General features: G+C 46.1%; 1 protein-coding gene across 3 annotated transcripts; it reads left to right on the forward strand.

Moving 5' to 3' along the window:
• Window positions 1-2,977: 2,977 nt before the first annotated feature.
• Window positions 2,978-43,429, forward strand: LOC140202274 (transcobalamin-2-like). Of its 3 annotated transcripts, none has more exons than XM_072267162.1 (8): window positions 2,978-3,540; window positions 8,605-8,689; window positions 9,957-10,154; window positions 13,043-13,192; window positions 16,752-16,907; window positions 27,348-27,523; window positions 28,190-28,373; window positions 43,038-43,429. In XM_072267162.1, exons 2-8 carry the CDS (start codon window positions 8,623-8,625, stop codon window positions 43,067-43,069), a joined length of 963 nt encoding a protein of 320 aa, XP_072123263.1. In that variant the 5' UTR covers window positions 2,978-3,540; window positions 8,605-8,622; the 3' UTR covers window positions 43,070-43,429. The 3 variants fall into 3 exon arrangements, with proteins under 3 accessions (XP_072123263.1, XP_072123264.1, XP_072123265.1); XM_072267163.1 differs by having other exon boundaries at window positions 2,978-3,467; XM_072267164.1 differs by lacking the exon at window positions 28,190-28,373.
• The last annotated feature ends 28,660 nt before the right edge of the window (window positions 43,430-72,089 follow it).

Here is a 72,089-nt window from a genome sequence, read left to right on the forward strand (position 1 = left end):
AGAGAAAATATCATTAATCATAATATCAAACAATAAAAGGCTACAATACTGCCTCATGGGGTCCCATTCTCTATCTCACAGAAGCTTGAATATACCTTACCAATCCTTACCTGCACAGACTGTCCAAATACAAAACTCGGAAAAAATTATAGAGCCTTCCTCTCACTCCGAATTTTGATAATTTAATCAAAATGCCCTCGCTCCATAACAGATCATGTTTTCTCTGTATCAAAATGTATTGCTATTACAAATTCTTTATTTACCTGTGCCTTCACAAGACCACAAGATATAGGAGCAGAAATAGGCCATTCGACCCATCAAGTCTGCTCCGCCATTCAATCATGAGCTGATCCAATTCTTCCAGTCATCCCCACTCCCCTGCATTCTCCCTATACCCTTCGATGCCCTGGCTAATCAAGAACCAACCTACCTCTGCCTTAAATACACCCAATGACTTGGCCTCCACAGCTGCTCGTGGCAACAAATTCCACAAATTCACCACCCTCTGACTAAAGTAATTTCTCTGCATCTCCGTTCTAAATGGACGTCCTTCGATCCTGAAGGCATGCCCGCTTGTCCTAGAATCCCCTACCATGGGAAATAACTTTGCCATATCTAATCTGTTCAGGCCTTTTAACATTCGGAATGTTTCAATGAGATCCCCCCTCATTCTCCTGAACTCCAGGGAATACAGCCCAAGAGCTGCCAGACGTCCTAATACAGTAACCCTTTCATTCCTGGAATCATCCTCGTGAATCTTCTCTGAACCCTCCCCAATGTCTGTATATCCTTTCCTTTCTAAAATAAGGAGCCCAAAACTGCACACAGTACTCCAAATGAATGCTAACATTGCATTCGCCTTCTTCACCATGGACTCAACCTGGAGGTTAACCCTTAGGGTGTCCTGCACAAGGACTTCCAAGTACCTTTGCACCTCTGTATTTTGAATTCTCTCCCCATCTAAATAATAGACTGCCTATTTATTTTTCCCACCAAAGTGCATGACCATACACCTTCCAACATTGTGTTTCATTTGCCACTTCTTTGCCCATTCCCCTAAGCTACCTAAGTCTCTTTGCAGGCTCTTTGTTTCCTCAACACTACCAGCTGCTCCACCTATCTTTGTATCATCGGCAAATTTAGCCAAAAAGGTCTATTCAAAAGGTTGAAAGGAACAGCTAAACAAGCCTGATGCATTTTGGAAACAAGTCCTGTGGACTGATGAAGTTAAAATAGAACTTTTTGGCCTCAATGAGCAAAGGTATGTTTGGAGAAAAAAGGGTGCAGAATTTCATGAAAAGAACACCTCTCCAACTGTTAAGCACGGGGGTGGATCGATCATACTTTGGGCTTGTGTTGCAGCCAGTGGCACGGGGAACATTTACTGGTAGAGGGAAGAATGAATTCAATTAAATACCAGCAAATTCTGGAAGCAAACATCACACCGTCTGTAAAAAAAAGCCGAAGATGAAAAGAGGATGGCTTCTACAACAGGATAATGATCCTAAACACACTTAAAAATCCACAATGGACTAGAGATGCAAGCTGAAGATTTTGCCATGGCCCTCACAGTTCCCAGACCTAAACATCATCGAAAATCTGTGGATAGACCTCAAAAGAGCAGTGCATGCAAGACGGTCCAAGAATCTCACAGAACTAGAAGCCTTTTGCAAGGAAGAATAGGCGAAAATCCCTCAAACAAGAATTGAAAGACTCTTCGCTGGGGACAAAAAGCATTTACAAGCTGTGATACTTGTCAAAGGGGGTGTTACTAAGTACTGCAATGTAGGGTGCCCAAACTTTTGCTTTGGGCCCTTTTCCTTTTTTGTTATTTTGAAACTGTAAAAGATGGAAATAAAAAAGTTTTCTTGCTTAAAATATTAAAGAAATGTGTCACCTTTAACTTTATGCCTTTTGGAAATCAGTTCATCTTTTACTCGCTTAGCTATTCACAGTAACAGAAATTTTGACCAGGGGTGCCCAAACCTTTGCATGCTTCTGTAATCCCAAGGGCTCTTATCTTGCTCAGCAGCCTCATGTGCCGGACCTTGTCAAAGGCCTTCTGAAAATCCAAGTACACTACGTCTACTACTAATATCATCTTCCAAACTTAAAACTGAATCCAAAGTCATTTTACCCTTCTGAAATCCCCCCTCATAAAACGCTAGAACACCTTTTTTCCAAAACATATCTTAACCGCTCTACTACCAAACGTTCCATAAGTTTACACAAATGGAAAGTTAATGATATTGGTCTATAACTAGAAGGAATCGACAGGGGTTTCCAGGTTTTAGAATAGGCACTACTACTGTCTTTTTCCATGAGGAGGTGAAGATGGCCGAAACTCCAAATATGATTTAAAAATTTTAATATTATCTTAAGAGAGCTGTCAGCCGTATGATTCAACACACAAAACATATATCATCATGACATGTACTATTAATAGTTTTCGTAAATCCAGGCAAAGAAAACTCTACATCACTGATAGTATCATCGCTACAGATAGCTTCCAGCACAGCAGGGGCCATAAAGGGGCCGCGCCAGCGTCTATCCCTGGGAAGCTGGCGCGGCTAGGATCGTCCCATAACACTTTCTGCATCGACACTTTGTGAAGAAGCTTCAGGAAGTCCTGTAGGGATCGAATTAACCTTTCAACCAATCTGATATGCCTAAGGACTGAAATGTATGAATCTGCTTTTTGAGGAAATACCACTTGTTTAAAAATACGAGAGAATCTGCAGATGCTGGAAATCCAGCGCGACACACACAACATGCTGCAGGTAATCAGCAGGTCAGGTAGCATCTTTGGAGAGGAAGAAAGAGCCAATGTTTCGGGCCGAGACCCTTCATCAGGACCGGGTTAAACTGTTGTACATTCTCCAGTGGCTTCATCTGGCACTGAACGGGTTAGCGCTCGCCCAAGGAACTCCTGCCAAAAGCTCTGGGGCGCTAGAACAAGTGAAACCAGTTGTGGGACTGCCTTGGAGCAGGAAGATCGACTCCATGCCTGTCAGTATTGTCGAGATTCTGATTGTTTCTTCTCCTTTTGACACGGGAACATCGCAAGTCAGTGTTTTGGCGCTGACAAACCTTCAGCTGGCGGAGCCTCGACCAGTGAAGCAGCGAGTTTCCGGAGAAGTTGCATCACTTCAACTTCACCCCTACATAGCCCGTCACCATCAGCAGTAATTTCACTCACACTACCATTCAAAGAATTTTCAGATTAACTCGAACTGCTTGGGGCAGTTGGGCCGCTTTATGCCCCCGTGGTTCCCGAGCGGGAGGGAACGGCGTTCTGTGCCGAGCTCTGACTTCGGCAGAAGATCATTAATCGCTGGCTGAACAAGTCCTTCAGTCGCCGTCAGCAGGTGGGAGGCTCGAGAGGACAAAGTCCCGGGGCGGTGACAACAGCAGTGAACTTCGCGGCACACAGACTGTGAGAAAAATCTGTTCATGGTAACTGGCCGGTGAGTGTCTCCTTATCACGGGGTGGTGAGCAAACTCCGGCTGACAGGTAGAACACTGCATCACAACACACAGGTGAGAGATAGAGGCAACTCGTAGTGCTGCGGGGGCTACAGAAAGCCGGTGGGGTGGTGGACACTTGTACAGTAGCTGTGGAGAAAGGGGCAGAGCAGGGAGGGAGAAGGGAGAAAGAGGCGCTAAGAGAAAGTATGGTGGGAGGGGAGTGGAAAACAAGGAAGTGAATCAGATACATTATCACCGACTTAAATGAGGTGAAATTTAACAAATCAGACAGGATTTATGAAGAGGAATAAACAGTTGATGTTTCGGGCGGAGCTGGATGAAAACATCTCAGCCCGTTTCTTCCTCCATAGATGCTGAGTTCCCCCAGCACTCTGTATGTCTTCCCCCAGCACTGAGTTCCCCCAGCATTCTGTATGTCTTGCTCTGGGATTTCCAACATCTGCAGAATATCTTGGGTTTATGACTTGAAATTTGTTGTTTTGCAGCAGCAGTATAGTGCAAAAATATCAAATTATTATCAATTACAAAAAATAATAGAGCAAAATCAAAATAAATACTTGTTCTTGGATTCCTGAACATTTTAGAAATCTGATGGCTGTCATGGTCCGGTCCGTGAAGTCCGCATTCAGGTTCACGGTCTGGTCCATCGATCTGTATTCCAGGTTTTCCGGTTTTCCCTTGTCCTGTTGTGTGCCTTAATTGAAGCACATGATTCTGATTTTGGGCTGTGATATAAATAGCTCCTGGGTTCAGCTTCATTTGCTGGCAATGGAGTGGTTGAGTTGAGTTGTGACTGGAAAATGGTGGAGAGAGAGAACATCAAGGAAAGAGCCAAGCTATTGAAGGAAGTTTTTGGCGAGAGTGGAAGTGAACTAGAGATGGAGGTCGGAGGGAAAGAGGAACAGAATGGAAAGAGGAAGAAAAGAAAGCAGAGCTATGGGATATCAAACTCTGAGGAGTCAGCGGATGATCAAAACAGGACAGCAAAACAATGGAAAGAAGATGAGCAATTATAAAACTAAGTGAAGATGAGGCGTCTTTTGGTGATTGGAACCCAATTTGTTTGACGAAGATGCTCAACAAAATTATAAGTGAGATTAAAGGAGCAAAGATTTTACAAAATAGATTGCTATTAGTGATTTGTCGGGTTAGGGCTCAGCAAGGCAAAGTGATAAGATTAAGTAAAATAGGCCACAAAGAAGTACAATGCTCGATACCCATCAATAGAAAGTGGACTAGAGGAGTTATTTCAGGGATATCAACAAAAGTTACTACGGATGAGATTAAACAGAACATAAAAAGAGCAAAAATTATTGAGGCCAAACGTTTGAAAGTTACAAGAAAAGGGAAAAAGTGTGATAGTTTATTGGTAATGATTAACTTTGATGAAGAGAGATTGCCACCTACCGTTTACTTAGGGTATATGTGTTATGCGGTTAGAATATATATACCACCGCCTTTAAGATGCTATAAATGTCAGAGATTCAGGCACGTTGCGGCGGTCTGCAGAGGAAAACAAAGATGTAGGAGATGCGCTGGAGAACATGAATATGGGAAATGTGAAGCAGGAGCTAGGCTGGAATACTGCAATTGTGGCGAGGAACACAATGCAGCTTATCGAGGGTGCATTTATAGCAAGAAGGCAGCTGAGATACAAAATGTAAAAGTAACTCAAGGAATCAGTTATGCAGAGGCAGTGAAAGAAGTTAATGAAAAAAAGGCTGTCAAGCAAACGTATACAGGGAATAATAAACTGGTGAATTGTGAGGGCTGTAATATGAAAAATAAGGATACACTATGAATGAGTAGAAAGGAGTTTGTGCTTTTTATGGTGGATGCAATTAATTGTTCAGTGCAAACAAGCAAAAGAACTGAGAAAATTAAAATTATCGTCAAGTCTGCAGAAAAGTATCTTGGTATTAAAGGAATTAGGTGGGAAGAAGTCAAAGAAACGCTGAATGGAGGATCCAACAGTTCACAGGCAGGGGAGATGGAATCTTAATGGCAGTATACTTATCGCAAATGGTCAAGAATTTAAGAAGTGTTTCGGAACTTAAGGAAAATCCTCAGATTTTATGGTCGAAGCCCAGGGTAAATGTGCAGAACTCCAACAACAAATAGAAGTACCTGACAAGAACAACTGTGAGTTGGAAAGAGATTGGAAAATGGAGGAAATTATTACAAGAATACAAAAGGAAGAGGAATTTGTTGCAAATTGAATTATCTACATTCAGGTTATAAAATAAAAACATGAAAGCAAATGAAGAAGAACTCCAAGGTCTCAGTACAGTAAACAACTGCAGGCTATGATCCAAGAAAAGGAAAACCTGAAAAAGCAGATAGACTTGGAAAAACAAGAAGGTTAAAAGTATAACGTGCGATAATTACTATTCTTTAACAAGATGATTTTAGTCTTACAAGTGATGTAGATGAAATCAATGTAATTGAGGTAATGCAACTACATTAAAACATGCAACAAAATTAGGGAAGAATAGCAGTTTGCGGCATTATCTAATGAGCGCATTAAGCATTCACGAGGAATTGCAACTACAGAGTGATGCTAATAGAGAACTGCAGGCTGAACTAGATTGTCTAAAGTAGAGAACTCCAGGACATATTTGGTTGGAACACCACAAGTCTAGCAGGTGGCGGTAATGCACTGAAAACTAGTTGCCAACCGCCATAAAACAAAGAAGAAGTTTCATTTGCTGGACTGTTCCTGTCCCTGCCCCTGCCCTGCTGTCAAGTTCAACTGCTGGAGCAAGATAAGGAAGTATATGTCGTTGTTTTGAACTGTCTCTGTGTCCATGCCTTCGCTAGGTAGGTCTGGCCATTTACCGCTACCTAGTGTTGGGAACTGCCTCATTGTGTTCAGCATTCTGTGTATGAGTCCCAGCCCTACATCCTGTTCACAAGGAGGGGTCCTGGCTCTGTGTTCCATGTTCCTGTCTCTCAACCCCAAGGCTCCGTGTTCCTGTGCTTGAGACCAAGGCTCTGTGTTCCTTGTCCCTGCATTCCTGTCTCTCCCTCAACCAAGTCAAGGCTTCCAGCTTAGTGTTCTGAGGTTCCTGTTTCCCAAGACCATGTCATGTCTTCGCCTAGTTCTGGGGTCTGAGCCCGAGTCAACACCCAGGTTCTGGGTCCTTGTCCAGTCTCTGGCTCAGAGTCCAAGCCCAAGCCTCATCATGTCTTCACCTTGAGGAGCCCAAGCCATGTCCAGTGCTGTAGTCACGTCCTCGCCTAGTTCCGGGGTCCGAGCCCGAGTCAAGACCCAGGTTCTGGGTCCTTGTTCAGTCTCCGGCTCGCAGTCCAAGCCCAGGCTCCTAGTTTCCAGTTCCTACTCCTGGTCTCACTTGCGTAGCCAATGTCCTAGCCCAAGTTTGTGTTCTTGTCCCAGCTCCTAGTCTGCATCCATTCATGTCCCTAACTCTAGTCCTGTCTTGTTCCTAGTACTTCAGTGTCTGTGTCTTGCATTTGGATCCACTCCCATCACCCCCCCCCCTTATGATAATGGCTGAGGGGTTGAAGCTGTTCCTGGTCTGACGAGTGTGAGTCTGCAGGATCCTGTACCTCCTGCCTGACAGTAGTAACAAGAAGAGGGCATGTGCTAGATGGTGAGCATTCTGAGTGATGGATGCCCCCTTGAGGGACAGCCTCTTGAAGATGTCCTTAGTGTGGGGAGGGTGGTGCCTGTGATGGAACTGGCTGAATTCACAGCCCTCTGCAGCCTCTTGCGATTCCGTGTGTTCTCCGTACTAGGCTGCGATACAATGAGTCAGAATGCTCCCCACTGTACATCGAAAGGAAATTGCCAGTCTTTGACATACAATATCTCTCAAACTCATAATTAAGTAGAACCACTCATTCAAAGTTCAAAGCAAATTTATTATTAAAGAACATATACGTCACTACAAGCGTACACACCTGAGATTCATTTTCTTGTGGGCACACACAATAAACACAGTGCAGATCTGTGTAACGATCTGAAATGGAAATACCATTGGCATTAAACACTTGAATGCACCTTTTTAAAAAAAAACGAGGCCATCCTCTGTCATTTCACTGCTCAGGTATAAATATGTACAGAACTAGTGGCAGCAAGGAAGGACCACGGGGAGTCTCTGTCTGAGTGAGTAAATTCTGACTGAAGGACACCATGAAATGTTCAAACTGTCAACCGGATGAAAATTTCTGCGATCATTTTATTGTTAGATGATTCTGACGATGATAATTGTGAAAAATCTGTCATTTTCTACAGCACAAGAAGGCTGGAGTTGAACTAGAGTTGCAGGGGGACAGGAACCAGAGTGCTTGGGCACGTAGTGGAGTGGTTTTAGGGAAAGATGATGCTAAGCCTACATAGAAAGACAGGAATTGAAAGGTTGAGCAGCTGAGAATAATGTTCTGAATGTCTCTATTTCAATACCAGTAGTATTATAGTTAAGGTGAATGAGAGAGCAGGGATCAGCCAGTGGAATTACGACATTATAGCCATTACTGAGACTTGTTTGCAGGAGGGGCAGGACTGGCAGCTCAATGTGCTGGGGTTCCATGTTTTAGACATGATGGAGCAGGATGAGTTAAAGAGGGAGGGGTGGCTTTGCAGTCAGGGAAAATGTCACAGCTGCACCCAGACAGGACAGATTGGAGGGCTCATCTACTGAGACTATATCGAGGAATTAGACAGATGACTGCTTTAATGGAATTTAAAGTTACAGGGACTGCCGGAGGAGAGGGTTAGACAACAGACTGCGCAGCAGCTCAGTGTCTAACGTAGATGGTAATGTCGGGAGTCTCAGTCCTAGAGTTGTACAGCAGAATAACAGGTCCTTGGGTCCAATTAATCCCTGCTGACCAAGTGCAGAACAGGGTGGGTGAGCCTGAGCTCACACCATTGATGAGCTGCACGAATTGTGGAGATTAGATAGAAAGGATATGGAGAATTATGGTCCTGGTGCAGGACAATAGGAGTAGGCAGTTTAAATGGTTTCAGCATGGACCAGATGGGCTGAAGGGCCTGTTTCTGTTCTGTACTTCTCTATGACTCTATAAATGAATGTTAGTTCAGGATGCTTGGAGATTCACTCTGCTGTGTTCTTTTTCACCTGTATTTAGATTTTGGATGAAGAAGCAATGTCCATTTTCAGAGTTATCACCTTCTTATTTCTAAGTGCCTTTGGACGTTTCACTGAGCAATGCTGTAAGTAATCACCGCTGATTTATACACATATCCCCTTCCTCCCTCATCCCTCACACAGGGTGCTCGGTGTGACTGGCGAACCAGTATTGTGAACACCCTCCCTTCTCCAGACCCATTCCTCATTTTGCCATCCCCTTCTCCATCTTTCCCACTATGTTCCCACAGAGACTGCTCCTCTGAACATTTCTTGTGTTCTTGTCCAGTCACCATATAGCAGGAGCATGCATCCACACAAAGATGGACATCCCCTCGACTTGACCCAACATCTATCTCTCTTCACTGTCAGTCTGCTTCCCCTCTTGAAGCCTAAGACCACAGAGTTTTAAAATGTAATCTTGCCTGAGTTCTCAATGCTAGTCAGTTCCAATGCACTTCTTTCCTTTCCAGATCAACACGGACCTTACCTGACTGGTGAACATTTCCCACACTCCACCATGACCACTCTAACTGTTCCCCAAAGCCCCCTCCTTCTCCTCCTCCTCCCCTCTTCCCCAAATAGGGAGCATTGCCCACACTTTGCCCCCCTGCTGTGTCTATACTAACTCCTCTGATCATCAACATAACAACCCCATGCCCTCATCCAATTAAATAATGCAGGAATTGGTCACTTATGTTTTATGCAAAGCCACAGTACTTAGCATTAAAAAACTTTGGGACAAAATTAACCCAACCTGTCTTTTGAGAATTGACTGGATTGAGTGCAATGTATCTCTGTTCCCCATTACTACCTCTCCAGCTTTATTTTCCAGCAGTCCAATATCTCACCTTCTTTTTACTCCTTATATATCTGAAAACATTACTGCTATCCTTTATTATTACTCATATTATTGTATAGATTATTTCATATTTCATCTTTTCTTCTGTTATTGCTTTTTCAGTTGTCTTCTATTAGTTTTTAAAAGTTTCCATTCCTTGAGCTTCCTGCTAAATTTTGTTACATTGTATGTCCCCACATTTGCTTTTATAATTTTTCATTGGGATGAAATGGTCTTGCATCTTCTGAATTGTTCCCAGAAACTCCTGCAATTGCTGCTCTACTGTTCTCCTGCTCGTGTCCTCTTCCAATTAACATCGAGCAGATCCTATCTCACGCCTCTACAGTTCACTTTACTCTACTGTCATACAGATATATCTGATTTTAGCCACTCTCTCTCAAAGTGCAGGATGGTTTCTTCCATATTGTGGTCACTGACCCCTAAGTGTTCTTTTACCTTGCTGTTAAATTCCTTTATCTTGCTGCTAAATCTGCCTTGTTGTGTTTTCCCAGCTGTCTCCGAGTCTGAGCAGGCTGCCGTTGACACCCTCATGCAAGTGTTACAAAAGAGCGCAGAGGACAACTCTGTGGACCCCGACCCCACCACCTACCTCGGCCTGCGCTCCACACACAGACACGACCAGAGAGTTGAAGAGCATTTCCTGGAGCGGCTTAAAGCAGACGCCATTCGGAAAGTGACTCAAGGAATAGGTACGGCACTGAAAGACGTTCACTCGGTGGACATGGCTGGAGATGTAAAACTGTGAAATTGTATCAGTCAGCTGGCATACTGAGGACCATCAGGCACCACGAAGGTTAAAACAAAACCAAGAGCTACAACCTGCATAAATAAAACCCCAAAAGAAAGTGCATCAACACAAAGAGGCAACGTAGAAGATAAAGGTGGACTGGAAGGAGAGCTGGAGACTGATTGGAGTGGTATGGAAATCAGTGGAACTGAATGTGTGAGAGATACATGCCATATGACTGATACAATACGATCTGCTCTGTGTTCCTGGTCAGTTCAATGGCTTTCCTTTCCTTGCATCTGATCACAATTGGCAGAGGTGTTGAATGGTGTCAACATCCAAGTTTGTGAAACACTTCACGTTGTCCCACTGACTGTTGATTGTAACTGACCTGTAGCAAAGGGAACATCATTCTAGAACACAGAACGGTCCTGGACAGTCCACTTGGCCCACAACATTGTGCCAATTTGATACCAATTCACACTGAATGTCCTTCAGTGTATCATTCGTCTCTCCCCTTCCCGTCATATTTGTGTGTCAGAATCAGGTTTAATTTTCACTGCCTTATGTCATGAAATTTGTTGTCTTTGTGGCAGCAGTACAATGCAATGCATAATAATAGAGGGAAAAACGTGAACTACAGTAAGTATATCTACCAAATCTCTTCAGACTCCTAATGAATTATAGCTGCTGTTGTGCTGCCTTTGGAGCTGCATCAATATGTTGGGTTTGGGTTAGATCCGCAGAGATATTGACACCCAGGAACTTGAAACTGCTCACACTCTCCACTTCTGATCCCTCTATGAGGATTGGTGTCTGTTCTACTCTTCCTATCATCTATCTAAACCCTCGTCTGTTCCAAATGGCCTGATTCCACTACAACCCAATATCCCATTTTAGGAACCTAGCACTCTCTGTGTTTATTTGGAAAAGATACTGCCCCTCACATAATCTTTATACTTTCCCCCATAACCTTAAATCACGTCCTCTAGTGACAGTTAGAATCTATCCTGTGCAAGAGATTCTGACTGTCAACCCTGTCTAGACCTCTTGTGAGATGAGAAATGTGTCAGGGCACTTTCAGCCTCTGACTCTCTTGGGAGAACAACACAAGTTTGTCCAACCTTTCCGTTTAGCTTGTACTCACTAATGCAGGCAGCATTATGATAAATCTCTTCTGCAACCTTTCCACCGTCTTCATATCCACCCTGTACAGGGTGACCAAAAGCGCACACAATACTCCAAGTGCGGTCTGGCTAAAGTTTTGTACAACTACAGCTTGACATCCTTCCTCTTATATTTAGCAGCCTGACCAAGAAAGGAAAGCATACCATTCACTTTTGCTGCCATATATGCTTGCTTAATCACTTACAGGGAACAATGGACCCCTTGGTACATCAGTGCTATTAGGGGTCTGCCATGTACTGTGTAATTTCCCCTTTCATTTGACCTTCCAAAGTGTAAAAGCTCATACTTGCCCAGATTAAACTCCAGTTGCCACTTCTCTGCCCATTGATTTATATCCACCATCTCCTCTTAAACCCTCTTCCTTAATGTCAACAAAACAAAGGAGATGGTTATCGTCTTCAGGAGAACTCACACCCCCTTTATATCAGTGGGGTGCAAGGACTTTCAAAATCTTGGTAGTACTCATTTCGCACAACTTCACATGGTCCCAGGACATATCCTACACCAGAAAGCCCACCACTGCCTCTACTTTCTGAAGAGGCTGAAGAGAGCTGGACTTTGCACATCTATACTCAGGTCATTCTACAGATGTGCAGTAGAGAGCATTCTGACAAGTTTCAACACTGCATGGTATGGAAACTGCACTGTGGCGGACGTTAAGGATCTACCAGAGGTAGACAAAACTTCCCAAAGCATCACTGGCACCAGCCTACCTGGAATAAAGGACATAAGCAAAGGGGCTGGAAAAGGGCCAGTAACATCATGAAGGATCCCACGCACCCTGCTCATGGACTGTTTGTCCCACTCCCATCAGGGAGGAGGCTGTAGCATCCACACAGGAACACCAGACTCAAAAACAATTACTTTCCCCAAGTAGAAAAGCTGATCAGGAGCTCCACCCACCACACACCCCCCCCAACCACCAGTAGTTTATCTTTCCTGACAGTCACTTTATGTAGAGACATCCCTGTGCCTATAATTACTTCACGGACATACAATCATCTGCAAACTTACTAATCCATCCATCTACTTTTTCATCCCGGTCACTGATGTGTATCACAAACAACAGAGATTCTAGTGCATATCCTTGCAGAACACCACTGGTCATGGACCTCCAGTCTTCCATCTCTGCTCTCTGTCTTCTATGGGCAAACTAGTTCCAAATCCAAACTTGCAATTCACCCAGAGTCCCATGCCTTACTAAATCCCATGTAGATAATATCCTCTGCCTTACACCCATCCAGCTCTTTTGCCACATCTTTAAAAATAAAAGGCTTGATCAAGTTTGTAACACATGACTTAACCCACATGAACCCAGGTAATTGTCCCTAAGTGGGCCATGCCTTTCCAAATGTGCCTAAATCCTGTCCTTTAGTATCCTCTCCAATAGCTTCCCTACCACAACCACGAGGATCACTAGCCTTCCATTACCTGGATTAGCTGGTCTTTAAACAACTCTTACATGTCAGACATGGACATATCCAACAGTAACTCCTCCCAATCAACACCCCTTAGCTCCTGTCTCGTCCTGTCATCATCTGTCCTCTTCCAGTTTAGTACCTTACCAAAAAACTTGATTTTATCCTTAGAAATAACTATTTTAGAGTGTAATTTGACTCTAAAATTTGAATTTTGACTCTGCTTTCTCCCCTTGCTCTGCAGGAAGTGATCTGCCCACTGGTTCAGCTGCTCTCTACGTGCTGGCTTTTAGAGCTGGCTGTCTTGATCCAAGCAGCATCTCCGATGGTCAGGCACAGATTAATATGGTGAAAATTCTTGGAGAGAAGCTCAATATGGAGTACCAAAACCTAGGTAAGTTGTAGAACGAGACCATCACAAAGTTAAGTTGCAACCAGGAATGAGCAGAAGGAACCAATTTTTGGCTTCTACGGATACCACCACATGATTGGGGGCAAAACTGTGCGTTGTGGTTAGTGCAACACCGAGTGGTTAGTGAACCAGTGAGCTGGGTTCATTTCCAGATGTCAAATTCCAGGAGTTCACATGTTCTCCCTGTGACTGTGTGGGTTTCCTCAGGGTGCTCTGGTTTCCTCCCACATTCCAAAGACATATGGGTTAGTGGGTTAATTGGTCACATGGCAGTAATTGGGCAGCACAGGTTCGTTGGGCTGAAGGTCCTGCTGAAAGGTTCAAAGGTTTATTTAATATTAGAGCATGTATTTGTTATATAACTTGAAATTCATACTCTTCACAGACATCCATGAAAGAAGAACCCCATAGAATGAATGATAGAAACATTGAAACCTCGAAACCCCTTCCCTCTTCACACAAACAGCGGCAACTGCATCTTACTGTGCTCTATCTCTAAATAAATAAAATTTGAATTAAGCACCACACAACACTAACAAGTAGTTTGGCTTCTTATGCCTTTTGAAAACATGATGTAATCATTCCCATTCCTCACTCTTCCTTCAGATATTTACTCAATTTCCTCTACTGGTCACACATCCCCTTCCACAGACACCATCAGCTTCGGGAGCTGGATTTATAATGAATGTCAGTCCTGTCATGAGAAAGAGCAGGCACTGGGCATTAAGTGGAGACGTGTTAAACCGAACTGCTGGCTACTGGTGCCAATAAGCATCAAATTGCAGAGCTAAAGAAAATGGTGCATCTGCTATAGAAATGTCTGAAAATGAATTGTTTCTCTATCTTCCCCTTGTTTACTCCTCTCGCCCCACCTTCTTACTCTGATTTCTCGTCTCTTTTTCCAGTCCTGATGAAGGGTCTCTGCCCGAAACATCGACTGTTTACTCTTTTCCATGGACGCAGCCTGGCTCGCAGAGCTCCCCTGCATTTTGTGTGTGTTACTTAGATTTTTAGCATCTTCTGATTTTCTCTTCTTTGTGTTTCTTTATCCTAATGAGAGGGGAATGTCCATCACTGAGTTATCAAAGTTCAAATAAAATTTATTATCAAAGTAAATATATGGCACCATAAACAACCCTGAGGTTCTTGCAGCCAATCACAGTAAATACAAAAAATACAGAAGATCCAGTGAAAGACCACATTCCACAGGGTGGACAACTCATTTATTGCATCTGAGCATCCATTTTTAAAGTGTGATTGGTCCTTTTAGAAGTTCATCAATCATTTCTCTGAAGTTGTGATTGCCACCACTTCTTTAAGCAGACTGGATAATTTTTATGAAGATAGAACAACACAGGAACAGGTCTACTTCCCTCCAATCTTGTTTGTTGATGGGCCTTCCTAAATATCTCTCAAACGTTGCCATTGTATCTGCTTCTATCACTTGTCCTGGCAGCACATTCCAGGTACCTGCTACCAGGTGTGAGGTTCAAACAAGAACTTGCCTTGTAACTCTTTTGTAAGCATTCCCTCTCTCATCTTAAATTTGTGTCCTCTGGTATTTGTCATTTTCTCCTGACTGTCCACTCAGTCTCTTCGTCTCACAATTTTGTGTACTTCTGTCAGCCCTCCCCTCTGCCTCCAACAGACGGGAGAAAACTGGTAGTGTCGGTGGCGCTTTACAGTACAGGCGACCCAGCTTCAATTACATGCCACTGCCTGTAAGGGGTTTGTACGTCCTTGCTGTGACTGCGTGAGTTTCCTTTGGGTGCTCCGATTCCCTCCCACAGTCCAAAGACGTACTGGTTGTTCGGTGAATTGGTCATTGTAAGTTGTCCCATGATTAGACAGGGGGATTGCTGGGCAGCTTGGCTCACAGGGCCAGAAAGATGTAGTCTGTGCTCTATCTCAATAAATAATTAAAAACAAGCCAAGTTTGTCCAACCTCTCCTTACAGCTGCTACCCTCTAATCCAGGCAGCACCCTGGCGATCCTCCCCTGCAGCCTCGTCAAAGCCTCCACATCAATGCTGTAGTGTGGAGGCCAGAACTACACAACACTCCAAACGTGCCCTCACCAAAGTTCATTACAACTACAGCATGATTTCCTGACTTGTACATTTTCAAATATAGTGCCTGTGATTCTGTCCTTGTGTTAATTCACCCAAGCTCACCTGGATGACTGTTCTCAATCTGACATTCCCAGCAAGAGGTTGAGACTGTTCATTTGATGTTGAGGAAACTGATAGATTGTTCTGAGTAATGACTCTTAGTTACCTGGGTATTTCCTTTCAATATTTTTATTAGTATTATATAAATTGCATGAATACAAATACAAAATTCATAAGGTTACAAGTAAGTAATACAAATTACATAACATTTAAATCACAGTAATATGATCACAGTATCCCATATTCCAAATCATGTTGGAAAAAAAGATTGAATTATGAAATAAAACAAAATAAAATCTACCCCTACTACCAAAATGAGCTGGTTGCTAAAACAAGAGAAGGGAAAAGAAACCTTACCATATATTATAATAATAATAGCTCAGATCCATACTTTAATAACAGTTCAAAGATTATAAAAGTAACTCAGAAAGGGTCCCCATAATATTAGCAAAATCATGTTTAGCATCACAAATCAAACAATGAATCTTCTCTAGATCAAGGCACAACATAACGTCAGATAGCCATTGAACATGAGTGGGTGGGGCGGCCTCCTTCCACTTGAGCAAGATCACCCTCCTGGCCATAAGGGACATAATGGTCAATACCCGCAAATTAGATGGCTTCAGTTTTGTAGCACTATCCTCAACAATACCAAACATGGCAGTCAAAGGATTGGGCTTAAAATTAACATTGAAAGGTACAGAAAAAGTTTGAAGTGCATCTTTCCAAAATTTTTCAAGCCTCAGACATGTCCAAAACATATGAAATAGTGTGGCCACTCCATTAGTACATCTATCACAGCAAGGGGAAATATCTGCATAGAAACGAGAGAGCTTGTCTTTAAACATATGAACTCTTTGTACCACTTTGAATTGTAATTAAGAATGACGAGCACATAATGATGAAGAATTAATCTGCTACCTGGGTATTTGAATATCCGTTCCTCCCTTTTGACCTCATGTTGTGTCTTTGCTGCGATCTTGCTTTTTTCCTCATTGTATATCATCCCCCCTTCCCTTCTGTCCTTCCTCCTTTCTCTCTCTCTAGTCCAAGTACTTCTTTTTTCATCACCTGCTTACTCCAGTTCACATACCTTCTGTCCGTAATCTGTCTCCACATCTCCTTCCGATCCACTGTTACCATTCTTTGCCACCCTGTGATCCTACGTTTTTTGTTGGGGGAGGTATTTTTTCATGCACTTTGTACCTCTTGCCTTTGTTTCACTCTCAATGGTGATTGCAGTAGCCAGGGCAGTGCTCTTGCCCTTGTTTACTCTGGTCGTTTTACCCCTTCAGTTGTACCATGGATGAAAAGCCAAGCTGCTCAATTGTCTCTCAGACTACAACTAAACACCACGTTTCCATATTGCAGCATCCCAAGGACACCCTCTTACAGACTTCTACCAGATCTCCTTAGCAATGCTGGCGCTCTGCATTGAAAAGCAACCTGTCCAAATCCCCTTTGTGGATAAAATCTACAGCAGGGTTATGAGTCACAAAGATCCATTTGGAGAACATTTCTTTATTGGTAAGTGAAATTTCAGAGATTATCTGCCTGGTGTCAGTGGTCGCATGACCAGGTCTTGTGATCTGCACCAGCTGCTCTAGACCACCCACCACCTGGTCCCATGGCTTCACGTGACCCTGAATGGGGAACTAAGCAGATACTACACCCTGCCCAAGGTCGCCCAAGGGTGACCTGCAGGCTCGCAGAGAGGTGGAGCACCTTACACCTCCTTTGGTAGAGATGAATCTCCTTGCTACCACCCTTTTCCTGCAGTAGGGTAACTAAAACCTGAGTACAATATTCCAGATGAAGCCTCACCAATGCTTTATACAGCTGCAACGTAATGTCCCAATTTCAACACTCAGTGCCCGACTGATGGAGGGAGGCCAGGGCACCAAAAGCCCTCTTTACCTAATGTGCAGGTTCAGCAGGCTATTAAAGAAAGGGATGATTAAGTTGGCTTTCATTGTGTGTGAGTGGTGTGCAAGGCAAGGCAAGTTTATTTGTATAGCACTTTTCAAACACAAGGCAGTTCAAAGTGCTTTACATAGAACAAGATATAAAAATCAAACATCAAATTTCAGACAATATAAAGAGAATGAAATCACACAAAAAAATAGAAATAAAAGTTACGGTGCAGGAGATTCTAATTAAAAGCCACAGCAAAAGGAAAAGTTTTCAGTCTCAATTTTAAAGAGCTTAAAGTTGGGGCAGACTTCAAGTCATCTGGAAGGTTATTCCCCATATGTGGAGCGTAGTAACTAAAAGCTGCTTCACCACGTTTAGTTTTGACCCTGGGGACGGTAAACAGACCCGCCACAGATGACCTGCGAGCTCAGGAAGGTTCATGATGCAACAAGAGGTCGGAGATGTATTTTGTCCCTAGACCATTCAGTGCCTTATAAAACAGTGGTAACAGTCAGTTACCTCTGTTAGTTAGTCAGTTACCTAAAAGTCAGTCCTCTGACAGACAGGAAACCAGTGTAGTGATCAGAGAACGGGAGTGATTTGTTCTATTTTCTTGGTCTTAGTGAGGACTCTGGCAGCAGTGTTCTGAATGAGCTGGAGCTGTCTGAGGGATTTTTTTACAGAGACCTGCGAAAACGCCATTACAGTAGTCAAGCCAAAAAATAAATGCATTGACAAGTCTTTCTAGATCTTGCTGAGACATAAGCCCTTTAACTCTATTTTCAAGATGGTAGTAGGCTGACTTTGTAATTGCCTTAATGTGGCAGTTATAATTTAAGTCAGTCCATCACAACACCAAGGTTTCTGGCTTGGTTTGTGGTCTGTAACGACAGGGATTCTAAATGAGCACTGACTTTTAATCGTTCTTTTTTGGCACCAAAAACAATTATTTCAGGTTTCTCTTTGTTTAAGTGGAGGAAATTTTGGCACATTCAATCAGTGATTTGTTTAATACAGTTCTTTAGTGATTGTATGGAACCAAAGTCACCTGATGACACTATTATATAAATCTGAGTGTCATCCACATAATTAAGCTAATTTATTTTGTTGCTGATCATGATTTGAGCTAGTGGGAGCGTGTATATGTTAAACAGAAGAGGACCAAGTATGGACCATTAAAGCACACCGCATATTATTTTAGTTTGGTCAGATATGTAGCTACCAATCGATAGAAATAGTCCCTGTCCTGTAAATACGATTTAAACCACTGGCGGACTGTACAGTAAAGTCCCACTCAGTTTTCCAGTCTGTCCAGTAATAAGCCATGATCTGCTGTGTCAAAGGCAGCCCTGAGATCGAGCAGAACCAAAACTGAAATATTACCATCATCGTGGTTGAAGCAAAAGTCATTTAAAACCTTCACCAGAACAGTCTCAGTGCTATGGTGTCGTCGAAATCCAGACTGGAAAACATCCATACAGTTGCTGACAGCCAAAGAGCTACTGAATTGCTGATAAACAACTTTTTCAATGATTTTACTTAAATGTGGTAAGCTTGATATAGGCCTGTAGTTATCATTTACTGAGGCATCCAGATTGTTCTTTAACAACTGCAGTTTTCAGGGCTTTTGGGAAGCAGCCAACAGAAGAGAAGTGTTGACTATTTGCAGAATGTCTGGTGCAGTCAACCAAAAACATAGTTTAAAAAGGTTGTAGGTAAAGTGTCAAGGGAACAAGAGGAGGATTTCAAATGTAGCACATTTCATCTAAAGTGTTATAGTCAATAGGTTTGAATTGTATCATCTTAAGTAAATTAGTTCCGAGTGAGTGAACGGATGACACTGACTTCTGACCTGATGCAGAGACACTAACAGCCTGGCTAATCTTCTGAATTTTGTCATAGAAATAGAACACGGGGTCATTACATTGAGGGAGAATGAGCTGATTAATTCTTCTCCCTTATTGCAGACTTAATGAAGGTTCTTGACCCAAAACCTTGATGGTTTATTCCTCTCTGAAGATGTGGCCCAAGCTGCTGGGTTCGTCCAATATTTTGTGTGTTTTGCTCAAGTTTTCCAGCATTTCCAAATGGCCTATTCCTGCTTCAACAGATTGTGCCTTTTTTTTTAAATGCTACCTCAATCTAGGGTGGGAACTACACACTGAGCCTGATGGTTAAATCAAGCAGGGTATCTGCTGGGCAGCTAATTCAATATGGCTTGTTTCATATAAAAATAAGACCATAATTTATAGGAGCAGAATTAGGCCATTTGGCCCATCAAGTCTGCTCCTCCATTTCATCATGGCTGATCCATTTTCCCTCTCAGCCCCAATTTCCTGCCTTCTCCCCGTATCCCTTCCTGCCCTGACTAATCAAGAATCTATGAACCTTTGCCTTACATATACACAATGACATGGCCTCCAGAGTGCCTGTGGCAATGATTTCCACAGATTCACCACTCTCTGGCTAAAGAAATTACTCCTCATCTCTGTTCTAAAAGGACACTCCTCTATTCTGAGGCTGTATCATCTGCTCTGAGACTCCCCCACCAGAGGAAACATCCTCTCCACATCCACTGTAATGAGGCCTTTAAACATTCAATAGGTTTCAATGAGGTCACCCCTCATTCTTCTGAATTCCAGTCAGTACAGGCCCAGAGCCATCAAACGCTCTTCATATCTTAAGCCTTTCAATCCCAGAATCATTTTTGTGAACCTGCATCAATCTCTCTCCAATGCCAGCACATCCTTTCTTAGATAAGGGGCCCAAAACTGCTCTTAATATTCCAAGTGAGGCCTCATCAGTGTTTTATAAAGACTAAACATTACACCCTTGCCTTTATGTTCTGGTCCTCTTGCAATGAATGCTAATATCACCTTTGCCTTCCTCCTCACTGACTCAGCCTGCAAAGTAACCTTTAAGGAATCCTGCACAAGAACTCCCAAGACCCTTTGCATCTCAGATTTTTAATTTTTTTCTTCATTTACAAACTAGTTTGTTTATATTTCTTCTACCAATGTGTATGACCATACACTTCCTGAAGCTATATTCCATCTGCCACTACCTTGTCATTTCTCCAAGTCTGTCTAAGCCCTCCTGCAGCCTCTACTTAAAACAACTTGTTTCTCCACCCATATTCATATTGTCTGCAAACTTTGCAACAAAGCCATCAACTCCATCATCCAAGTGATTGACATATAACATAAAAAGAAGCAACCCCAACACAGACCCCTGTGAAAAATCACTAGTCACCGGCAGCCAACGTGAAAGGCTCCCATTATTCCCACTCTGTTTCCTGCCAATCAGTCAATGCTCTATCCATGCTAGTTTCTTTCCTGTAATACCATGGGCTCTTAACTTGTTAAGCAGCCTCATGTGTGGCACCTTCTCAAAGGCTTTCTGAAAATCCAAGCATGCAGCATCCACTGACTCTCCTTTGTCCATCCTGATAGTTATTTCTTTAAAGTAGTCCAACAGATTTGTCAGGCAAGGTTTTTCTTTGATGAAACCATGCTGACTTTGGCCGATTTTATCCTGTGCCTCCAAATACCCCAAAGCGACATCCTTAAACACTGGACAGTATGGTAGCACTGCGGTTAGCGTAACACTATACGACGTCATTGAACCAGGTTAATTTCCCGCTGCTGGTTGTAAGGAGTTTGAACATTCTCCCTGTGACCGCATGGTTACCTCCCACATTCCAAAGGTGTACAGGTAAATAGGATAATTGGTCACATGACTGTTATTGGCACTGCAGGTTTGTTGGGCCACCAGGTCCTGGTACTCAGCTGTATCTCTAAAAAAGGTTGGGCATTCTGTCAACCCTTTGTTCACCTGCTTAGCTCTACAGCATTCGAAACATCTCCCCCATTCATTTCTTCAATGGTTCAATGGAGCAGCCTTTTAGGGGTGACAGCTCTAATTTCTCCCCTGGAGGCTCTAGATTCAAGGGTAGGTCACTTCATAAGGCTGCACTATGGAAAGAATTATCCAGTATAGTGCTTGGTGGCTTCTCCGTTCTTCTTCACACTTCCCAAGGTACAATGAACATAAAAGTTGCTGCCGTATTCCTCCTTTCTTCACTCGGTCCACAAGTAGGACTCTCCCATGGCCAACTATTTTAATTCCAATCCCCGTTCCCACTCCGACGTGTCGCTCCACGGCCGCCTCTACTGTCCCGATGAGGCCACTCTCAGGTTGGAGGAACAACACCTCCTATCCCATCTGGGTTGCTTCCAACCTGATGACATGAACATCAATTTCACCAGCTTCTGTAATTTCTCCCCCTTCCCCCTTCTCTTTCTCCATGCCGCATTCTGTCTCTCTCCACCCCCTCCCATTATTTCAAAATACAGTGGGGAACTGGCCCTTCCAGCCCTTTGAGACACACTGCCCAGCAACCCCCTTCTTTTCTCCTCACTTGTCTATCACCTCCCTCTGGTGGCCCTCCTCCTTCACTTTCTCCCATGGTCCACTCTCTTCTCCTATCAGATTCCTCCTTCTCCAGCCCTTTATCTTTTCTACTGATCACCTCCCAACTTCTCACTTCAGTCCCCCTTCTCCACCTGTTTACCTGGCTTCACCTATCACCTTCTAGCTTGTACTCTTTCCCTCCACCCACCTTCTTACTCTGGCTTCTTCCCCCTGCCAGGTGTTGAGTAGGATCCAGGATCAGCCATGATGGAATAGTGTAGCAGATTCGATGGGCTGAATGGCCAAATTCTGCTCCTGTCTTATTGTCTTATCTTTGCAGTCCTGATGAATGGTCTTGGCCGAACGTGTCACTCATTATCCTTTCCACAGATACTGCCTGAACTCCAACATCTTGTATGTGTCACTCTTCTTCCAGAAATGCACCAGACAAATCAAAAAGTGCAGGGTGTTTGGGCAACAAGAAGGCCATTCAGTCCATTGAGTAATGCTGACCTTTTGTGCCACTTGTTCTCAGGTACCCTCTCCCTGCACTGAATGTTGCTGTCACGGTTTTGTACTTTCCTCCAGAAAGTGTGGGTGCACAACAGTCGCATTCTGCTGGTCCTTCACCACACGTTCAATAGGTTCTTAAAACAGGAATTATCTGTCTGCTGGAACGCAGACAAAGCTTCTCATTGTATCTCAGTCCATGTGGCAACCATGATGCAAAACCAGTTGTGAAGAGTTCAGAGAAGGTGCTGTACCCAGTAGACAGCGAATTCACAATCGCTTCTTTCTGAAGCACAAAGGGTTCTGCAGATGCTGGAAATCTGGAGCAACGCACACAGAATGCTGGAGGAACCCTGCTGGTCAGGCATCTTCTCTGCAACCAATGTTTTGAGCCAGGAACCTTCATCAGGATTTACCCCAGTTGGATCAGAAGGCTTTTATGATTTATTTCATTTCCATAAAACAAGACGAACTAGGACTCCCAGAGCAATAACTGATTTTATGAGAGCCATAGAGCCACACAGCATTGATACAAGCCCTTCAGCTCAACCAATAAATGCTGACCACTTTGACCATAAGACCATAAAATAAAGGAACAGAAGTAGGCCATTCAGCCCATCGAATCTGCTCCATCATTCAATCACGGGCTGAACCAACTCTTCCAGTCATCCCCACTTCCCTGCCTTCTCCCCATACCCTTTGATGCCCTGGCTAATCAAGAACCTATCTATCTCTGCCTTAAATACACCCAATGACTTGGCCTCCACGGCCGCTCATGGCAACAAATTCCACAGATTTACCACCCTCTGACTAAAGTAATTTCTCTGCATTTCAGTTCTAAATAGACGTCCTTCAATCCTGAAGTCATGCCCTCTTGTCCGGTCTCCCCAACAATGGGAAATAACTTTGCCATATCTAATCTGTTCAGGCCTTTTAACATTCGGAATGTTTCTATGAGATCCCCCCTCATTCTCCTGAACTCCAGGGAATACAGCCCAAGAGCTGCCAGACGTTCCTCATACGGTAACCCTTTCATTCCTGGAACCATTCTCATGAATCTTCTCTGAACCCTCTCCAATATCAGTGTATAAAATAAAGAGCCAAAACTGCACACAATACATAGAACATAGAACATAGAACAGTACAGCACAGTACAGGCCCTTTGGCCCACAATGTTGTGCCGACCCTCAAACCCTGCCTCCCATATAAGCCCCCACCTTAGATTCCTCCATACACCTGTCTAGTAGTCTCTTAAACTTCACTAGTGTATCTGCCTCCACCACTGACTCAGGCAGTGCATTCCACGCACCAACCACTCTCTGAGTAAAAAACCTTCCTCTAATATCCCCCTTGAACTTCCCACCCCTTACCTTAAAGCCATGTCCTCTTGTATTGAGCAGTGGTGCCCTGGGGAAGAGGCGCTGGCTATCCACTCTATCTATTCCTCTTATTATCTTGTACACCTCTATCATGTCTCCTCTCATCCTCCTTCTCTCCAAAGAGTAAAGCCCTAGATCCCTTAATCTCTGATCATAATGCATACTCTCTAAACCAGGCAGCATCCTGGTAAATCTCCTCTGTACCCTTTCCAATGCTTCCACATCCTTCCTATAGTGAGGCGACCAGAACTGGACACAGTACTCCAAGTGTGGCCTAACCAGAGTTTTATAGAGCTGCATCATTACATCGCGACTCTTAAACTCTATCCCTCGACTTATGAAAGCTAACACCCCATAAGCTTTCTTAACTACCCTATCCACCTGTGAGGCAACTTTCAGGGATCTGTGGACATGTACCCCGAGATCCCTCTGCTCCTCCACACTACCAAATCCTGCCATTTACTTTGTACTCTTTTGGAGTTTGTCCTTCCAAAGTGTACCACCTCACACTTCTCCGGGTTGAACTCCATCTGCCACTTCTCAGCCCACTTCTGCATCCTATCAACGTCTCTCTGCAATCTTCGACAATCCTCTACACTACCTACAACACCACCAACCTCTGTGTTGTCTGCAAACTTGCCAACCCACCCTTCTACCCCTACATCCAGGTCATTAATAAAAATCATGAAAAGTAGAACAGATCCTTGTGGGACACCACTAGTCACAATCCTCCAATCTGAATGTACTTCCTCCACCACCACCCTCTGCCTTCTGCAGGCAAGTCAATTCTGAATCCACCTGGCCAAACTTCCCTGGATCCCATGCCTTCTAACTTTCTGAATAAGCCTACCGTGTGGAACCCTGTCAAATGCCTTACTAAAATCCATATAGATCACATCCACTGCACTACCCTCATCCATATGCCTGGTCACCTCCTCAAAGAACTCTATCAGGCTTGTTAGACACGATCTGCCCTTCACAAAGCCATGCTGACTGTCCCTGATCAGACCATGATTCTCTAAATGCCTATAGATCCTATCTCTAAGAATCTTTTCCAACAGCTTTCCCACCACCTTTCCCACCACAGACGTAAGGCTCACTGGTCTATAATTACCCAGACTATCCCTACTACCTTTTTTGAACAAGGGAACAACATTCGCCTCCCTCCAATCCTCCGGTACCATTTCCGTGGACAACGAGGACATAAGGATCCTAGCCAGAGGCTCAGCAATCTCTTCTCTCACCTCGTGGAGCAGCCTGGGGAATATTCTGTCAGGCCCTGGGGACTTATCTGTCCTAATGTATTTTAACAACTCCAACACCTCCTCTCCCTTAATATCAACATGCTCCAGGACAGCAACCTCACTCATATTGTCCTCACCATCATCAAGTTCCCTCTCATTGGTGAATACCGAAGAGAAGTATTCATTGAGGACCTCGCTCACTTCCACAGCCTCCAGGCACATCTTCCCACCTTTATCTCTAATCAGTCCTACCTTCAATCCTGTCATCCTTTTTTTCTTCACATAATTGAAGAATGCTTTGGGGTTTTCCTTTACCCTACTCGCCAAGGCCTTCTCATGCCCCCTCCTTGCTCTTCTCAGCCCCTTCTTAAGCTCCTTTCTTGCTTCCCTATATTCCTCAATAGACCCATCTGATCCTTGCTTCCTAAACCTCATGTATGCTGCCTTCTTCCACCTGACTAGATTTTCCACCTCACTTGTCACCCATGGTTCCTTCACCCTACCATTCTTTATCTTCCTCACCGGAAGAAATTTATCCCTTACATCCCGCAAGAGATCTCTAAACATCGACCACATGTCCATAGTACATTTCCCTGCAAAAACATCATCCCAATTCACACCCGCAAGTTCTAGCCTTATAGCCTTATAATTTGCCTTTCCCCAGTTAAAAATTTTCCTGTCCTCTTTGATTCTATCCTTTTCCATGATAATGCTAAAGGCCAGGGAGCGGTGGTCACTGTCCCCCACATGCTCACCTGCTGAGAGATCTGTGACCTGACCCGGTTCATTATCTAGTATGGCATTCCCCCTGGTCGGCCTGTCCACATACTATGACAGGAATCCATCCTGGACACACTTAACAAACTCTGCCCCATCTAAACCCTTGGAACTAATTAGGTGCCAATCAATATTAGGGAAGGTAAAGTCACCCATGATAACAACCCGGTTATTTTTGCACCTTTCCAAAATCTGCCTCCCAATCTGCTCTTCTGTATCTCTGCTGCTACCAGGGGGCCTATAGAATACCCCTAGTACAGTAACTGCTCCCTTCCTGTTCCTGACTTCCACCCATATTGACTCAAAAGAGCATCCTGCTACATTACCCACCCTTTCTGTAGCTGTAATAGTACAATGTGGTCTCATAAGTGCCTTATAGAGCCTCAACATCACATCCCTGCTCTTATATTCTACACCTCTAGAAATGAATGCCAACATTGCATTTGCCTTCTTCACCACCGACTCAACCCGGAGGTTGACTCAACCTGCAGGTTAACCTTTAGGGTATCCTGCACAAGGACTCCCAAGTCCTTTTGCATCTCTGCATTTTGAATTCACTGCCCATCTAAATAATAGTCTGCCCGTTTATTTCTTTCACCAAAGCACATGACCATAACACTTTCCAACATTGTATGTTATTTTCCACTTTTCCCATTCCCCTAAGCTATCTAAGTCTCTCTGCAGGCTCTCTGTTTCCTCAACACTGCCCACTCCTCCACCTATTCTTATATTATCGGCAAATTTAGCCACAAATCCATTAATCTTGTAGTCCAAATCCTTGATGTACTTCGTAAAAAGTAGCAGTCCCAACACTGACCCCTGTGGAAATCCACTGGTAACTGACAGCCAGCCAGAATAGGATCCCTTTATTCCCACTTTGTTTTCTTCCTATCAACCAATGCTCCACCCATGCAAGTAACTTCCCTGTAATTCCATGAGCTCTTATCTTGCTAAGCAGACTCCTGTGCAGTACCTTGTCAAAGGCCTTCTGAAAATCCAAGTACACCATATCTACTGCATCTCTTTTGTCTACCCTGCTTGTAATTTCCTCAAAAAATTGCAGTAGGTTAGTCAGGCAGGATTTTCCTTTCAGGAAACCATGCTGGCTTTGGCCTATTTTGTCATGTGCCTCCAGGTAATCCATAATCTCATCCCTAGCTATTGGGAGACTGGAAGATTCCCAGGATTCCCACATCGGGCACCCAGAGCAAAGTAGTAACCCTACAGACATGCTCACTATGCTCCAAAAAAAAATGAAGTCCACCTACCCACTTAGCTCGCCATGGCTCGAATGAGCCGAAGCCCTACAACTCTGTCTCAGACTACTCCACCGACCACCTACCTAGTCCCAATTTCCTGTGTTTAGCCCATATCCCCCTCCCCAAGGATTACCCCTCCATGTGCTCCTTAAACAATACCTGCCTCAACCACTTCCTCTGGCAGCTCGTTCCATTTACTCACTACCTTTGTGGGAAATTGCCCCTCAGGTCCAATTTAAACCCCTTTTCCTCTCATTCTAAATCTATGCTCCTTTGTTTCAGACTCCCCTACCCCTGAGAAAACTTTACTGCCATCCCCATTACCTGTGTGTGTATATGTATATTGTAATTCATGTTTTTTTCAGTTATTATGTATTGCATTCTACTGTCACCACAAGGACAACAAATTTCGCGACATATGCTGGTGATGTTAAAGCCGATTCTGATTCTCTTTCTAATTCTACGTTGTAGATACAGCCTCCATGACTGTCCTTGCTCTCACCTGCATACACCATCGCAATGATCTTGATACCATGGAAAGACATTACACTGAACAAGCCATCGTGCTCTTGCTGCAACAGCTCCTGAGTTACCAGGAGATGAATGGTACCTTTGGGACTATCTACAATACTGGCCTTGCTGTTCAGGTGAGTTAAAACTGGCAAGTAACACTTACACCGTGGGTAGCAAAGCACTCGTTACTGGTGAGACTGATCCTGTGGTGGAGTGAGGGAGGGTGGGTGTAATCGTGACCAAGGACAGCAGAGCAAACTGAGAACATTGGATAAACTATGCATTCCACACCTCAGCTGATTTTCCTTTTCCTTTATTTCAAATCTGGGTCAGAGTTAATTCTACACCTTACTCTGCACTTGTGTTCACCACCGTCCGCAGCTCTCTCGTTACAGAACTGCTACATTTAAGAGGCAATTATACAGGCACTTAAATAGACAAGGCAAAGATGGACAAGGTCCTAATACAGGCATATGGGTTAGTATGGATCTGGTATGATGAAGGGCCTGATTCTGTGTTGTACACCCTGATTCTACGACTCTCAATATCTGCACTACATTATTTCTCAATAAAGGTAAAAGTTCAAGTGACTTTGACCAGGGCAGAAGGTGGAACACCAGCTGATCAGAACATCATTCCCACTTGATAAACATCCCCCTCCCTGATATCCAGTTAACACAGTGAAAGTGTAACATATTTCACTGCTGGCCAAATTCATTCAGTGGCCAAATGTCCACCAAATGCATTTCTTTGAATTATATTGGATATCGTTCTGAATATCTTTTGTCTTCTGTTTCCAGGCTTTGGCTGAACACAAAAAACTGGAATTTTCTCTCTTCCATTGCCCAAAAAATTTGCAGCTCTTGGTCAGCGAAATCTATAAAGGGTCATTTAACACAGTGCGTAAAGCTTTCCCGGTCCTTCTGGCTTTGGAGGGAAAGTCGCTATTGTATGTTGGAGACCCCAGTTGTCATTCACATCGGGGTGAGTAGGAAAACCAAGATATCAACATGTGTTAAAGGAATCATTAAACAAACTCTTGGAAATAACTGAAATGACAGCCATGTATCAGATAGTAACACCTTGCCTCTGGCAGTGTTCTGTTTTCACCTTCACACTCAGTGGGGATTTATGCCATTTCAGCATAAATCCCCACTGATGTTCATATGGAGTGTTGCTCCATTGCAGTACTAGCTTTTGAGTGAGACCTTAAACACCCTCAGTGGCAACTTTATTAGATACATCTAGAATTTGGTGTGGTCTTCTGCTGTAAACCATCCACCTCAAGATTCAATGTGTTATGCATTCAGAGATGCTCTTCTGCACACCACTGTTATAGTGTATGGTTATTTGAGTCACTGACACCTTCCTGTCAGCTTGAACCATTCTCCTCAGACCTCTCTCATTAACAAGACATTTTCGCTCACGGAACTGCCACTCACTGGACAGTCATGAATGAAAATGCCAGGAGACCAGCAATTTCCGAGATACGCAAACCACCCTATCTAGCACCAACAATTAGTGCATGGTCAACGACATCTAAATCATATGATTTCCTCATTCTGACGTTTGGTCTGAATAATTGAACCTCTTTACCCTGTCTGCGTGCTATTACGCATTGAATCACTGCCACATGATTGCCTCATTAAATGATTACCTTAATGAACAGGTGTAGTGATACACCTGTGAATCACTCTCGGTTCCTCGGCTACCTAAGTCTGGGGAAGACCATCTCTGGCCCGCCAAACCTGTGAGATTGAGGTGCGAGCCCACCCCAAACCTCTGTTTGTGTGGATGCTGTGCAATTCGTTCCCTTGTCACAAATGAGAAATAACAGACAGTGCACCACACACAATTAAAATGTTGGGCTTTGTAATTCTTAATTTGACTAAAGGGTTAGTAACGAAAGAACAAAAAGAGAAAAGGTCCCATTTCAATGAAACAGTCTAATGTGCACAAGTTGGAGCTCACGGTTTCCCCTTCACTGATCCTCCTTCAATCTCCCCCGGCTTTGTCAAATCACAGCCCCGCTCTGGGTCAAATCCTACAAGCTCTTTTCTCTTCATCTCTCTAACCAAAACCTCAAGCCTAACCTTAGTGTCCCTCACCAGAGAAACCTCCCCTTAATCTGACCATCTTAATTGGATGGCACACAATTCTACCACCTCTTATCTTCAACAGTAACCCAAACATCAGTGGAAAACAAGCAGCTCGCACGGAACAGGAACAAGAAATAGGAACCAGGGCAATTATACTCTCCCCCCACCAAAATAGTCATGTCCTCATGACTTTGAAATAATTTGTCATCCCATCATTAATATTGTTCGTCCATCGTTGTCGTCAATGAAGACCTTGACACCATTGATTTAGATTTAAGTGAGGGAGAGTTGTGCAGCATCAGCCTCACTCTCTCTTCCCAATTCCCATCTGGATCCAGTAGCAAGACAGAGTTGAGACGGCTGGAGATGAGACTAGGCACAGTGGATGACCAGGACGTCTTCTGTGTCTTGTTCTGCTCTACGCGTTCCACGACGCTTGCAGAGACCACCTTCTTGACTGTTGGACCTTCCGTTGGTCTCGTCCGCTCAATCCGCCGGAGTCTGTCTTCACATGCTGGGATAGACAACTCCCTATCTCACCGAGGGTTTGAGACCCGTCGGCTACCCTCACCTGGCTTAGCCGGCTTGTCGAAGCTGTTGCCCAGGGTGTGGCTGCTGTCGCATGCAAACAGCTACGGGGAGCCACAGGTGAGAGCTGAGTGCCAGGTGGGGACCAAAGGTGGACTAACCGCCCTGAAAAGGACGCGACATGTTCCCCCACCAGAGGTGCTACCCCTCTCTGATACCCCATACACTCCTAATGTATCATTACACGGTGTCATTAATAAAATGTTTTCAAAAGAATTTCATGATGTCAGAACCTCCAATCCATTTGTAAAGAGTACGGACATATTTTACTAGGGGGATAGCCGTAGCACTCTGTTCCCCTGGTGCTACATAGGCCAGCCTAGCTGGGGGTCTCCTAATTCTTTGAGACCTCCTTACTCTATCATCTACTTCTTCAGATTCCAACACTCCTTGGGATACTGCTGGTCTATCTGGTGAGGCGTCCCCTGGTCTATCACTCGTGCCCTCCTGCAACTCGGACCCCTCTGCCACCTGGCTGAGCTCCGCATCACCCCCTTCACGGTTCCGCTGAAACCCAGCCTGTCCACAGATAGTCCCCCTGATTTCACCAGCCTCCGCACAAGAAGGGTTGGGAATCTCTTCCTTAATCAGTGGGGAGTTAGCAAAAGGCAGCATATACCACACTCCCATTTCCCATTCAGGGGCGGGGGGCCAGTCTCATACTTCCTGCTGCTGGTCCTTCAGTCTTTCCGTGTTGCCACAGAGTCCTCTGACTAGGTGTAGGCTCCAGGTCGGGCTCTGGGTCAACCAGCACCTCTTGTCCCAGAGGCAGAAGGTGGTTCCAATGGAGAATCTTGACAGGCCCATTCCCATCCTCTGGTTTCACCTGGAAAACTGGTACATTTTGGCATCTGACTCTCCACTGCATAGGGCGTAGCTGCCCAGCGGTCAGTCAACGTGTGCTTCCCAGGTAGCCCCAAATTCCTTATGAGGACTCAGTCTCCCCGCATGAGTTGGGAGAATCTAACATTTTGATCATACGTCCTCTTATTTCCTTGATTCTGCTTGGCAGTTCCGACCTCACTAATTCATAAGCCTTTTTCAGCTCCCTTCTCATATCAGACACATACTTCAGATAAGTCTTCAATGGTAGGTCTTCCTCACCAGTCCCAAAACAAAGGTCGATGGGCAGCCTTGCCTCACGCCCAAGCATCAGATAATACGGCAATCACCCGGTAGCTTCATTCTGTGTACAGTTGTAACAGTGGACCAGTTGCCCAATATGTTGACTCCACTTGTTCTTCTTGCTGATCTCCAAGGCTCTGAGCATGTCTAGCAAGGTCCAATTAAACTTCTCGGGCTGAGGATCACCCTGTGGGTGATAAGGCGTAGTCCTTGACTTTGACTCCAAGCACGCTTAGTAACTCATGAGTCGACTCTCGAAATCCCGTCCCTGATTATTATGTATCTGCCTGGGCAGGCTGTAATAAATGAAATACTTCTCCCATAACACTTTGGTCACAGTGGATGCCCTCTGATCATTGGTAGGGAAAGCTTGTGCATATCTAGTGTAGTGATCTGTAATGACAAGACATTCGCCATGTTGCTGGCATCTGGCTCTATTGACAGGAAATCCATCCACACCAGATCAAGGTTGTGGGACAATGGAGTGACCCTTGTAGGCAGCATTCTCCTCCGTATACATGGAATGCACGACTCGCAGTACTCTTCGACCTGTGGCTTCATTCGGGGCCTGTGGAACCGATCTCTGAGCAATCCATAGGACTTTTCAATCCCCGAGTGTCCAGAATCATCATGAATGACTTCAACACAATCCTCTGACACCTCTCAGGCAGAACCAGCGGGGAACGCCAAGGTTGGTCCGGAGGCAACGTGACCCGGTAGAGGATCTGGTTCCTCAGCTCCAATCTACGCCATTCTCTCAGTGATTGAGACAAGTTTCATCTTCTCTGCTTGGCCATGTTTCCCTTTTCAACTGCTGACCAAATGGTACCGATGCCTGGGTCATCTCACTGAGCAGCTGCCATTTCCCTGGGACTCCATTCCGCCAACTGGTTTGTCTTCAAAGTCACGTTACAGTAAACTTGTGGAATGGCACCATCGGAAGTTCCCGGTTGATCTACCACTCAATCCTGCCCTTGCCTTCACGGTGATGGAAAACTGGCACATAGCTTTCACCCCCGGGGCAGGAACGCTCTCCCACTCTCCGTCCCTGTCCAGCCCTTCATGTGCACATAGGAACAAAGCATCAGTGTCAATGTTCCTACTTCCCAGCCGGTACTTCAGGCTGAAATCATAGGCAGACAATGCTGTCAAACACCGAAGGCCTGTGGCATCCAATTTCACCAAGGTCAGGATACAAGTTAGGGGATTGTTGTCCATCTCACCTCAAACTTGGCACCATAGAGGTAGTCACTCAACCATAGCCCATTTCAATGTCAGGAACTCCAATTTGTGCATGGGATACTTTTTCCTCAGAAGGTTACAGACTCCAGCTGACAAACACAACTGGCCTCAACCCTGTGCCCTGATCCTGATACAGAACACCCCCAAAGTCCTCTCTGCTGGCATCCATATGCAGTACATACAGCAACCTGGGGTCTGCAAAATCCAGCACAGGTGCTTGTGTCAGCAGCTCCTTTAGCAACTGAAATACCTCTTCACATTCATCTCGCTCCAAAAGGCTTTGAAAAGCTAAGATAATCTTTACCCTCCTCTCCTCATCCCTTTCTTCCCCAAGGGAGGGTAACCACACAGAAACTGATTTAAAGGGCGACTGACTTTCGTGTAGTCCTTCCTGAACCTACGATTGTACCCACAGAACCCAAGGAACGAGCGCAAAGTGCTCACAGTCTGGGGCCTTGGCCATGTGGTCACCGCCTCCATCTTAGATGGATCTGTGCCTACTCCATTCCGTGAGACTATATGTCCAACATAGTTGACAGACGTTTGGCAGAACTGGCACTTGTCTAGGGAAGTTTTAACCCTTTAGCTTTCAGGCAGCCCAGCACCTTCAGTTACCTCACTTAATGTTCCTCCAAAGTGGACTCACACACTATGAGGGCATCCAGATACACCAATACCTCAAGCAAGTTCATATCTCCCACTGTTTTCTCCATGACACACTGGATCGCAGGGGCTCCTGATATGCCCTGGGGCATCCTCTCAAACTGGAAAAATCCCAGTGGACAAAGTTGCCGCTTTCTTTGTCAACCTCACTCATGGGGATCTGGTAATACCCACTCCTCAAGTCCAGCACACTGACCCATTTCACACCAATCAGACAGGCAAGCATGTCTTCGATCCTCAAGACAGTATACTGGTCAGGGACGGTTCAGAGATCTGTTCAGAGACTTATAGTCCACACACATCTGTACCTTCTCATTCTTCTTCCTGGCTACTATTATTGGGGACGCATAGGGGCTTTGAGACACTGTGATGATCCCAGCTTCCTTCAACTTACACAAATGCTGCCAAATGTCCTCTACCTCTGCAGGGGCCAATCTCAGCTACCTCTCTAAACAGGGTATCCTCAGTCACCCGGATAGTGTGGCATGTGCTCTTGGAGCAATCCACATCAAACTTGTCAGTAGAAAAGATACCTTCCAGCTTCAACATCTTCTCTGTCAACCTCCTCTTCCGACCCGCAGGTACCGGGGAGTCCCCAAAGTTGAATGACTCAGCAGTTAACGTTCCCTTTTTCAAAAAGGGTTTCTCCCTGGCTTGTCTCACAGGGACATTAGACATTTCGGTCACCAGGAAGAGGTATGCCAGGGGCATCCCCTGCTTGAAGGTGACCTCCCTCTTTGTAGTGTTCCTGACCACCACTGCCATCCTGTTCACCTGTAAACAGGGTTTCTGCAGTTTGGACCTCACCAGTACCCCAGCAGATAAGCCCGACTCCTCTTTGGGGTCTTCTGGAGCATCCTCCAGGAGGGCCTTGGCCTCGGGCATTCTGGGAAATTTGGAGTTTCCCATCACTCTCACTACTTTCCCAGGCGGTAACACAATTGGTTTTGACTGGGTGAACCACACAATCCCTCGTCTAAGCTCATTATCCGGCCCAATGTGGCCACACACTTCCTCAAAAGTAGCTCGAAACACCGGCTGAATAGACAATGTTTTCAGAAAGCTCTCTCCTTGCAGGCTCCCATTAACCTCCTCACAGCAGGAGTAGTTGTGCCCACAAGAGTTGAAACTCCACCCTTCTCAATGGGGTCTGGATAAACCAGCACTAATAGAAGCATAGAAAACCTACACCACAATATAGGCCCTTCGGCCCACAAAACTGTGCCGAACATGTACTTACTTTAGAAATTACTTCAGGTTACCCATAGCCCTCTATTTTTCTAAGCTCCATATACTTATCCAGGAGTCTCTTAAAAGACCCTATCATATCCACCTCCACCACCGTCGCCGGCAGCCCATTCCACGCACTCACCACTCTGCATTTTTAAAAAAAGATAAAAAACAACTTACCCCTGACATCTCTGTACCTACTTCCAGTCACCTTAAAACTGTGCCCCCTCATGCTAGCCATTTCAGCCCTGGGAAAAAGCCTCTGACTATCCACACAATCAATGCCTCTCATTATCTTGAACACCTCTATCAGGTCACCTCTCATCTTCCATCACTCCAAGGAGAAAAGATAAAGTTCACTCAACCTATTCTCACAAGGCATGCTCCCCAATCCAGGCAACATCCTTGTAAATCTCCTCTGCACCCTTTCTATAGTTTTCACATCCTTCCTGCAGTGAGGTGACCAGAACTGAGCACAATACTCCAAATGGGGTCTGACCAGGGTCCTACATAGCTATAACATTGCCTCTTGGCTCTTAAACTCAATCCCACGATTGATGAAGGCAAATACACCGTATGCCGCCTTAACCACAGAGTCAACCTGCGTAGCAGCTTTGAGTGTCCTATGGACTTGGACCCCAAGATCCCTCTGATCCTCCACACTGCCAAGAGTCTTACCATTAATACTACATTCTGCCATCATATTTGACCTACCAAGATGAACCACCTCGCACTTATCTGGGCTGAACTCCATCTGCCACTTCTCAGCCCAGTTTTGCATCCTATCGATGTCCCACTGTAACCTCTGACAGCCCTCCACACTATCCACAACACCCCCATCCTTTATGTCATCAGCAAATTTACTAACCGATCCCTCCAATTCCTCATCCAGGTCATTTATAAAAATCACAAAGAGAAGGGGGTCCCAGAACAGATCCCTGAGGCACACCACTGGTCACCAGCCTCCATGCAGAATATGACCCATCTACAACCATTCTGCCTTCTGTGAGCAAGCCAATTCTGGATCCACAAAGCAATGTCCCCTTAAGATCCCACGCCTCCTTACTTTCTCAATAAGCCTTGCATGGGGTACCTTATCAAATGCCTTGCTGAAATCCATATACACTACAACTACTGTTCTACCTTCATCAATGTGTTTAGTCACATCCTCAAAAAATTCAATCAGGCTCGTAATGCACAACCTGCCTTTCACAAAGCCATGCTGACTATTCCTAATCATATTATGCCTCTCTAAATGTTCATAAATCCTGCCTCTCAGGATCTTCTCCATCAACTTACCAACCACTGAAATATGACTCACTGGTCTATCTCTACTCCCCTTATTGAATAAGGGAACAACATCTGCAACCCTCCAGTCCTTCAGAACCTCTCCCATCCCCATTGATGATGCAAAGATCATCGCCAGAGGCTCAGCAATCTCCTCCCTCACCTCGCACAGTAGCCTGGGGTACATCTCCTCTGGTCCCGGTGACAAATCCAACTTGATGCTTTCCAAATGCTTCATATCTATATGCTCAAGCTTTTCAGTCCACTGTAGGTCATCCCTACAATCACCAAGATCCTTTTCCATAGTGAATACTGAAGCAAAGTAGTCATTAAGTACCTCTGTTATCTCCTCCGGTTCCAGATACACTTTCCCACTGTCACACTTGATTGGTCCTATTCTCTCAAATCTTATCCTCTTGTTCTTCACGTACTGTAGAATGCCTTGGGGTTTTCTTTAATCTTTGCTCACCACGGCCTTCTCATGGCTCCTTCTGGCTCTCCTAATTTCATTCTTAAACTCCTTCCTGCTAGCATTATAATCTTCTAGATCTCTATTATCACCTAGTTTTTTTTTAACCTTTTGTTAGCTTTTCTTTTCTTCTTGACTAGATTTTCAATGTACCAAGGATCTCAGCCACTCCCACATCAGCCTCCGAAAGCTCCAGTTTCACTGACAAATAAGCATCATATGGATAATCACCCACACTAAGACCCCAGATCTCTAGTGCTCTGAGGGGCATCAATAGTAAATGCATCAGATACTGGTTGTAAAATGAACAGTACAGCAAAGTAACCCGTGACCCCGTGTTGAGTACGGCTCCAGCATAAATACCCTCTATCCGTCGCGATACACTAGAGATTGGCCCAAAAAGCCTTCAGAAATTGTTTTTTTTTTTGCTTTATGGTATTCCTTGATATATCCCCCCCCCCGACCCCCCAACCCCCCGATATCCCCGATATGCCAGGCCATCCTCTCGCTGGGTCTCTTCTAAGTTTCCCGATGTCTCTCTCTGCTTAGGTACCCATAGGCTCACTCTGAGGGGCTTCCCATCGTTCACACTCCTGCCTGAAGTGTCCTTCACCACAGTTATAACAGACAATACCGGTCGCTCCCCTTCTTGCATAGAAACATAGAAAATAGGTGCAGGAGTAGGCCATTCGGCCCTTCGAGCCTGCACCACCATTTATTATGATCATGGCTGATCATCCAACTCAGAACCCTGCACCAGCCTTCCCTCCATACCCTCTGATCCCCCTAGCCACAAGGGCCATATCTAACTCCCTCTTAAATATAGCCAATGAACTGGCCTCAACTGTTTCCTGTGGCAGAGAATTCCACAGATTCACCACTCTCTGTGTGAAGAAGTTTTTCCTAATCTCAGTCCTAAAAGGCTTCCCCTCTATCCTCAAACTGTGACCCCTCGTTCTGGACTTCCCCAACATCGGGAACAATCTTCCTGCATCTAGCCTGTCCAATCCCTTTAGGATTTTATACATTTCAATCAGATCCCCCCTCAATCTTCTAAATTCCAACGAGTACAAGCCTAGTTCATCCAGTCTTTCTTCATATGAAAGTCCTGCCATCCCAGGAATCAATCTGGTGAACCTTCTTTGTACTCCCTCTATGGCAAGGATGTCTTTCCTCAGATTAGGGGACCAAAACTGCACACAATACTCCAGGTGTGGTCTCACCAAGGCCTTGTACAACTGCAGTAGTACCTCCCTGCTCCTGTACTCAAATCCTCTTGCTATAAATGCCAGCATACCATTCGCCTTTTTCACCGCCTGCTGTACCTGCATGCCCACTTTCAATGACTGGTGTATAATGACACCCAGGTCTCGTTGCGCCTCCCCTTTTCCTAATCGGCCATCATTCAGATAATAATCTGCTTTCCTATTTTTGCCACCAAAGTGGATAACTTCACATTTATCCACATTAAATTGCATCTGCCATGAATTTGCCCACTCACCTAACCTATCCAAGTCACCCTGCATCCTCTTAGCATCCTCCTCACAGCTAACACTGCCACCCAGCTTCACGTCATCCGCAAACTTGGAGATGCTGCATTTAATTCCCTCATCCAAGTCATTAATATATATTGTAAACAACTGGGGTCCCAGCACTGAGCCTTGCGGTACCCCACTAGTCACTGCCTGCCATTCTGAAAAGGTCCCGTTTATCCCCACTCTTTGCTTCCTGTCTGCTAACCAATTCTCTATCCACACCAATACCTTACCCCCAATACTGTGTGCTTTAAGTTTGCACACTAATCTCCTGTGTGGGACCTTGTCAAAAGCCTTTTGAAAATCCAAATATACCACATCCACTGGTTCTCCCCTATCCACTCCACTAGCTACATCCTCAAAAAATTCTATGAGATTCGTCAGACATGATTTTCCTTTCACAAATCCATGCTGACTTTGTTCGATGATTTCACCGCTTTCCAAATGTGCTGTTATCACATCTTTGATAACTGAGTCCAGCAGCTTCCCCACCACCGACGTTAGGCTAACCGGTCTATAGTTCCCTGGTTTCTCTCTCCCTCCTTTTTTAAAAAGTGGGGTTACATTAGCCACCCTCCAACCCTCAGGAACTAGTCCAGAATCTAACGAGTTTTGAAAAATTATCACTAATGCATCCACTATTTCTTGGGCTACTGTCTTAAGCACTCTGGGATGCAGAGCATCTGGCCCTGGGGATTTATCTGCCTTTAATCCCTTCAATTTACCTAACACCACTTCCCTACTAACATGTATTTCCCTCAGTTCCTCCATCTCACTGGACCCTCTGTCCCCTACTATTTCTTGCGGGACCCCGGCTGCTAGCAGCGCTCTGCATAGTCCGACCCTTTAGAGATTCTGCCTCCCTATCAGCTCCATCATAGGGTGGGCTGCACCCACTGATAACAACTGGGACAGCTCAGTCCTAAACTCTGCCACCAGCTCCTTCACCAGTCCCCGGGGTGGGTTATCAGTGCTGACCTCAGTCAAGGGGACCACTGATGACTGGACCCTGCGGACGGATGCCTCCTGCGCCTCCATTGCGTTCTCCTCTCCTACTTCTCTGATCCGCTCGACAAACGAGGGAGTGGGGTGCGTCTTATGAGACATTCAGATGCCCCAAACAATCAGGTCCGGCAAATGAGCGCCTCTCGCCACTTGGTCCATTCTTAACTGATTCACCTCAAGCGTTTGAATGGCCCCTCTACGCCGCAAGCAATTTAGCTGCCTCTCTAACAGAAGATGTAGGCAGAAAGCTTCTCCCCCTTCTCTTGACACACGTTCTGAAAGCCTGTCATGAGCTCTATTGGGCTTCCCGTCACGCCAAACACCTTTTCCAGTGCTTGCACGTTGGCCGCAGAGGTGGCAAAGGGGTTCTGCATCTTTCCGGCTCTCATTACGTCAGCAGCCCGGCCTTCCAAACTCTCAACCAATGGCTGTCATTTTACATCATCAGAGCACCGCCACTCGTCTAGCAGAGCGTCCTGCTCCGCCCAAGTCTCATACTCTTCCCCCTCGGGGGTGGGACCCTCTGTCTGGGCACTGGGCCATTTATTCGCCAGGGTGGTAAAGGCTGATACCAACTCAGAAGCCCCATTCTTCACTGGGGGACTCATTAGACATTCCAAATCAGACCAATCCTTCCCCTCGCTCCACAGAAACAAGAGCAGCCTGTCTTTGAAGTCTCTGCCCCCAGCTACAGGAGACTCGGCTTGTGATTTGACCTGCTCTCCTACACTCTCCTCCTCCCAGAAAGTATGGTCAACCCACGGTCTCTCCCCTCTCCTGGGATCCCAACAGTACCAGGCAGTTCCCCTGCCGTTACGTCAGCGCTAGTTTGGACTCAAACAAAGTCTTTCCCTGCCTCCGCTCCACCATCACAACTGCTCCTACAGCTTTATCAGTACTTAAAGTTCAAATTAGCAGCTGATCAGGGATACAAATGTCTACCCAACTCAACACACATGAATTTGTTCCCAGTAACCCCGAGGATTCGCACCACCGCTCAACCCCGGCAGCATCCATAACCACCTATCATAATCACTTTACCGGACAATAGTTTAGCACTGACTTAAACACACAACCTACTAGATCAATGCTCAGGGCAATCACACAGCATCCAACAAAATCGATCCCAGACGATACCCCCCACAATGAAACACTGATTTCCTCGGCTGTGCAAGTTCAGGAAAGACAATCTCCGGCCCTGCCAAATGTGTGACATTGAAGTGCGAGCGCCCCCCCCCAAACCCCCGTTTGTGTGGACGGTGTGTAATTCGTTACCCTGTTACAAATGAGTGGCACACAATTCTCCCATCTCTTATCTTCAACAGTAAGCCAAACACAAGCTGAAAACAAGCAGAACAGCACAAAATGAAATACATACAGCATAACAGTGAAGACTATGAACCAGGGCATTACATCTAATAAAGTGGCCATTGGGCCCCATCACTGATAGTGAGGAAAAATCCAATGGGACTACTTTGTAAGAAAGCTGATTAATTATCTACTACATCGGCTCCTTTCTACATTTCCTTTTGAGGGAGATTTCTGTATTCAGACCGGCTGCAGAATTTTGCAAGTTGCAACAAGATCCAGCAGTGAAATCCCAGAAGATGGCCTCTGCTTCAGAAGTCCAGACAAGAGAGCCCGTGTCATTAGCGCTGTCCCTGAAGCGGCCACTGGGCTGAAGTTCCTGATGATCATCCGGTAGAAGCCTGCAAACCACAGGAATTGCTGGACTTGCTTGACACTGGATTGTGGTGACCAATGTTCCCTCTAATTTTTAGTAGTCAGTGTGCGCAAAAATCTTATGTTGTGCAAATTTTTTTCCTGTGACAAAAGTATATGCGCACTGAATGCACACATGGCACAGTTTATGTAGGGTTACAAAATATTTGACATAAAACTGCACAGAATAACAACAAATTTACTTGCCAAATGACGCTTCAAAAAGTCAAGTTTCCAAATATCATCCCACTTCTTTCCACTAGCAAATTCTCCAGTAACTTGCGCATCACGACAATGCAAACAGATAACTCCAGTTTCTGAATCATACGTAAATATTTCTTGTAGCTGAACGTTCACAACCTCATGAGCTTTTGGTGTAGCAGTTTCTATTATCTTGTTAAGCTATTCAACTTTAAACAAATTTGCAATTCTTTTCTGCTTCACACCCTTCACTTCTTTTACATATTCTTTTAATCAATATTTTTTTCAATAAGAATTTAGTAAGCTATCTGCAGGATTTGAAACAGATCTTTGTAAACTTTACGATATGAACACTGTCCGCCAAACATGGCTACCACCGTGATGCAGCTGTACAAACCGGAACAGGATAGGTGAGGTGATGTAAATCAGTGAAGTGGATTGTGCTATTTGAAAAACTGACTAACTAGTTAACAGAAACAGTTAACTAAAAGATTATTTTCAATAAGTATAATTATTTTAAGTAACTAGCCTTTTGTGCACACATTAATTTCCTTTGTGTGCTGGTTGAAAAATGTGTGTGCACGTGCGCACAGCTTAGAGGGAACAGTGGTGGTGACTAGTCTCTGAATGCCTGGGTCTTCATAGGGTCCATCTTGAGTTTGCCATTGGAAATGATGAAACCCAAAAATGAAATGGTCATCATGTGAAACTCAGACTTCTCCAACCTGACATAAGGTTAATGGGCTAGAAAGTTTTTTGAAATGTCCCAGGTGTGAGCGATGTGCTTCTCCGTAAACACCAATGAGCATTGAATGATGAAGCCACGGCACGAACTCGGTCTCCGTTGAATCTCTCCAGGGTCAAAAGATGTACTGTCACAACAGGGTGACCAACAACCTCAGCTGAGCAACTCTGGCGTCCTCCTTGTGAGAGCTGGCACACGGAGGCCTGGAGACACATTATCAAACCAGATTGAGAACTGAGCACAAAACCAATGTCACGCGAAATCACTAGTAGGGCTTATGATTGAGCACTGAGCCCCAGTTCAGGTGTTCCTTAAATACTCAATCCTTGGTACCCAGAACATTATTACCAATTAGCGGAGCCATCCTGAACCCTTAAGGGGGCTGTGCCAGCTACCTGTACTCCGGAGAGTTAGAGCGTCCAAACCCCGGAAACTGGCGCTGTTGGTAACTTCTCGTAACAGTCCTGTTCATTCACATTTGGTCCGTAGGCCTCTGTATGCACAAACTTCTCTCTTCCTTTACGTTTTATTACTTGTGTCACAGTCCCGACCGGTTATTCCCTGGTTCCCTTTAAATTTCCTTTGTATCATGATCGGGACCGTTGACTCCTTGTTTTCCTTTAATTCATTGTTTCCCCGTGTTTCTTGGGCTCTGTAATTAAAGGCACTTGATTCTCATCTGAACGGTCAGTATATAGTGTCGGGCTTACAGCTGCTCGGGGCTAGACCATCACCTCACATCTGCGAAGCAAGTGTGAGCAAGTCACTTTGCTGGAGCGAGTCAAGCCTTCTCCCCGAAGCCAGTGCCAGTAAGTTGCCTCTCCTCACTGGAGCGAGCCTGATAAGTTACCGCGCCTGAGCGAGCCTGCTATGCTACCTCACTGGAGCAGGTCCATCAAGTTAACCCGCCGGAATGAGTTTAGAGCCGCTATCTGTAGTTCCGGGGTCGAGTCAAGAGATCGCCGCTACTTGGAGTCACTTTGTGCCAAGATAAAAGAACTGTCTATCATTGTGTGGTTTTGTCTCTTCGTATCCTTGCCTCTGCTGGGTAGGTCCGTCCATTTGCCGCTACCCTGAGTGGGGAACTGTCTCTTTGTGTTCTGTGTTCTGTATCCAAAGAAGAGTCCCGGCTCTGTGTTTCGATGTTCCGAGTTCCAAATCCAGGCTCCGATGTTCCGAGTTCCAAGTCCAGGCTCCGATAGTCCTGAGTTCCAAGTCCAAGTCCGGGTCCCTAGTCCCAGGTCAAACCCAAGTCCAAGTCCGGGTCCCTAATCCCAGGTCAAACCCAAGTCCGGGTCCCTAATCCCAGGTCAAACCCAAGTCCGGGTCCCTAGTCCCAGGTCAAGTCCAAGCCCAAGTTGAAGTACAGGTCCCGAGTCCCAGGCCAAGCCCAGGCCCAGAGTCCCAGTCTAAGTCCAGGGTCTGAGCCCAACTCCAGCCACGCATATTCCCTCTTCTGCTTCATTCACTCCTTGATGTCTCTCTGTACAATCCTTGCTTCCCTGCTTTCCTAGTAACTATTAATAAACTCTATTTTAGTTAATGCTACAAAACGTGTTTGTGTCCTGCACTTGGGTCCCCCGTGCTCCACACTTGTGACAACTTGTTCAAACTAATTAGGTTTCAAATTAATAAAACACATTCAGTAAACTCTTGATAGCTTTGTACATCATATATTGAAACCCCCAGCATTATTAAATATGAATCAGAAATGAGATATTGTTTTTTCTCTCTCAGATAATCTGCCTGAAGATGAAAATGAGAAGTGAAACAAGGACCAAGAGATGAAGACCAGGATGCTGTTTTGGTCCATTACATGGAAAGGATACCTTATAGTTATATAGTTAGACCATAGAACGGCATTTGATTACCACGTCATGTCAAATTCATTAAACTAATAACCCCTGTTAATCGCTCTTCCTCCAAACCCTGACCAAATCCTACCTTTATGTGCCTGAAACGGTGCTTAGCACTGTTAACTCATGAACACGCCTGTGCTCTGTGCCTCACCTCCACCCTGACAGCGGTTTGCAGGGATCCTCCACTGCGTGTGTGTTAAATCAATAAACAGCCTCTCACATCTATGTTGCATTTATCCCGTCTGGCATTAAATACCTGCTCTCTTATACTGGACATTACAATCTCTGGGGAAAAAAGACACTGACTACCTACCCTATCTATGCCTCATATGTTTTTTAATAAATTTAAATGAAATTTCCCTTCAGCCTCCACCACTCGAGAAAATAAAACAGCCTCAGACTGCCCTGATAATTTTTTATTTATTCACTGAGATACAGTACGGAATAAGCCCTTCCGGCCCTTCGAGCTGTGCTGCCCAGCGATCCCCAATTTAACCGTGGTGTAATCACGGGACAATTTACAATGAGCGGTTATCCTACCAACCGGTGGGTCTTTCGACTGTGGGAGGAAACCGGAACACACTGGAGGAAACTCACGGAGGAAACACCCTGTAAGGAGTTTGTATGTGTCGGGGAGAACATACAAACTCCTTACAGGGTGGTGGCAGGAATCGCACCCGGGTCACTGGTACTGTAAAGCTTTGTGCTAACCTCCACACTACTGTGCCATCCCAAAAAATGATCTCTGCATAAACATCTACTGTTTATTCCCCTGTGTGGATGCAGCCTGACTTGCTGAGTTTGTCCAGCATTTTGTTCAAGGTTCCCAGCACTTTCAGAAACTTTGTGTCCTAGACTGGCCTCATATCACATGTTCTCCAAACAGGCAGCATTCTGGTAAACCTCCACTGTATCCTCTCCAAAGCCTCCACATCGTTCCTGTAATGAGGTGACTAGAATTGAATACAATAGTCTGAATGTGGCCTAACCAGAATTTTATAAACTTCCTGGCTCTTGAAGGTAACACCTCGACTAATAAAGGCCAGGATGCCAGACACCCCTGTCAACTGTGAACCTGTACGGCAACTTTCAATGAGTCTTGATACGAAGATCCCTCTGTATGTCAGCACTGTTAAGGATCCCCCCTTTTACTGTGTTCCTTCTCGCTATGTTGGATCTCCCAAACTGCAACACTTCACCTTTGCCAGATTAACCTTCAGCTGCAATAGATCTATGTTCTGCTTTATCCTTTGGCAGTCTTCCATGCTATCCACAACACCACCAATCTTAATGTGGTGTGCAAACTTTGTAGCCCACCCTACCACGTATACAGTAAGTAACAAAGAACCCTGTGGAACAGCCAAGTCACAGACCGCCAGATATCCACCACTACCTAATGACTTCTACAGGCATAGAAAATGTATCCCACATATCCTTGTTTTCTGGAGGAGCCTTGTGGAATCCATGTAGACGGCATCCGCTACTCTGCCTTCTTCAATCCAACTCAGTCGGATTAGCCAGAAACATACAAAACCATGCTGGCTGTCCCCATGCTTCTCCACATGTTCAGGAGTCCTATCCTTAAGGGTTGTATATTCACTCACTTCACTCAGAAACTCACAGTATATCCCATAGGCCCTGGGGACTTATCCATATCAATGCTCCATAAGAGAGCTAACACATATGATTCCTTACCTCAAAATGCCTGTTCCACTTCCATCTCATTGTCTTCTTCATCCTTCTCCTCAGTGAATACCAACACAAAGAAATCATTCAGGATCTCACCCACACCCTCTGCCTCTGAGCCCACATTCTTTCCTGTATTCCTGAGCAGTCCTACCCCCTCTTGCTCTTGCTGTATGTGTAGAATGGGATTCACTAATCCTACTCACCAAGGACTTTCCAGCTCTCCTAAGTTTCTGTTTCAGTTTCCTTCTGGATCCTTGATCGTCCTTAATTACCTTGTCCGATTGCAGCTTCCCAAGTCATACATATGCTTCTTTCTGCTTCTTGACTCAATTAACCATCTCTTGTATCGTCCAGGGTTCTCGTGCCTTGCCATCTTTGTCCTTCCCTTTTATTGGAAAATGTCTTTCCTTTTTCATAGCTATCTTGAAGCTCAAGATGTGATCACTGTTTCCCAAATGTTCACCAACAGATCGATCAGATCAGTCACCTCACCAGCTCATTCCCTGGTACAAAATCTAGTACCTGAATTGCCTTCCCTCTAGTTGGACTATCCATATACCAATTCAACAGACCCTCTAGGATGCACCTACCAAACCCTACCACATCTAAAACCTTTTTCCCAGTCTGTGTTGGCAAAGTTCAATCATCCACAATGATACTCCTGTTGTTTTTACACCTTTCCCTAATCTGTCTGCATCTCTGCTGCTCACTGTCCCAGTGGCTGCTTGGGGGGTCTGTAGTATAAACCCATCTAACTGACAGCACCTTTCTAATTCTTGAGTTCTACCCATATCATAAGACCATAAGATATAGGAGCAGAAGTAGGCCATTCGGCCCATTGAGTCTGCTCCTCCATTCAGTCAAGGCTGATCCAATTCTTCCAGTCAACCCCACTCCCCTGCCTTCTCCCCATACCCTTTGATGCCCTGGCTAATCAAGAACCTGTCTATCTTTGCCTTAAATACACCCAATGACTTGGCCTCAACAGCTGCTCGTGGCAACAAATTCCACAGATTTATCACCCTCTGACTAAAGTAATTTCTCCACATCTCTGTTCTAAATGAACGTCCTTCAATCCTCAAGTCGTGCCTCTTGTGCTGGACTCCCCAACAATGGGAATTAACTTTGCCATATCTAATCTGTTCAGGCCTTTTAACATTTGGAATGTTTCTATGAGATTCCCCCTCATTCTCCTGAGCTCCAGGGAATACAGCCCAAGAGCTGTCAGACATTCCTCATACGGTAACCCTTTCATTCCTGAAATCATTCTCATGAACCTTCTCTGAACCCTCTCCAATATCAGTATATCCTTTCTAAAATAAGGAGCCCAAAGCTGCACACAATACTCCAAGTGTGATTTCACAAGTGCCTTATAGAGCCTCAGCATCACATCCCTGCTCTTATCTTCTATACCTCTAGGAGTGAATGCCAACATTGCATTTGCCGCCTTCACCACTGACTCAACCTGGAGGTTAACCTTTAGGGTATCCTGCACAAGGACTCCCAAGTCCCTTTGCATCTCTGCACTTTGAATTCTCTCCCCATCTAAATAATAGTCTGCCCGTTTATTTCTTCCACCAAAGTGCATGACCATACACTTTCCAACATTGTATTTCATTTGCCACTTCTTTGCCCATTCCCCTAACCTATCTAAGTCTCTCTGCAGGCTCTCTGTTTCCTCAACACTACTGGCTCCTCCACCTATCCTTGTATCATCGGCAAATTTAGCCACAAATCCATTAATCCCAAGTTGAAATCATTGACATACATCTTAAAAACCAACTGTCCCAACACCGACCCCTGTGAAACTCCACTGGTAACCGACAGCCAGCCAAAATGGGATCCCTTTATTCCCACTCTCTGTTTTCTTCCGATCAGCCAATGCTCCACCCATGTTAGTAACTTCCCTGCAATTCCATGGGCTCTTATCTTGCTAAGCAGACTCCTGTGCGGCACCTTGTCAAAGGTCTTCTGAAAATCCAAGTACACCACATCTACTGTATCTCCTTTGTCTACCCTGCTTGTAATTTCCTCAAAAAATTGCAGTAGGTTAGTCAGGCAGGATTTTCCTTTCAGGAAACCATGCTGGCTTTGGCCTATCTTGTCATGTGCCTCCAGATACTTTGTAATCTCATACATTTCCAATGTTCCAGTCATCCGGTACAATGCCAGAATCTATCGATCTTGAAAAATCATTGTAAATGCCTCCACAATCTCTCCAGCTACTTCCTTCAGAACTCGAGGGTGCATTCCATCAGGTCCAGGAGATTTATCCACCCTCAGACCATTAAGCTTCCTGAGCACCTTCTCAGTCATAATTTTCACTGCACATTCTTCACTTCCCTGACACTTTTGTATGTCCAGTATACAGTACTGCAGATATCTTCTACTGTGAAGACTGGTGCAAAATAGGCATTCAGTTCCTCTGCCGTCTCTGCATCTCTCATTACAATATCTCCAGCGTCATTTTCCATTGGTCCTATATCTACCCTCAACTCTTTTACCCTTTGTATACTTACAAAAGTTTTCAGTATCTTCTTTGATATTAGTCGCCAGCTTCCTTTCATAATTCATCTTTTCCTTCCTAATGACCTCCTTAGTTTCCTTCTGCAAGTTTTTAAAAGCTTCCCAATCTTCTATCTTCCTACTAGCTTTGGCTTCCTTGTATGCCCTCTCTTTTACTTTCACTTTGGCTCTGACTTCACTTGTCAGCCACGGTAGTGTGCTTCCTCTATTTGAAAATTTCTTCTTATTTGGAATATATCTGAAGATGAGCATTGAAACATGCAGTGAAGTATGTTCTTTCTGCATCCAATAACTAGCACAAACTGAGGATTGTGCTGGGGGGGACATCTTCGGAATGTGGGAGGAAGCTCACGTGGTCCCGGAGAGAACATAGAATATAGAACACTACAGCACAACACAGGCTCTTGGGCCCATGATCTTGTGCCAAGTTTTTAACCTACTCTAAGATCAATCTAACTTTCCCCTCCTACATAGCCCTCCATTTTTCTATCACCCATGTGCCTATCTAAGAGTTTCTTAAATGCCCCAATGTAGCTGCTTCCTCTGCATGCATCCACCATTTTCTGTGTAAAGAACTTACAGCTGACATCCCCCCTACAGTTTCCTCCAATCATTTTAAGATTATACTCTTTTGTATTAACCATTTCTGTCCTGGGAAAAGGCCTCTGACTGTCCACTCTATTGACATCTCTTATCATCTTGTACACCTCTATCAAGTCAGCTCTCATCCTCCTTAGTTCCAGAGAAAAAAATCCTGGTTCGCATAACCTCAGCATCGTCATAAGATTTGCTCTCTAGTCCAGGCAGCACCCTTGTAAATCTTCTCTGCACGTTCTGTAAAGATTTCACATCCTTCCTATAATGAGTTGACCAGAGCTGAACACAATATTCTAAGTGTGGTCTAATCTGGGTTTTACAGAGCTGTAATACTACCTCTTGAATTCAAACCCCACCCCCCCCAACTAATGAAGGTTAACCTTTTTAACAATCCTATCAACTTTGCTGGCAACTTTTAGCAATCTATAGACGTGGACCCCACACTGCCAAGCACCCTGCAATTAACCTTGTATTCAGCCTTCAGATTCAAACTTCCAAACTGTATCACTTCACACTTATCTGGGTTGAACTCTTCGTCGCTTCTTAACCCAGCTCTCCATCCTGTCAATGTCCCATTGCAGCCAACAACAACCCCACACACTGTCCACAACCCCAACAACCTTCATGTCATCTACAAGCTTACTAACCCACCCTTCCCTGTACCCATCTGTATCCAGAGAGCGGTGCCTGTCACGGCTCAGCACTGCCCTCTACCTGGTCGGAAGGCACACCACATGCCAGTCAACATTTCACCCCTCCCAACTCATCAATGTACACTTAACCATTGGCTACCTTAACTGGATTAACCCGTCTAGCACCAAGCTGTTGGCCCCCCCCCCCCCGGTGAATCACCTGGGCTGGACCCTCCAGCCCCCTGTCCTATAAAGGGTGCTACATGTGCTTGGTTTGCTCTCTGTTTTGCCATCCTCGAGGGACCACCCTGCTGTTGGTGAGTTGTGCATTGAATAGGGCTTTGGGAGCGTTTATTGTTGTCCCTGTAGCAGAGAGCCGTGCCTGCCCATAGTCAAAGGGGGTAGGTATCGTAGTTACTTTTCCCTTGCTTGTATACGTACCTGTACTCTGTCCCCACACCGTTTTCCTGTGTATTGTACTGCCAACCCGACTTTTCCCATGCTCGTCCATTCTAAGCGCGTTTGTGCAAATATTGTAGCTGCTACTGTTGTCCCCAAGCTCTTCTCCCCTTGTAAGTAAACTCCTTATTGTTAAAACTGCGTCCAGAATCCTTGCCTTGAGACCCAAAGAATCTGTATCATTTTCATCACAACATTTGGCGCTGTGAGCAGGGTCTCATAGGTCTTGGCTGGACACAGAGCACAGGGGAGAATGTTCTGGAACAAGGGTAAGAATGCCAGTGCAGGCACCCAGAATAAGATCCCCGGGTGGACCGATGAGAGGGAGCGACTTGAGAGTCTGGCCAGCATGCTGGCAGACACGGGAAACCAGTGGACTGGTCTGAGCAGTTGGACCCCCGTGGTGAGAAGCTGGGCCACCACGTGGTCTCCCTCCTTAAGGAACCAGGGTTCCCCAAAGCCAAGGGGAGTCAAAGGGGTGCCTTTTGGTTGTTTGCGTTCCTGCTGAGACGCCTGGTCAGGATTACCGACCACAGGCAGCACCTATGTGGTCAGAAGGACAAGGAACTAGAAGAGCTCGGACAGCGCTGCTGCACGCTGCAGGAGGCAGCACAAGCTGCCCAGACCCGAGCCAAGGAGCTCCGGGTCAGGGGAACTGAGGTCGCCTGCAGGCTCATACAACTGCAGCAGGCGCGGGCAGCCCGTCGGTCTGGCTGGCAGCCGGACCCGCTGAAGATCCGAACCCGGTCTATCGCGGCGACAAGTTGGACGCATGGCTGGGGGACGGGGACATCTGGCTGGATAGCGACGAGGAGCGGGTGCCCAAGGAGCCTAGGTCCCACAATCACCCTTCCCCCTTCTCACCCGAGCACCAACATGCCCGACCCGTCACCAGGCGGTCCCAGGTTCACCGCAGGGAGGAACGGGATGAAGAGGGCCCAGCCAGACCTACCCTCGTCACTCCGAGACCACGGAGACCCGGGACTTCTCCCCCAAGGAGCTGACCCAACTGGCGGATCGGTACCGCCAACGATCAGGCGAGTATGTGGGACGAGGAGGGCCCCAACCTCAGCCTCTCCCAACAGGAGGCAAGCGCCCTGCGAAGCCTCGCTGACCAGCAGAGCAGAAACAATGCACTGCGGGCGCCACAAACACAAGTCCGCGATGGCACCACCCTGTGGGATCAGGTAGTGATCGCGGTAAGAGCCCGATATCCCACCCTTCTGCAGTGGGATCTACACGGCGCCCGCAATGGGATACGTTCAGTGAGGGCACCCGGGTTATCAGGGAATGGGCACTAGTCAACGGCATCTATCAATGTGCCTGCGACCGCAACTTCCTCGAAGACAGACGAGTGACCAGTGCCCGAGCAGGTTACCTGGTCTCTACCACGCACCCCGACCTGAAGTCAGTCATCCTACCCCTCATGGCACCAGCCAGTGGTAGGACCGTACGGGATGCCATCGCCCTCCTGGAGGGGTTGGAATATATGCAGAGGGGGCCACCCACCCAGGTCCGCAAGACCGAGGCAAGGGCTCCAAACACTATTCCTCCCCGCTGTACACGCAGACAGCTGTACACAGACCTGCTGCGCGCAGGGCTGGACCGTGACACCATAGATGGCATCCCCACCCCCAACCTACATGCCCTGTGGAAGGAGCATTGCAGGGGCAAAACTAGCTACAAAAAGACCACCATCCGCCCCGCCCCCAGACCGTGCCCACACCAACCCACCCTCTGCACCTCCCTTACCTGAAACTGCCTCACCTGCCTTCAAGGCAGAACGCAGAGTTCCTGAGACAGGAAATGTCCCACCTCCACCACCAAGGCGTCTCACCACAGGGGTGTCAGACCTTTGACCCCTCCCATAGGATGAAGGACCACGGTTTAGGGTTCTTCTCCCGTGGGAGTGGGAGGGGTCGGGTGGCGGGGAGTATACCCCTCAATAATGGCGTGGAAAGGTGAAAATGTATAAACCGTAATGGAAACATCTGTAAAGGATTGAGAGTAATTGAATGGTATATTGTACATAATTTTATTTTTGAATAAAGTATATATTGAAATTTTTAAAAAGTGCATTGAATACGATTTTGGGAGCGTTTATTGTTGTCCCTGTAGCAGAGAGCCACGTCTGCCCATAGTCAAGGGGGGCAGGTATCGTAGTTACTTTTGCCTTGCTTGTATATGTACCTGTACTCTGTCCCCACACCGTTTTCCCGTGTATTGTACTGCCGACCGACTTTTCCCACACTCGTCTATTCTAAGCGCGTTTTTGTGAATACTGTAGCCGCTTGTGTTGTCCCCAAGCTCTTCTCCCCTTGTAAATAAACTCTTTATTGTTAAAACTGCGTGTCCAGAATCCTTGCCTTGAGACCCAAGGAATCTGTCTCATTTCCATCACAACACCATCCAAGTCACCTATAAAAATCACAAGCAGCAGAGGTCCCAGAACAGATCCCTGTGGAACACCACTGATCAACCTCCAGACAGAATACTCTCCATCTACTACCACCCGCTACCCTCTATGGGCAAATCAATTCTGTATCTGCACAGCCAAGTTTCCCTGGATTCTGTGCCTCCTGACTTTCTGAACGAGCCTACCATTGTGAATGTTATCAATCGCCTTACTAAAATCTATGTACACCACATTCACTGCTCTACTTTCAATGTGCTTCGTCACATCCTCAAAGAATTCAATCGACCTCATGAAGAATGACCTAGCCCTCACGAAGCCATGCTGACTATCCCTAATCAGACTAGACTGCTCCAAATGCCGGTAAATCCTGTGTCTATGAATCTTCTCCAATAAGTTTCCCACCATTGAAGTAAGAGTCATTGGTCTACAATTCCCAGGGTTATCCCTACTCCCTTCCATGAACAAAAGAATAACATTTGCCAGCCTCCAATTATCTGGTCCTACTCCTGTGGCCAGTGAGGATACAAAACCATCACCAAAGGAACAGAAATTTCTTCCCTCACTTTCCATAGTAACCTGGAGTATATCCCTCTGGCCCCAGGGACTTATCTATCTTAATGTTTTTCGAAAGTTACAGTACATCCTCTTTCTTAATGTTGACGTGTTCTAGCTATCAGCCTGTTTTACATTGTCCTCACGAACATCAAGGCTCTTCTGACTGGTGAATACTAAAACAAAGTGTTCATTAAGGCCATTCCCTGCCTCCAGGCCTGTTTCCTCTACTGTCCCTGATTGGTCTGACCTTCTCTCTGGCCATCCTTTTGTTCTTCAATTATGTGTAGAAAACCCTTGGGATTTTCCTTAATCTTACTCACTAAGGCCTTCTGATGCTTCTTCTAGCTCTCCTAAATCCATTCTTCAGCTCCTTCCTGGCTATTTTGTAACTCTCAAGATCCCTGTCTGATACTTGCTTCCTGAACTTTAAATAAGCTTCTTTCTTCTTGGCTGGATGTTCCACATCTCTTGTCCCATCCACGATTCCATCACCCTACCATTCTATCCATACCTCATTGGGCCAAACCTATTCAGAATGACAGGCAAGTGCTCCCTAAGCAACCTCCACATCTCTGTTGTGCATAGAAATTAAAACTCATTATAGACAGTGGAGCAACTAGACCCCAACTGCTAATTTTATAGATTAGATTATGAGGACACGCAGTCCTCTTTTATTGTCATTTAGTAATGCATGCATTAAGAAATGATATAATATTCCTCCGGTGTGATATCACAAAAACACAGGACAGACCAAAACTGAAAAACTAACAAAAACCACATAATTATAGCATATAGTTACAACAGTGCAACAATATCATAACTTGATGAAGAACAGGCCATGGCACAGTAAAAAAGTTTAAAGTCTCTTGGAAGTCCCACATCTCATGCAGACAGGAGAAGGAAGAAAACTCTCCCTGCCATGCCCGACCACAGTCCGACTCTGAGTCGTCCGAAAACTTCGAGCTCCAATCAGCCCTCCGACACCAAGTACCAAGCACCATCTCTGCCAAACGCTTCGACCCCAGCCTCAGTCGCCAGCAGCAGGCAAAGCCGGGGATTTTGGGGCCTTCCCTCCAGAGATTCTCGATCGCACAGTAGCAGCGGCAGTGAACCGGGCATTTCAGAAATTTCCCCAGATGTTCTTCTGTGCCTTCTCACGTCTGTCTCCATGAAATCAGAATTGTGCACGGCATCCTACTTACAAATACGATATCATTTCACCGGAGAGCTGCGCGCGCTGCATCGCGCCATCTTCTCCTCCCGCCTAATTGCTGCCTCTGTAAAGTGATTGTGCTAACTGCCATGCTACCGTCCCACCTGCTACACTTTCTGAGTCTCTCTGTGGGACTTTGACCCAATGCACAGACAGAATTAGAACTGTCTTCACCCCTATGCAGTATGGATGGAGAGACTCAGTTTGGAAAGTACAGGCAGGGCCTCTTGCAAGAGGAGAGTTTGTGAAGGGCAGAGTGGAGGGTTAGGGTGGGGTTTAGCGGGAGAGTTTTCAGGAAGGGGGAATGATATGAAGTGGGTGTGTTTGAGAATGGAGAAGTTGGCAGTGGAGGGGTCAGAGGTTGAGGTGGTTGGGGTGTGGGAGGGGTCATTGTGAAGGGAATTGTTGGGGTCAGGAAGTGGTCAGTGAGTGAGGAGGTTGAAAGAAGGGTCGCGTGAGAAGGATCAGGAGAAGGTTGGATGGTGAGAGTGTTGGGGGGAGCCTAGATGAGAAAGGTCAGGAAGGGGTGTGAGAAGTTGAAGTAATAGTGACAGTCTGGTGTATGTGAGCCCTTGTCACAATGTTAACACATTTCATTTGGCCAGGCTGGTTATTGTTTAGATTTGCAATCTTGTTCGCCTCACTTTTATTCCTGACTGCAACTCAGTTGTGTCTCTGTCTGCTGTTTCCATTGATCCAGCAATTTCAACTGCTCCCTTAAATGCGAGTTTTGCTTCAGGCAGGAGCTGTTTTTGAATGCTTTCTTGTAAGATTCCACAAACTGAATGATCTTTCAGTGCATCATTAAGCCCATCACTGCTCAGACAATTTCTTCAATTCAGCCACATATGCTGGAATAGACTCCCCTTCCTTTTGATTCTGCTTGTGAAACCTAAAGTGCTCTGCAATCAACAACAGCTTCAATTCTAAGTGTTCTTGCATTACTTTTACAATAGCAGCAAAGCTTATTGCTGATAGTTTGTTTGGAGCAGTCAAACTTCAAAGCAAACTGTATGCCTTTAAACCCAATGCAATCAACAAAACTGGCCCTCATTTCTCATTGGATATTCCACTTGCTTTAAAATACAGCTCAATTATCTCAGTATATATGAGTCAGTTATCCATTCTGCAATCAAATGTCTCTATGTTTCCAATGTAGTCAGCCATTTCAGTTTTTTAAAATTTATGATTATTATCTCCCTGTCTATGAACCCACAAATTTATCAGCTTCCTGCCATTTTTTAACTTGACTGTCTCACTGTGCTTTTTTTAAAAAAAAATTGAACATCTAGCTGGACTTCAACAGGTAGGTAGTTGTTTTGGGTTGGTTTAAAAGTTCCTTGTTGCCACTGTTTGTCAGGAGCCTAGCTGCGGCATTTTGGACCAGTTGCAGATGGGGAGGGGACGACTAACTAATCCCAGTATACAGGGAATTGGAGTAGTCCAAACGGGAGGATATAAGGGTGTGGATGACTTTCTCGAGATCTTTGAAAAAGAAAAACTGCTTGATTTTGGCAATAGTATGAAGCTGGATAAAACTGGCTTTTACTACTGCATTAACTTGCTTGTCAAACTTAAAGGTGGAATCAAATATCACACTAAGGTTTTTGACATGGGGTTTGACAAGTGACAGCCCCATCACTCCTGCACTGGGGAATGCCCTGAGAGTCTCCATGGTCCAAGATGGTCCAACATTGACCCCTTGCCCAAAAAACAAAGGGCGCAAGAATGCACAGGATTGCAGCGTTCTTCATGGCAACCGTGAACTCCTTTTTTAACTTAAGGACCAAGATCAAGGTGATCTCATCAAAATGTACAAAATTCTCACAGGAAAAGAACAAATTACTGGAGGAGATCAGCAGGCCAGGCAGCATCTGTGCAGGCAAATGCTAACCATTTCAGGCCAAAAGCCTCCATGAGGAATGAGAGTGGAGAAGGGCGATAGACAACATAGAAAGCAGAGGGAGAGGGCTGAGTCTGTAGCTGGCATGTTATAGCTGCAACTAGATGAGGAGATGCAGCTCCTAAGGGACCGCGTTACGGAAGTGGAGCTGCAGCTCGATGACCTTCGTCTGGTCAGGGAGAGTGAGGAGTTACAGGCAGGTGGTCACACCGGGGCCATGGGAGGCAGACAAGTGGGTCACGGTTAGAAGGGGGAAGGGGAAGAGTCAGGTAATAGAGAGTACCCTGGTGGCTGTGCCCCTTAACAATAGGTACTCCTGTTTGAGTACTGTTGGGGGGGACAGCTTACCCGGGGGAAGCGACAGTGGCCGTGCCTCCGGCACAGTGTCTGGCCCTGTTGCTCGGAAGGGTAGGGAAAGGAAGAGGAGGGCAGTTGTGATAGGGGACTCGATAGTAAGGGGGTCAGATGGGCGATTCTGTGGACACAGTCCAGAGACCCGGATGGTAGTTTGCCTCCCTGGTGCCGGGGTCCGGGATATTTCTGATCGTGTTCAAGATATCCTGAAGTGGGAGGGTGAGGAGCCAGAGGTCGTGGTACATATAGGTACCAATGACATAGGTAGGAAAAGGGAAGAGGTCCTGAAAGGAGAATATAGGGAGCTAGGAAGGGAGTTGAGAAAAAGGACCGCAAAGGTAGTAATCTCGGGATTACTGCCTGTGCCACGCGACAGTGAGAGTAGGAATGCGATGAGGTGGAGGATAAATGCGTGGCTGAGGGATTGGAGCAGGGGGCAGGGATTCAAGTTTTTGGATCATTGGGACCTCTTTTGGCGCAGGCGTGACCTGTACAAAAAGGACGGGTTACACTTGAATCCTAGGGGGACCAATATCCTGGCAGGGAGATTAGCGGGGGCTACTGAGGTGACTTTAAACTAGAATGGTTGGGGGGTGGGAATCAAATTAAAGAGGCTAGGCGTGACGAGGTTAGTTCACAACAGGGGGATGGGAACCAGTGCAGAGAGACAGAGGGGTGTAAAGTGAGGGTAGAAGCAAAAAGTAGTAAGGAGAAAAGTAAAAGTGGCAGGCCGGCAAATCCAGGGCAAGCATTAAAAAGGGCCACTTTTCAACATAATTGTATAAGGGCTAAGAGAGTTGTAAAAGAGCGCCTGAAGGCTTTGTGTGTCAATGCAAGGAGCATTCGTAATAAGATGGATGAATTGAAAGTGCAGATTGTTATTAATGATTATGATGTAGTTGGGATCACAGAGACATGGCTCCAGGGTGACCAAGGATGGGAGCTCAACGTTCAGGGATATTCAATATTCAGGAGGGATAGACATGAAAGAAAAGGAGGTGGGGTGGCATTGCTGGTTAAAGAAGAGATTAACGCAATAGAAAGGAAGGACATAAGCCGGGAAGATGTGGAATCGATATGGGTAGAGCTGCATAACACTAAGGGGCAGAAAACGCTGGTGGGAGTTGTGTACAGGCCACCTAACAGTAGCAGTGAGGTCGGAGGTGGTATTAAACAGGAAATTAGAAATGTGTGCAATAAAGGAACAGCAGTTATAATGGGTGACTTCAATCTACATGTAGATTGGGTGAACCAAATTGGTAAAGGTGCTGAGGAAGAGGATTTCTTGGAATGTATGTGGGATGGTTTTTTGAACCAACATGTCGAGGAGCCAACTAGAGAGCAGGCTATTCTGGACTGGGTTTTGAGCAATGAGGAAGGGTTAATTAGCAATCTTGTCGTGAGAGGCCCCTTGGGTAAGAATGACCATAATATGGTGGAATTCTTCATTAAGATGGAGAGTGACATAGTTAATTCAGAAACAAAGGTTCTGAACTTAAAGAGGGGTAACTTTGAAGGTATGAGACGTGAATTAGCTAAGATAGACTGGCAAATGACACTTAAAGGATTGACGGTGGATATGCAATGGCAAGTATTTAAAGATCGCATGGATGAACTACAACAATTGTTCATCCCAGTTTGGCAAAAGAATAAATCAAGGAAGGTAGTGCACCCGTGGCTGACAAGAGAAATTAGGGATAGTATCAATTCCAAAGAAGAAGCATTCAAATTAGCCAGAAAAAGTGGCTCACCTGAGGACTGGAAGAATTCAGAGTTCAGCAGAGGAGGACAAAGGGCTTAATTAGGAAGGGGAAAAAAGATTATGAGAGAAAACTGGCAGGGAACATAAAAACTGACTGTAAAAGCTTTTATAGATATGTAAAAAGGAAAAGACTGGTAAAGACAAATGTAGGTCCCCTACAGACAGAAACAGGTGAATTGATTATGGGGAGCAAGGACGTGGCAGACCAATTGAATAATTACTTTGGTTCTGTCTTCACTAAGGAGGACATAAATAATCTTCCAGAAATAGGAGACAGAGGGTCCAGTGAGATGGAGGAACTGAGCGAAATACATGTTAGTAGGGAAGTGGTGTTAGGTAAATTGAAGGGATTAAAGGCAGATAAATCCCCAGGGCCAGATGGTCTGCATCCCAGAGTGCTTAAGGAAGTAGCCCAAGAAATAGTGGATGCATTAGTGATAATTTTTCAAAACTCGTTAGATTCTGGACTAGTTCCTGAGGATTGGAGGGTGGCTAATGTAACTCCACTTTTTAAAAAAGGAGGGAGAGAGAAACCGGGGAATTATAGGCCGGTTAGCTTAACGTCGGTGGTGGGGAAACTGCTGGAGTCAGTTATCAAAGATGTGATAACAGCACATTTGGAAAGCGGTGAAATCATCGGACAAAGTAAGCATGGATTTGTGAAAGGAAAATCATGTCTGACGAATCTCATAGAATTTTTTGAGGATGTAACTAGTAGAGTGGATAGGGGAGAACCAGTGGATGTGGTATATTTGGATTTTCAAAAGGCCTTTGACAAGGTCCCACACAGGAGATTAGTGTGCAAACTTAAAGCACACAGTATTGGGGGTAAGGTATTGATGTGGATAGAGAATTGGTTAGCAGACAGGAAGCAAAGAGTGGGAATAAACGGGACCTTTTCAGAATGGCAGGCGGTGACTAGTGGGGTACCGCAAGGCTCAGTGCTGGGACCCCAGTTGTTTACAATATATATTAATGACTTGGATGAGGGAATTAAATGCAGCATCTCCAAGTTTGCGGATGACACGAAGCTGGGCGGCAGTGAAGAGGATGCAAAGAGGATGCAGGGTGACTTGGATAGGTTGGGTGAGTGGGCAAATTCATGGCAGATGCAATTTAATGTGGATAAATGTGAAGTTATCCACTTTGGTGGCAAAAATAGGAAAACAGATTATTATCTGAATGGTAGCCGATTAGGAAAAGGGGAGGTGCAACGTGACCTGGGTGTCATTATACACCAGTCATTGAAAGTGGGCATGCAGGTACAGCAGGCGATGAAAAAGGCGAATGGTATGCTGGCATTTATAACGAGAGGATTTGAGTACAGGAGCAGGGAGGTACTACTGCAGTTGTACAAGGCCTTGGTGAGACCACACTTGGAGTATTGTGTGCAGTTTTGGTCCCCTAATCTGAGGAAAGACATCCTTGCCATAGAGGGAGTACAAAGAAGGTTCACCAGATTGATTCCTGGGATGGCAGGACTTTCATATGAAGAAAGACTGGATGAACTAGGCTTGTACTCGTTGGAATTTAGAAGATTGAGGGGGGATCTGATTGAAATGTATAAAATCCTAAAGGGATTGGACAGGCTAGATGCAGGAAGATTGTTCCCGATGTTGGGGAAGTCCAGAACGAGGGGTCACAGTTTGAGGATAAGGAGGAAGCCTTTTGGGACAGAGATTAGGAAAAACTTCTTCACACAGAGAGTGGTGAATCTGTGGAATTCTCTGCCACAGGAAACAGTTGAGGCCAGTTCATTGGCTATATTTAAGAGGGTGTTAGATATGGCCCTTGTGGCTACGGGGATCAGAGGGTATGGAGGGAAGGCTGGTGCAGGGTTCTGAGTTGGATGATCAGCCATGATCATAATAAATGGCAGTGCAGGCTCAAAGGGCCGAATGGCCTACTCTTGCACCTATTTCTATGTTTCGAGGAGGGGAATGGCGGGCAGAGAACAACTCCAAATTTCTATGGAGCTCAACAAGTAGCTATGTAAACATTTCCACCAGACGGAGGAGAGTGGTGGTAGAGGGCAACTGGTTGGGTCTGGCATCCAGAGAGAAACGTCTGCAGTAGTCTGGCAGACTGACCTCTACCTTACTGAGGCCTAGACACCTCCTCTTATGTACCCCTTGCACAGGATCCCACTGAGGAGCACCAGGCCATTGTCTCCCACACCATCACCAACCTTATTAACTCTGGGGATCCCCCATCCACTGCCACCAACCTCATAGTTACCTCATCACACACCTCCTGTTTCTACCTCCTACCCAAGATCCACAAACCTGCCTGTCCAGGTAGACCTAAACACGAGGAATTCTGCAGATGCTGGAAATTCAAACAACACACATCAAAGTTGCTGGTGAACGCAGCAGGCCAGGCAGCATCTCTAGGAAGAGGTGCAGTCGACGCGCCATGATCCTCTCATATCCCTTTTGCCAATCACCTGTCCAGCTCTTGGCTCCATCCCTCCCCCTCCTGTCTTCTCCTATCATTTTGGATCTCCCCCTCCCCCTCCCACTTTCAAATCTCTTACTAGCTCTTCCTTCAGTTAGTCCTGACGAAGGGTCTCGGCCCGAAACTTCGACTGTACCTCTTCCTAGAGATAATGCCTGGCCTGCTGCGTTCACCAGCAACTTTGATGTGTGTTGCTGTCCAGGTAGACCCATTGTTTCTGCTCGTTCCTGCCCCACTGAGCTCATATCTGCATACCTCAACTCTGACTTATCTCCCCTAGTTCAGTCCTTTCCTAGCTACATCACTCTTCACACATTCTGGATCTTATCAATGATTTCAAATTCCTTGGCCCTGAGCACCTTATTTTTACTATGGATGTCCAGTCTCTATATACCTCTATCCCCCCCCAAGAAAGCCTCAGAACTCTCCATTTCTTTCTGCACACCAGACGCTGCCAGTTCCCCTCCACCATCACTCTCCTCCATCTGGAAGAGCTTGTCCTCACTCTCAATAATTTCTCCTTTGGCTCCTCCCACTTCCTTCAAATGAAAGCTGTAGCCACGGGTACTCGCATGGGTCCCAGCTACGCCTGCCTGTTTGTTGGCTACATGGAACAGTCTATATTCCAAGCCTAAACTGGTGCCACTCTCCAGCTTTTCCCACACCATGTCAACAACTGCATTGGTGTTTCCTGCTCCTATGTGGAGCCTGCTGACTTCATCAACTTTGCCTCCAACTTCCACCCTGCCCTCAAATTCACCTGGACCATTTCCGATACTTCCCTCCCCTTCCTCAATGTCTCTGTCTCTATCCCTGGAGTAAGTTTATCTACTGATCTCTATTATTAAACACACTGACTCTCACAGCTACTGGACTATACATATTCCCACCCTGTTACTTGTAAAAATGCCATCCCCTTCTCTCAATTCCTCCATCAGGATGAGCCTTTCATTCCAGAATGAAGGAGATTTCTTTCTTCTTCAAAGAAAAGGGCTTTCCTTCCTCCACTATCAACACTGCCGTCAGTCACACCTATTCCATTTCATGCACGTCTGCTCTTACCCCCTCCTCACACCACCCCACTAGGAATAGGGTTCCTCTTGTCCTCACCTACCACCCCACCAGCCTCCACGTCCAGCACATAATTCTCCAAAACTTCCACCACCTCCACTGGGATCCCACCACCAAGCACATATTTCCCTCTCCCCCCAACTTTCTGCTTTCTGCAGGGATTACTCCCTGTGTGAATCCCTCGCCCACTTGTCCGTCCCCACTGGTTTCTCTCCTGGCACTTACCCTTGCAAACAGAACAAGTGCTACATCTGCCCTTACACCTCCTCCCTCACTACCATTCAGGGCCCCAAACAGTCCTTCCAGATGAGGTGACACTTCACCTGTCAGTCTGTTGGGGGTCATATATGGTGTTCAGTACTCCCGGTGTGGCCTCCTGTATATTGGTGAGACCCAACATAGATTGGGAGACCGCTTCGCCAACCACCTACGCTCAGTCAGCCAGAAAATGTGGGATCTCCCTGTGGCCACCCATTTTAATTCCACTTCCCATTTCCCATTTCCATTCCCACTAGACTGGAAGACCGCTTTGCCAAGCACCTACACTCAGTCAGCCAGTAAGAGTGGGATCTCCCAGTGGTCATCCATTTTATTTCCACTTCCCATTCCCATTTCAGCATGTCAGCCCATGGCCTCCTCTATTGTCGCGATGAGGCCACGCTCAGGTTGGAGGAACAACACTTTGTATTCCGTCTGGGTAGCCTCCAAACTGATGGCATGAACATCGACTTCTTGAACTTCTGGTAATGCCCTACTCCCCCCATTCCCCATTCCACATCCCCTTTTCCTTCTCTCATCTTATCTCCTTGCCTGCCCATCACCTCCCTCTGGTGCTCCTCCCCACTTTTCTTTCTTCCGTGGCCTTCTGTCCTCTCCTATCAGGTTCCCCCCTTCGCCAGCCCTGTATTTCTTTCACCAATCACCTTCCCAGCTCTTTACTTCACCCCCTTCCCCTCCTCCCGGCCTCACCTTTCACCTTGTGTTCTCCCTCCCCTCATCTTCTAACTCTGACCTCAGCTTTTTTTCTCCAGTCCTGATGAAGGGTCTTGGCCCAAAATTTTGACTACACTCTTTTCCATAAATGTTGATTTGCTCCAGCATTTTGTGAGTGTTGCTAGGATTTCCAGCATCTGCAGATTTTCTGTTGTTTATAGATGTTTCTCTAGCTGAGGTGTCTAGATGTCCTAGAACCAGGGCTCACTGTCTCAAAACAAAGGCTCAGCTCTGAGAACTGTATGAAGACAAGTTACTAAACACAGTGGGACTAATGTGCTGAACTGTGTTTAATTTAGTGTGGATGAATGTCGAGCCTGGATCAGTGCATGCTGGGGCCACAGCAGAGGTTTGATTATGAGAGGAAGAGAAATGGCAGCTGAATGCTTCTGGGTTTTAATGTCTCCGATGTAATGGAGAGGAAGGTAAAAGGTGTGGAGATGTGCTGCTTTACTAACCAAGGGGCAGAGGTCTGAAGGAGTCACGAGGGTGCTGGTCGCAGAGGTTAAAGGTCTGTGCTAGTCCAGGGTGGAGGCACAAAGGTCAAGCCCATGGTTGGCAACCTGGGATGAAGTCGGAGTCCGAGAACCTTGGTACAAGGACTGGAGGCCCAGTGGCTGCGTGTCCTGTGGTTGGAGGCCTGCCTATGTGTGTGAGTGGGACGGGTGGGGAAGGGGCTTGCTTCCCTGTTGGTGTCTTGTTCTGCTTTTTGCTTCTTGTATTTTGAATACTAATTGAATTCAATCAGGTTTAATATCACTGGCATATGAGGTGAAATTTTATGTTTATTGCACCATATTGCAATACATTATAATAAATACCATAAATTATAAAAAGTGTGTATCTGTATATATTAAATAAGTAGTGCAGAGAGAGGAAAAAATACGAGGTAATGTTCATGGGTTCATTGTCCAATCAGAAATCTGATGGTCGAGAGGAAGAAGCTGTTCCTGAAATGTTGAGTGTGTAGCTTCAGCTCCTGTACATCCTCTTTCATTGCAGTACAGTAATGAGAACAGGGTTTGTACTGGGCGATGGGGATCCTTAATGACAAATGCCACCTTTCTGAGGCATTCTCTTTTGAAGGTGTCCTGGATGCTGGGAAGGCCAGTGCCCATGATGGAGCTGGCTGAGTTTAAAACTTTCTGCAGCCTTTTCCGATCCTGTGACATGGCCCCTTCATACCAGACGGTGATATAACCAGTTAGAATGCTCTCCACGTGCATCTGTTAAAATTTATGAGAGTCTTTGGTGTCATACCAAGTCTCCTAAAACTCCTAATGAAATGTAGCCACCATTGTACCTTCTTCATAATTGCATCAATATGTTGGGCCCAGAATAGATCCTCAGAGCAGCTGACACCCAAGAGTTTGAAACTACTCACCTCTTCTCACTTCTGATCCCTCGATGAGGACTGGTGTGTGTTCCCTTGACTTACCCTCCTTGGTCTTACTCACGTTGAGTACAAGGTTGTTGCTGCAACACTACTCAACTTGCTGATCTAAACCACTCCTTAGCACCATCTGAAATCCTACCACCAGTAGTTGTAGCATCAGCAAACTTATAGATGGCGTTTCAGCTGTCCCGAGCCACAGAATCAAGGGAGTGAAGCATTGGGCTAAATGCTCATCCTTGAGGTGAGCCGGTGTTGGCTGTCAACGAGGAGCAGATGTTAGTTCTGATCCTCACGGACTGTGGTCTCCTGGAGAAGAAGTCAAGGAACCATTTGCAGAGGGAGGCGCAGAGGCCCAGGCTTTGGAGCTTGTTGATTAGAACTGAGCATATGATAGTGCTGAGCACTGAGCTGTAGTCAGTAAGCAGCAGACTGTTGCAGGTATTTCTATTGCCCGGGTGATCTAAGACCAAGTGGAGAGCCAGTGAGATTGCATCCACTGTAGACCTATTGTGGAGGTAGGTAAACTGTAACGGGCCCAAGAGTTGGTTCTGGCCATGACCAACCTCTCAAAGCACTTCATCACTGTAGATGTGAGTGTCACTGGCCGACAGTCATTGAGGCAGCTCACCCTGCTCTTCTTGAGCACTGGTATGATTGTCGCCCTTTTGAAGCTAGTGGGAAACTCTGACTGCTGCAGTGAGAGATTGAAGATGTCCTTGAATACTTCCACCAGCTGACTGGCACAGGTTTTCAGTGCCCTGCCAGGTACACCATCAGAGCCTGACGACTTGTGAGAGTTCACCCTCTTGAAAGGTGTTCTGATGTCAGTCTCTGAAACAGAAATCACAGTCACAGGATACTTCAGGAATTTGCATAGATGTGGTTATACTGTATTCTCCCTTTAAAAGCATGCATAAAAAGTGTTGAGTGAAACATCACAGCCGTTCATGCTGTTAGGTTTCACTTTGCTGGAAATAATGGCCTGCAAGCCCGTCCCAAGTTGATGTGCATCCAATTCCATCTCTAACCTCAATCAGAATTGTTTTTTTCAGCCTTACAATACCTTCCATAGGCTGAACCTGGACTTCTCGTACAGTTCTGGATCACCAGTCTGGAAAGCCACAGATCTAGCCCTCAGCAGACTACACATGTCCTTGTTCATCCACGGCTTTTCATTTGGGCATCTCCAGTATGTTCTTAAAGACACACACTCAGCCACACAGGCATTGATGAAGTTAGTGACAACTGTGGCGCATTCATTCAGACTTGAAGATAAACCCCTGAATATTGTCCAGTGCACAGACTCAAAGCTGTCCTGTAGGTCCTTCTCCACCTCCCTTAACCATACCTTCTTGCTCCTCAGCACTGGTGCTGCTGTCATCAGTCTCTGTCTATACGCTCAGTGCAGACGTGCAGCCTGGTGATCGGAGTTTGGATGGTGCAATAAGTGGTTCTTGATGGTGGTATAGCAGTGCCAAGTCTGTTGGCTCCTCTGGTTCCACAGGTGATATGTTGGTGGTAGTTGCTTAAAGACTTCTTCAAGCTGACCTGGTTGAGATCTCACGCAATGATAGGGAAGCCATCAGTATACACAGTTTCATGCCTGCTGATTATGTTGCTCAGCTCCTTCAGCTTCGCTCTGACATTGGCCTGAGGTGGATTATACACCGCTACCAGGATGATGCTGCAACATTCCCTCAGCAGATAAAATAGACAACATTTGACTACTAGATGTTCCAGGTTGGGTGAGCAGGACCATCACTTTTGTGCACCATGATGAGTTAACCATAAAGCATACTCCAGCTCCCTTGTCGTTAAGAGACTGAGCTGTCCTGTCTTTGCAGAGAATCATGAAGCCATTAAAGCTGCAGTGCTGTGTCTGAAATGGTGGGGGGGGGCGGGATAGCCACGTTTCCATGAAGCAAAGTACATCGCAGTCCCTGATGTCCTTCTGGTATTGCAATCTTGCTCTGAGGTCTTCATTTTTGTTTTCCAGAGACTGTACATACAGTCACCAGCAGGATAGTTGGGAGTGGAAGTCTAAAGCCTCTGCATTTCAATCAAACTTGTAGTCAGGTGCAGCGTCACCATTTCCATTTTCTTAAAGGGGAACTGCACTGGTGAGCTGAAGCTGCCATCCAACGCTGCCTACTGAAGTACCCCTGTCTGTGACTGTGGATTTCGGCTGTAGTGGTCCTAAATGGGAATATTTGATGATTCCCATCAGAGTAGCATGCATCTCAATGGCACCGTCTTGCTCTGTGAAACATTGTGGGCATGCTGTGTTGGTGCTGGAATGTGTGGCGACACTTTGGGCTGTTTCCCCCCTCCCCCAGTGCACTTGGGTGCGCTGGCTAACACATTTCACTGTACGCTTGTATAGGGGGCCATGCACAATTCTGATTTGATGGAGACAGCCGTGAGAAGCACGGAGGAACATCTGGAGAAACTTCTGAAATGCCGGCTTCACTGCCACTGCTGCTGTGTGATCGAGAATCTCCGGAGGGTAGGCCCCAAATCCTCGGCTTTGCCTGTTGCTGGGGCCGGGGTCGAAGCGTTCGGCAGAGATGGTGCTCGGTGCTCGATGTCGGAAGGCTGGTCGGAGGCTCGAAGTTTTCGGACGGACTCAGAGTTAGACTGTGGTCGGGTGCTTCCAATGCATCGGCAAGTTTGCGGCGCTGGAAGCATGGCAGGGAGAGTTTTCTTTCTTCAACCGTCTGCGTGAGATCATGAGACTTTGGAGAGACTTTGAACTTTTTTAACCATGCCCATGCCCTGTTCTTCATCAAGTTACGGGATTGCTTTGCACTGTTGTAACTATATGTTATAATTATTTGGTTTTTGTCGGTTTTTCAGTCTTGGTCTGTCTTGTGTTTCTGTGATATCACACTGGAGGAACATTGTATCATTTCTTAATGCATGCATTACTAAATGACAATAAAAGAGGACTGCGTGTCCTCATAATCTAATCTAATGTACATGTGATAACTGAATCTGAATCGGAAGGAGAACGTCACAGCTGTACTCACAGAGGATGCACTGGAGGGCTCATTCACTGAAACAGTATGGCTAGACCTTAAAACTCAGAAAGGTGCCATCACTTTGACAGTATTATACCATAGGCCTCCCAATACCCAGGAGGAGATCGAGGAACAGATATGTTGACAGGTTAGGAAAAGATATAAAAGTAACAGATTGTCATGGCGGGTGCCTCTAACTTCCCAATATTGACTGGGACTGCCTTAGTACCAGAGGGTTATTTGGGGCAGACTACCCAGTAGGAAAGCATTTCGAAAGTAGTGATCCTAAAGCTTTGAGATAACCATGAATAAGGATAAGAATGGACCTTGTAGGAAAGTATTAAAGTGGGGAAGAGCTCAGCGTTAATTTGGAGTTAATTGGGACTGCTGTTTCTGTGCTCCTCTCCATCTGATGTGTGGAGTGTATTTAAAGACCAGCTGCAGAAGACAGCTTGGGTATGTTCCAGTCAGAAGGAAGCAGGATGGCTAGCTACTGGAACCTAGGATGATGAGAGAGATTGTGAATTTAGACAAGAAAGAAAAGATCGTGTGTGTAATATTTAAGAAGATGAAACCAAACAGAGCTCTTGAGAATTATAAGGAACTAAGTAAGAGGTCAAGGAGAGCCAGGCAGGGTCACTAAACGTCCTTCTCAACCGCAAAGCATTCAACACATACATTGAGAGCAAGAGGATAAGTAGGGAGAAGGTGGGACCGCTCAGGGATAAAGGAGAGAACATGTGCTGGGAAGCGGATGAGATCCGAATGAGCCTTTTGTGTTGGTGTTCACTGAGCAGAAGATCGTGGAAGGCAGTGAGATTAGTGTGGAACTTGCTTTGCTCGGCTGTTTGGAGATAAAGAAAGAGGTGGTGTTGGGCCTCACAAGGGACTTTAACTGGATAAGTGCCCTGGGCTTGAAAAGTGATGCCCGAGGTTATTGAAAGAGGTAAGGGCTGAGACTGTTGGCACCCTGAACAAGATCTTTATGTCCCACTGGCCTAGGATAAGATCGGAGAGGACGGGTCAATAGCCAATCTTGTTCCCTTGTTCGAGAATGGAAATGTGGATATTCTTGGAAATTATACGGTGATGAGTCTCGCATAACTGGTAGGGATGCCATTGGGTGGATCCTTAAGAATAAAATTTATAAGCTTTTGGAAAACCAGAGCATTCAGAACAGCTGAGCGTGGCAGGTCATTTCTTACTAACATGGTTAATCTTTTTCAAGGTGATGAAGTTAGGGCTGTGGAAGCTGTAGGCCTGGATTTTAGTAAGGCATTTGACAAGCTCCTTCATTGCAGTGAGGTTCGGACTTGGCTTGTCCATTGAAGTCAGAAGGTAGTACTGTAAGTGTTATTCTCCCCGGGGATCTGTGAAAGTAATTTTCAGCAGGGATCCGGACTGGGACCTCTGGTTTTTTTGGTGATATGCTGTACTGTTCTATTTGTTCAAGTTTTTACCAACGAGACAGTGAATCGATTGAATTCTCCAACCAAGAGAGAAGTGGGACTCAGCCAGTAAGTATTTTCATGTTGAAATGGGAAAATTTTTGGATGTCACGGGACCTGAGATAAGCACAGGGAAGTGGTGAGTGGTGGGGTTACTTATACAAAGGAAATGCAAAGGCACGAAGGCAACTGCTTCTTATTTTATGTGACCACTGGCAGTGTATAGGTGGGTCTATTTTAGCCCTTCTGAGCTGTAAAGGGCAGTATTCCTTCAGTCTTCTGAATATGAAAACAGAAAATGCTGGAAATTCCCAGCAGCTCTGGCAGCAGCTGTAAAGAAAGGAACAAGTTTCATATTGGAGTTGTCAGTTCTGATGCAGGGTTATCCACCTGAAATATTCACTCTGTAGAGAGATAGAGATAGAGAGATCCACACAGACACACACATTAATTAAATCTATTATGCCAGTTACCTGGGAGACTGCACCAAATTACCCTCTGGCACAATGTTACTTCCAGTCAATACTGGGCTATTCAAAGAAAAAACAAAGTTTTACACTCTCAAAAGTTTCTTCCCCTGGGCAGTTAAAGCAATTAATTGTTGTAATTAGTCCCTCTCCCCCTCCCCCCCCCCCCATCTACTATCCCAGTCACTGCACTATAAGCACCCTGAACCACATTTTCCCATGATGGTTACTTGGTAAACACATGCAGGATTTAAGGATTTATATTCATTTATTCCTTTAACCTCCGACTTTAATTTTTATACAATAATTTTTTTAATCGTTGAATTTTGTTGTTTCCATTGCATGTTGTGCCAACACACCACAGCAAATTCCCAATACACGTAAATGGATATGGCCGATAATGATGATCCTTCACCTTTCTGCCTTCCAACTAGGTGTGTCAGTGATAAACCCGGTCTTCCCATTTCTTTCCCACTATGCAGATGGTGTATGAATGTAGGGGGTAGTGGTGGCCTCTTGCAGGATGAGCCTCCAGTCATCATCCCCGCCCACTGTCTCCATCCCATTGGGGCGAAGGGACCACACAGCAGACACGAGGGTCTGCAGATCGTCAACACGGGAGATTCTGCAGGCTCTGGAAATCCAGAGCAACACACACAAGATGCTGGAGGAGCTCAACAGGTCAGGCAGCGTCTGTGGGAGTGAATAAAGTCGATGTTTCGTGCCGAGACCCTTCATCAGGATTTCAGGTGCTGGAATCTGGAGCAGAACGCAGTCGGCTGGAAGGATGAGGTGGATGAAGCAGCGTCTGCGAGGGGCAAGAATTGTCAGTGTTTCATTGCTGTCCCTTTCTGCAGCAATAGTGTATCCTGGGAGTGGCCACCTGGAGCTGTTCTGAAGCGGGTGAGGAAGGCAAGGGTCCAAAAGTCTGAATGCGTCCTGAGAGAAGGACCAGGTGCAGCAGTCAGGGGACCTGCCTTCTTCAGCGCACAGCCGACCTTCAGCTCTCTCACTCAGAAGCGTTTCAAGCCAGCCGGTGAGCTTCACACAGCCTGGAACATGAAGGCTCAGTTCTTCCTCCTGCTTCTCTCCGCTTTAGCCTTGCCCCCGGCTCATGCTGAGGTGGTGGCTGAGTTCAACAACAACAATTGCGGCCAGTTCTTCCGGAGTGGTCTTGAACCGCAGGGCCTGGAGCCCACCAGCCCTGCCAGGCTGTGTCAGCGCCACAGGGGCAGGTACTACTTTGCCGGGCTGTTTGACAGAGACCGCCGGATCCCCGTCTACTCCGCGCACATCTTCGGGTTTAAGTACAACTCCGATGACATGCAGAGCGGATCTGACAAAAGCTGGAAGTACGAACCTCAGGTAGGCTGAGCTGCGATCGGGTCTGCCGAGGGCAATCTGCTGCCGGTGCACCTCTGGCCTGAGTGGGTGGTGGGACCCTGCTGGTCACGGGCAGCCCTCAGGCACACGTCGGACCCTGCCACTGGCATCAATGGGTACAGGAACATGTTCTCTCTTTGCTGATGGGACATACTGGAGCAACTAGTGCCCTCTGATTGCTCAGCGAACCCTCCTCCATCTCCCTGTCAGCCTCCGTGTAGACTGGACCGTGCCTTGTGCACTAACCCTTTACCACCTGTAGCCTCCAGCCCAACTCTCCTGGCTCACTGGCCCATCTGCCCCAAACTCATCAAACCCACCCTCCCCCTCGCACTCAGCAGACATCCCACCCCCCCATGTTCACCAGAGCCTCCCCACTCACTAACCTCCTCTACGCTGCTCATTGCTACCCCTACACCCCCATTCCTCACTCTGGGGGTCTCCATCTCAGTCTGGAACCTGAGGGGCACAAGTAAAGGCATCCGTTAGTCTTGCGAGACCATGGATCTGTGCCTGGAAAGTCTTCACTCTCCAGGGCGCAGGCCTGGGCAAGGTTGTATGGAAGACCAGCAGTTGCCCATGCTGCAAGTCTCCCCTCTCCACGACACCAATGTTGTCCAAGGGAAGGGCATTAGGACCCATACAGCTTGGCACCAGTGTTGTCGCAGAGCACTGTGTGATTAAGTGCCTTGCTCAAGGACACAACACGTTTCCTTGGCTGGGGCTTGAACACACGACCTTCAGGTCGCTAGTCCAATGCCTTAACCATTTGGCCACATGTAGTTTATATCCCACCTTGCTGGAGATAGGAACCCCTTCCCGCTCTGCTTTGGTGCCCGGTAATCACTGACTCCCCCTATAATCACTGTGAGCACACAGCTCACCTCACACTGCCTGCCGACCAAGGGCCGAGGGTCGAGCCAGTGAAAGGGAGCCGGGGTAGGATGTGGTCAGCTGCAGTGTTGAGGCCAGCTGGGATTATCCCAGTCACCCCTCAGGGCCGGGAATCGCTGGCAAATTATCCATGCACGCTGCTGGCTGAATGGCGCTGGGTGGGTTAAATTATTTGCTGATCAGAGATAGAGGGAGAGTGTGAGAGGCAGAGGGTGGGAGGGAAAGGATGAGAGGGAGGGGGAGGGAAGGAGAGAGGGAGACACCAGGGGGAAAATGTGAGGGTAGAGGGAGAGACCGTGGAAAAGGAGAGAGAATGGTTGAGGCGATGAGGGGGCCCGAGGGACGGAGAGAGTGGTAGGGTAAGGGTGGGTGTGAGAGAATGTGAGGAACCAGAGTGACCAGGAGAGAGGATGAAAAGGGTAAAATGAAAGTGCCAGAGAGGGAAGTCTGACTGGAAAGAGCTGCAGGCTAGGAGTGGTGGTGAGCGTAGGCCCTTCCTAGACTTTCCTGTCTTTTCAGAGTTTATCGGATGGCTAATCTGATAGCGGTATCATCTCCTATCAGATTCTGTCACATGGGGTGCTGGGAACAGACCCAGATGCGAGACACAGACACTGAAGTACAAGGAACAGGACTTAGCTAGAGTAGGGACGTGACAGGATTCAGATCAGGAGCAGGGACAAGAACGCAGACTTGGGCTAAGGAAAGTGGGACCAGGACTAGGAACTATGGCTTGGACTCCGAGCCCGAGACTGGACAAGGACCCAGAACCTGGGTCTTGCCTCGGGCTCAGACCCCAGAACCAGGCAAGGACATGACATGACTTCAGGATAGGACGTGGCTGGGGTCTTGGGTCTTGAGCTTGGCTTGGGATCTTCGAGGCTTGGGTTCTTGAGTCTTGAGCTTGGCTGCAGGATCGTCAAGGCTTGGGTTCTTGAAGCTCAGAGGCAGACTGGGAACCGAACATCAACACAGAGCCAGGACTTATCCTTCAACAAGCCGGGACTCATCTTTAGCACAACACTAACATGAGACAGGACAGAGTATAAACATAGAGCCGGGACTTATCCTAAGACAAGCTGGGACTCAACCTCATCTCCACACCAAGGTGGGACAGGCCTCTCAGTCAGGTAATGGCAGAACGGCCGGACTTACCCAACAGAGACAAGGACAAGACAAGACAGGACTCCCCGCAGGGCAACAGCAAAACGGCCTGACTTACCCCACAGAGGCGAGGACAAGAAGAGACAAACACCAAAGAACAACAGACATTTCCATCTCTGCTCCAGGGTAGTTCCAAGTCTTAGTTCAGCCAGCAACCTCAGCTGGCTTTGGAAACAGCCGGATCCCTACCTAGCTCGGAGTGGTTGGCAGCCATTCAGCTGGCCCGGGAAACAGCCAAATCCATACCACAAAGACTACTCCAACGAGTGGCAACAAGGCTCCGTGAAGCAGTGGTCCTCCAACCAGGCCCAGAGATCACCAATGGTTTCAGTCGCCTTCCATCAGCAGACTGCTCCAAGGGGAACTGACAAGACAAACCAGCACCCCACACTCAATCCCAAGGCTACTTACATTGCAAGCCCAAAGATGGGAATCAGGTACCTATATCAACTCAAACAAGGGACAGCTGGAAAAACTGGAGTCCTGAATCCGCAGACCGGGCTGTGGACTGGACTGTGAACCAGAATGCGG

This window comes from Mobula birostris, chromosome 8, assembly GCF_030028105.1.
Source record: "Mobula birostris isolate sMobBir1 chromosome 8, sMobBir1.hap1, whole genome shotgun sequence".
Classification (NCBI taxonomy): Eukaryota; Metazoa; Chordata; class Chondrichthyes; order Myliobatiformes; family Myliobatidae; genus Mobula; species Mobula birostris.

What these genes read in the sequence shown, in the direction of transcription:
- LOC140202274 (XM_072267162.1), top strand. Translation starts at nt 8,623, where the DNA reads ATGTCCATTTTCAGAGTTATCACCTTCTTATTTCTAAGTGCCTTTGGA. An exon ending in ACGTTTCACTGAGCAATGCT is followed by an intron (nt 8,690 to 9,956) that starts GTAAGTAATCAC and finishes GTGTTTTCCCAG; the next exon opens with CTGTCTCCGAGTCTGAGCAG. An exon ending in TGGAGAACATTTCTTTATTG is followed by an intron (nt 16,908 to 27,347) that starts GTAAGTGAAATT and finishes TCTACGTTGTAG; the next exon opens with ATACAGCCTCCATGACTGTC.